The sequence below is a fragment of the Megalops cyprinoides genome, chromosome 3 (genome assembly GCF_013368585.1).
Source record: "Megalops cyprinoides isolate fMegCyp1 chromosome 3, fMegCyp1.pri, whole genome shotgun sequence".
NCBI classification, from domain to species: Eukaryota; Metazoa; Chordata; class Actinopteri; order Elopiformes; family Megalopidae; genus Megalops; species Megalops cyprinoides.
This window is the reverse complement of record NC_050585.1, coordinates 48,584,890-48,654,183: the sequence shown is the minus strand read 5'-3', so window position 1 is coordinate 48,654,183 and position 69,294 is coordinate 48,584,890. Positions and strand designations below refer to the sequence as shown.

General features: G+C 41.6%; 8 protein-coding genes across 8 annotated transcripts in view; 6 read left to right on the top strand and 2 right to left on the bottom strand.

Annotated features, from left to right (window-relative positions):
* Positions 1-1,400, top strand: part of si:dkey-175m17.7 (dual specificity protein phosphatase 10) — a 4,190-nt gene extending 2,790 nt beyond the window's left edge. The window contains exon 3 of the mRNA XM_036525562.1: positions 1-1,400. This exon is cut by the window's left edge and continues 167 nt beyond it. Coding sequence (XP_036381455.1) covers positions 1-99 — 99 coding nt within the window. The 3' untranslated portion in view covers positions 100-1,400.
* An 8,824-nt stretch (positions 1,401-10,224) lies between these two features.
* LOC118774560 (N-acetyllactosaminide beta-1,3-N-acetylglucosaminyltransferase 2) lies at positions 10,225-11,559 on the top strand. Its single transcript, XM_036523910.1, has one exon. The coding sequence runs from the start codon at positions 10,225-10,227 to the stop codon at positions 11,557-11,559; it is 1,335 nt and encodes a 444-aa protein (XP_036379803.1).
* Positions 11,560-16,127: 4,568 nt separating this feature from the next.
* sart1 (spliceosome associated factor 1, recruiter of U4/U6.U5 tri-snRNP) lies at positions 16,128-25,503 on the top strand. The gene is made up of 20 exons (XM_036524336.1): positions 16,128-16,726; positions 17,003-17,057; positions 17,222-17,277; positions 17,562-17,688; positions 17,826-17,931; positions 18,054-18,131; positions 18,702-18,801; positions 19,098-19,240; positions 19,861-20,067; positions 20,679-20,791; positions 20,891-21,033; positions 21,228-21,352; positions 21,834-22,007; positions 22,219-22,329; positions 22,573-22,660; positions 23,090-23,180; positions 23,770-23,905; positions 24,528-24,617; positions 24,893-25,014; positions 25,379-25,503. Exons 1-20 carry the CDS (start codon positions 16,456-16,458, stop codon positions 25,395-25,397), a joined length of 2,355 nt encoding a protein of 784 aa, XP_036380229.1. The 5' UTR covers positions 16,128-16,455; the 3' UTR covers positions 25,398-25,503.
* A 1,414-nt stretch (positions 25,504-26,917) lies between these two features.
* On the top strand, positions 26,918-29,510 carry LOC118775234 (barrier-to-autointegration factor-like). Its single transcript, XM_036525047.1, has 3 exons — positions 26,918-26,993; positions 28,371-28,547; positions 28,857-29,510. The coding sequence occupies exons 2-3, from the start codon at positions 28,422-28,424 to the stop codon at positions 29,001-29,003; spliced, it is 273 nt and encodes a 90-aa protein (XP_036380940.1). The 5' UTR covers positions 26,918-26,993; positions 28,371-28,421; the 3' UTR covers positions 29,004-29,510.
* A 2,329-nt stretch (positions 29,511-31,839) lies between these two features.
* gng3 (guanine nucleotide binding protein (G protein), gamma 3) lies at positions 31,840-35,587 on the bottom strand. The gene is made up of 3 exons (XM_036524291.1): positions 35,386-35,587; positions 33,533-33,632; positions 31,840-32,275 (listed from the first exon to the last, which is right to left on the bottom strand). The coding sequence occupies exons 2-3, from the start codon at positions 33,629-33,631 to the stop codon at positions 32,147-32,149; spliced, it is 228 nt and encodes a 75-aa protein (XP_036380184.1). The 5' UTR covers position 33,632; positions 35,386-35,587; the 3' UTR covers positions 31,840-32,146.
* Positions 35,588-39,138: 3,551 nt separating this feature from the next.
* Positions 39,139-44,438, top strand: bscl2 (BSCL2 lipid droplet biogenesis associated, seipin). Its single transcript, XM_036524780.1, has 10 exons — positions 39,139-39,451; positions 39,685-39,766; positions 40,289-40,432; positions 40,738-40,872; positions 41,024-41,121; positions 41,935-42,076; positions 42,760-42,838; positions 43,190-43,252; positions 43,545-43,613; positions 43,741-44,438. Exons 1-10 carry the CDS (start codon positions 39,243-39,245, stop codon positions 43,941-43,943), a joined length of 1,224 nt encoding a protein of 407 aa, XP_036380673.1. The 5' UTR covers positions 39,139-39,242; the 3' UTR covers positions 43,944-44,438.
* Positions 44,439-46,673: 2,235 nt separating this feature from the next.
* Positions 46,674-61,172, top strand: LOC118775093 (nuclear RNA export factor 1-like). The gene is made up of 21 exons (XM_036524810.1): positions 46,674-46,846; positions 47,607-47,820; positions 48,465-48,621; positions 49,112-49,195; positions 49,823-49,927; positions 50,371-50,451; positions 51,016-51,085; positions 51,473-51,561; positions 52,311-52,418; positions 52,785-52,894; positions 56,208-56,244; positions 56,628-56,699; positions 56,796-56,851; positions 57,376-57,483; positions 57,668-57,726; positions 57,998-58,113; positions 58,209-58,251; positions 58,849-58,921; positions 59,172-59,354; positions 59,663-59,723; positions 60,023-61,172. Exons 1-21 carry the CDS (start codon positions 46,813-46,815, stop codon positions 60,059-60,061), a joined length of 1,899 nt encoding a protein of 632 aa, XP_036380703.1. The 5' UTR covers positions 46,674-46,812; the 3' UTR covers positions 60,062-61,172.
* An 864-nt stretch (positions 61,173-62,036) lies between these two features.
* On the bottom strand, positions 62,037-67,450 carry LOC118775091 (peroxiredoxin-5, mitochondrial-like). The gene is made up of 6 exons (XM_036524806.1): positions 67,203-67,450; positions 65,140-65,274; positions 64,467-64,598; positions 64,051-64,089; positions 63,616-63,680; positions 62,037-62,733 (listed from the first exon to the last, which is right to left on the bottom strand). Exons 1-6 carry the CDS (start codon positions 67,293-67,295, stop codon positions 62,625-62,627), a joined length of 573 nt encoding a protein of 190 aa, XP_036380699.1. The 5' UTR covers positions 67,296-67,450; the 3' UTR covers positions 62,037-62,624.
* Between the last annotated feature and the right edge of the window lie 1,844 nt (positions 67,451-69,294).

The following is a 69,294-nucleotide window of genomic DNA, read 5'->3' as shown; positions in this document are numbered from 1 at the left end:
TTCATGGGCCAGCTGCTGGAGTTCGAGAGGGACCTCAATTCCGGCGTCACCCCACGAATCCTCACCCCTAAGCTCAGTGGCCTGGAAACCCAGGTCTGAGCGAGGGAGAAGGTGGGATGGCAGCAAGGTGTAGGCTGCCAGAGGACGGAGGAGGGGTGGGGAGTTGAAGGAGATATAGGGAAACGGTTTGTGCATTAGCTAGGCAGATGGTGAGGAAGGGGAAAGAGGGGTGAATTGGAATGAAAGGATGAGGGAGATGAAGAAGAGAAGAGATGGATTAGTGGAGAGAGGAGTGAAGGTGTTGACGTACAGATTTACTTGTCCAAGAGCAGTTACTCATTTTCAATGAAAGAAGAGACTCAGAGAGGAAAGGGGAAAAGGCATGAGAGAGGTTCAATGAGATATTATGAGAGGACTCCTCTTGATTCTAGACTAGATCACAAAACACAGAAAAATTAAATCTCCTTCTACCCAACCATGCTTTGAGTTGGAGTGTTGAAGGGGGTCAAAGGTGAAATCTTAGTTGGATTACCAACAAACTTGACCTTCATCTTCCAATTATAAAATGTGCCAAGTTTTTATAATGTTAAAAATCGATCTTCCTACTCATTATTGCCTCTGCTTCTTCTCAAGGTAGTGCTATGCTAGTAGTGTAAACAATTGCAATGCAATACATGAGAGTGCAGAAAAATGCTTTAAGCATACATGTGAAACAAGTATTTACCCAAACAGAGGCCCAGACAGTAAAATACCACACTTCTGTGAATCGCACAATACTATACTGGACAGAGCTATGCTACCATGTTACAGGCCTATCCATTATTTCATTGCACTTTATTCTAGTACAGTTTAGTCTAGTCAGTTCTGTTTTTGGTGTTCTTGTCCACAGCTGGAGCAGTGCAAAAACGTTGTTTCTCAATGTGTTTTAATTACATTTCTCATTGTAATTAAAATACAGTTGAAGGCATGGAGTCAAGGTCACCTTGGTCTTCGTTTTTTTTAAGTTAAGCTCCTGGTGCACAGGAGTCGGGATAATGGATTTTTTTAGGGGAGATGTGCAATTGATATCTGTACTGAGGGCACCAAATGGTGCGGATGGGTCTGACTGGATCAAACTGGAGTGTTCTGGATTTATTAATAGTCTCTATGGGCAAATGTTCTGCTCAAGTGGATGCTTAAAGAATTGATTTGCAGTATATAGACCACGCTGACCACATCGAGCCATGGTGATAAAGTCGATGAAATGTGGACCGCCTTCAGTCAATTAGAAGAGGGGCAACAACTGGCAGAGATTACCTTGTGTGGGGAGTCACAGAGACAATCCAATGTTGTGTCCCAGCTTTGTGGAATTTTTCATTTTTGAAGTATTTATTCTTCCAGTCTCAATGTACGCATATGTTAAAATACTGTATATATTGGGGTTTTTTTGTATACAATTGTTTATTGGGTTATGTATTTTATTTTTTTGTGCCAAAATGAAAAAAAGTTGACTGATGACAAAATTGGCGGGGAAAAAAAGAACCAAAAGAAATGTACTCTCCTGAAGATCACTGAGAACGAGAGGAAGACAAGGAACGTGTATGAGAAAGCTTGTGAAAGAGTTCAAAGGCTTTCCGTTGTTTTATATTACTATGGACTGACTGTGACAAGAGACCGCTATATCTATCTACCTATCTGACAATGTGTCTGTGTGTGTGCCTCCTCACCACCCTGTCAGTTTTATGCTAAATAATTTCTCCTCTCTAGCTCACATCTTTAATTCTTTTTGAGCTTTCTTGTTTTTGTTTTCCGAATGGAAAAGGGATTATATTATGTGTGGATTTGCTCGTCGTCCGTCCGTCGTCTTGGCTAAGAGTCAAGACTGAACAAGAGCTGAACCACTGAAACTCAGGATTCTAAGTCCCCTGACCCGAACACTGTAAAGTATTGATAATTTTAGATTCCATCAGTTGTTAAAGTGAAATATAGCGACTGATTTTGGCTGGGTAGATGGAGGAGATGAAGGGAACTTTGCGGGAGGATGAGAGCAAAAGAGACACTACATATGTAGCCAGAGGCAGTGATGACAAAATGAAACTGTGTTCTTCTCTATGACATGCGCCTGTGACAATTTCCTGTTCTTCCCTTTTTACTCTTAGCTTGTTTGTTTCAGTCTTCCTCCTACTTCCCTTTCTTTGACCTCTCCTTTTCTCTTAAACTGTGCAGTATCTCTATTGCAAAACTATGCATTGTTATTGTTTTCATTTCATCTGCGGGGAAAATTAAGCTTTATTGTTCAGTTCACTGTGAATTGCACTCTTCGTACATACCGTTGGTCAAGCCTTGGTCTTGAAATACCCCCCCCTTCCCCCCCCCCCCCCTTCCCCCCCCCATTTGTCTCTAATGGGGGGGGGTGTTGATATTTTCAAGTGTTCCATGGCTTCACTGAGCTCTGGCTTCAAAGAACCACTTCAGTATCATTTTACTTCTACTGCATTTGAAGGCCTTTAGCATGCAGCTTTCTGAATTTCCCGTACCAGATTGCCTGTCAAGCAGATTATGCATGACTGGCAATCTGTCTACAAATACTGGCCTTTTTGTTTTGAGGAGCATTGTTAATACTAATTGAAAAGTACAATTCTTAGAGTGATTTGTGAATTTTTGCTGTTCTTGAATTTTAATTACTGAAAGAAATTCGACAACATTATAGGCTGTAAGAATAATTTTTTTGAAAATGGTTTAAAATGGTTAGTCACTGACTCCTAGCCAGGAGAGCAACAACGGCCAAGTTACAAAACTGAAGAAGTGAGCACCGCTGCATCAGCTGGCTGTACAATATGTGCTACACCTGTTGACTCACTGTGTTTTAACTCTGTGATATGGGTTAGTATCTCCTTTCTCACTGCTGGATCCAAGCACCCATTATAGTAAATGCATTTCACACCAGGGCTGTGTAAACCTGTTGTCCAAGAAACATCAATTAGTATAACAGCCGATGCAAAGATAACTTGAACCTTTGTGCTTGTTCTTCAAGAACGGTGAAAATCCTGTAATTCAAGAGGCCTAATCCTATAGCATAGTCAATTTTGCTGTCCTGCTGGACATTTTTGCAAGTGATTATTTTACCCTCTTTCTTCTGTTTTATGAACTGAGACTGCTTTGTTTTGAATTCCAGATGAGGGGAAAATGAAGGCAAACAAAAAAATTAAGAGAAAACCAAGAATGCCTTGGGTAAAGTTATGTATGACCCGTGTCTTCCAAAACTGAGGTAGCATCTGGGGAAATTCACAGTGAAATAGAGTGTATCCCTAAAGCTGCAATTTTATGGTTTAATAATTTTTGTCTGATTTCCTTTTTATGTTTTGGCTTTATTAGAACAATTATTGATGGGTATGTGTGTGGGAGAAAGTGTGTGTGTGTGTGTGTGTGTGTGTGTGTGTGTGTATTGAATATGTATAGGTATATAGGTCTGCACAGACAGGCATATACTATTTTTTGCCTAACTGTATAAGTACTGATTGTGTGTGTGTGTGTGTGTGTGTGTGCGTGTGTGTGTGTGTGTGTGTGTGTGTGTGTGTGTGTGTGTGTGTGTGTGTGTGTGTGTGCGTGTGTGAGGGCACCCACGTGCTCAGTTCCTCATTTAAGTGTGAATAGGTGTATATCAGTTTGGTCGTGTGTTTCTCTTTAGCTGAAATATTCACCACAAATCCAACAAACTCTAGCTCAGCTCAGGGCTTTTCTGTGATCAACAACACAAATCAAACCTCACTGAAAACCTAGGTGTGTCCATGCCATTTCACTGTGAACTGTCTACTTTGGTCCCGAAGTTACTGCTCCTCATCTTATATCCTCTGGGTTTGTTTTCCAATTACAATCAGCTTCACTGTAAATATTAAATTGTACTATTGGCTCAGAGTTGCATTATGATTTACCTTACTGCATATTCCACATTCCAGAATGGAATATTTGTCTTATTTTATAGAGTCCCTGTCTTACACTGTAGGCAGTAGGATTATGCTGTGATTTCAGAGAATGTTCTTTGAAAGAACATGTTTATGTTTGTCCATTATGGTCATTCTTTAGCCAGTTTCATGGATTTATGTTCAGTAGGTTTACCAGATTAAGTAATCATATGGACTTCATCAAAGGTCTATTCAGGCCCGGCGCTATGGGGGTGCTTAGGGGTGCATTGCACCCCTAGATGGACCACAGTGCACCCCCAGTTGTCTCCTTATATCCCGATGTCTACATCGTATTTGTGACTTTTTGTGCACCCCCGTGGGTTGCAGTTGCACCCCTCTGTATTTTCTCCTGGCGCCGAGCCTGGGTCTATTCTCACACGCTTCATTCTAAGCACTGTGCCTAGCAGATCGATTGATTTTATTGGCAACTTGGATTTGCATACCTTCCAAATGATGTTTGCTGCGGAAGCGGACCGTTAATAGCAGAAGTGTTGTTTTCTGATAAAGACGCTGTCATATGAAGCTGCTTGTCTGAATATTCAGATTAAGAGTGCAGGTGCAGAATGCTTTCACCAGGCTTTTTTTAGGGCAGACCTGGGCCCTTCTGTCTTTGAGAGTGACACCAGAATACAAACGCAGGGGAACGGGCTGCTAGTTTCTCCAGATTTATATTTCTGTAGATATCTTTCATTATGGCTGAATACTATTCTGCCAATATTTAAACAAAGGAAAATGAAACTGTGTTCATACAATATAACTTTTCCTGGGTTGCATCAGTCTCCTATTTGTATTCTGTACTGGGAAAAAAAAAATCTCTGCATAGATTTATTTGTGTATAATTGTTCTGATAGGTTGTCAGTTTGTACATTGATAATTCATGTGTGTTTATATTTACTCATGTATTTAATTCCTGGCTTTAAATATCTAATTTATTGTGCCAAATACTGAAATGAATTGGATAGGGGTCCAGTGATGGCAACAGATAGACTTTGGTCTTTAAAAGAAAAGAGGGGAAAACATCGTAATCCTGCTAAAATAATGCGAGACGCTTTGCCCTCTTCCTACCTCTTCTTCCATCTTTCTGGTTACAGTGAAGTCGTGTCAGCTAACGTATAACATTCTCACAATGCTGCTGCATGTTTACCCAACATAAGTGTGGTACGTCATGTGGGGCTATACTGGGTTGCTCCGTGTACTTTGATCATTATCGGCAATGATAAAAAGAAATTCTCTTAGCAGTGGTTCCCATATGCAGAACACTCTCATGACGTTGTTACAACGTTGCAGAAATGTGTGAAACATTGTGAGAACGTTTTTTTGCAGGACACAAAATGCTATGATGGGTGACTGTCACAGTTGGGACTAACTCTGTGCTGCTTCACTGTCCCCATTTAAACCAGATTGCTGTGCTGCTCAGTCCTATCTTCCAGTAAAGGGCCTGAACACGTCAAACTGTATTGGTATGTGTGTAATACCCATGTGCACCACCACTGAAACATCAGTTTTTATTTGTTTCATTGTCTATAATCGAGGGAGGGGTGTCATTGTACATGAGAACTGAACAAACCTGATGTACTTGTTACTGTGTGAGACTGGGGGTATTGCTGTGAAACACTAATAATTATGAGAATAATAGCAACAATGAATATTCATGAAAAAGAATAATATCTAATAATTCTGTACGTGCTGAACAAAAATATGCAGAAAAAAAAACGGAAGTAAAGTTTGCTAATATTTGAATTGTCCTCTGTGTTGAAATTCTGGGAAATCTGCATCACCAGAAGAGTTTATTAAAATACTTTTTGTACATTAAATTTGCCTTGCTGTTTTTAATATTCATATTTTTTATGCATTCTGAGGATGGGCAGCAGTTTAGATATATTCTCACAATATGCACGTACTGTGTAAAAGCAGGTCAGAGCTTCTCCCATGTGAACAGTTTTTGTGGACTTATGGGATGAATCAAAACAAGAACTACTCACAAGACAGACATAAAGTGTGTGTGTGTGTGTGTGCGTGCGTGCGTGCGTGCGTGCGTGTGTGTGTGTGTGTGTGTGTTTGTGCACAAGAGTAATATGGTGGGCAGGAACAACCTTAAACATGAAGACCACTCGGCCACCTCATTCAAGTCATTGGGAAATTATTGAGCATTTACTGTACAGTCAATGAGCTTATGTAATTGGCATTGGCCATTCGTCCCCTCCGTGACTATATTATATAAGTGGTGGTGGGGAGGATATGTGGTGTGATACCCTCCCTGAGGGCAGAATCAATGGGCAGCTGCTTTCAGCTCAATGCCACTCAGCTACTGTGCATATGAGAGTGTGATGCAGGCTGGGCATAGCAATGTCACAAGGCATCTCACACAGGGGCTTCGTTTTTCGCAGGGTGTACCACATCTACATTACATTACATAACATTACATTACATTATATTCATTTAGTAGATGCTCTTATCCAGAGCCCCTTCCAGCACAAAAACAGAACAGAAGTGTATCCATTCAAGTTGAATGAGCAACAGTGTCAGACCAGGCTAACAACAATCCCAGGGGGGTGAGTATGAGCATAACACTATTCAAGCCCTACCACAGGTTAACTTCTGCAACCTGACTAGACGAGGGAAGCCAAGCATAGTACCATATGTCAGTCACTATGTCACAGATTCCAAAGCACATTGCAATACTACACTTAAACACCAAGTAATGCAAGTAGCAGGAGGTGGGTCTTCAGTCTGTGTCGGAAGATGAGGAGTTCATTCCACCACTGAGGGTCCAGTGCAGACAGGGATTGTGTCTAGTGACCCCGTCGGGATGGGATGGAAATGGGAGGAGTTTCGGAAACACTAAACGGGGTAGTTGACGTTTGACAAGAATGTCAGGGCCCTGTTTTATAATACTAATCCTGTCGCCACAGCAGTGAGGGGCATGTGTTTACCTGCTGTATAGCCAAATGAGGGTCCTAGGTTACTATCAGTGCACTGTTATACTGCGCAGGTCAGCATCTGTAACTACAAACTGAGCTGCGTAATGACTACACACTCTTGGCCAGACCATCACATTTGGACATCCCTAGCGATCGATCTGTTGCACACAACAATTAGAGTATCCCTCCGCACATCTGTGCCACACTAACTGACATTGATGAGGATGGTCGACCAAAAACACAGATGACTCGCGAAAGAGAATTTGACTCCATCACTGGGGAGCCCACTTGAGCTGCATCGCCATCTAATTTACCTTTTTACCTTCTTGTCTGACCAAAAGCATGAATGATGTCTATCCATGAGAGTGGCATGTATTACTGATATTACAGAATGCGTTTGAAAATGTGTTTAGAATAACATTTAGAAAACACAGAATAGAATTTTCTAGTGCAAGTCCAGTTCCTTTACTCCAAGATTACTTTTATTTGAAATCCTCAGTATGTTCAGTGCATTTCTTACATTATAACACCAAATGATTGAAAGACCTAAGAGTTTTCCTTTCCATTTGACAGTGTTGTCTTGCTAAATACATTTAAAATTGAAATGCCTCTTCAGTTAGTGAAGAAAAGAAAAGAAAAGAAAATGGAGTATATGTACTGTCCGAAACTGTAGGATGTATAAATGGGATAAATAGGATAAATGACCACTCTGTTCCCTACTCTGTCATCTGTGCTGTCCCCCTGGTACCTTCCTTTTTTCCTGCTTGGTCACTGTGAGTCCGATTGTGGCTTTCGCCTGTGTTGTACTCTGCCTCACTTGTAAGTCTCTTTGGATAAAAGCGTCTGCCAAGTGAATAAATGTAAATGTAATGTAAATATAAACATCCTACATGGGTGTGTAATCATGTTCCCGGTCTAGTTTCTCCAGCAGCGCGGCACACGTACACCTGCGCAGTGCGCACCTGAGATGCACTCCCTACAGGGATGTCACGACTCCGCCCCGTATCTTCGTCAGACCGTGAAAGCTCCCTAGACTGAGGCCCACAGCGATGTGTACGTTTGTTGATGTTGACTACGATGTTGTCGGAAAGACCTAGAAATATGAACTGAGAAGAAACTAGAACAAATTGTAGGCCTAATGTTTTGTTTTATTGTAGGGTTCTTTTTCGCATTTTCCCTGGATATTATGCCTCATTTAAATCTATATTTATTTTCATTATAGAATATATTATATAGTATGCTGAATCATTGTAATTTTCATCTCATTAAAATGCTCGCCTCTCAGGCATTTTTTTCAGGGAACATGACTTTTAGTGTGGAGAAATGTTACGATTACCCATTCACGAAAGATGAAGGAAGGAGAAAGAAGAGAATGAAAGCGAAGTGACCAACAGGTGGCTGAAAAATAAGAACAACAGTTGTCCTGATCAGCAGTAAGTGCTTTTCATATTAGAATGCTTTGATATGTCGCCAGTCCTGCAAAGCATGTAGCCTAATTATTTATCTGGCATCTGGTAATTAATATGTCTGCCATTTCCACACCGATGTTAACTAACTGGCGGCTGTGTGTTGTTGCGAATTGTAGCGATAACAAGATTTTGCACATGGCATAAGCGAAATTGTTAAAAATGCAAATGACGTTTAAACTAGGTGACGGCTGCCAGAATATATCAAGTATAAACAGAAACAAAAGTTGTTGCATATGTAGATCTTTTAAATTATTATTCACACGAGTAATTACAACGTGTGTTTCAAACATGGCAAAGTATGGGGTAGAGCATTTATGAAACAAACATTGTCTAAATCACCCCCAGGTATGGTCGAAATCACTTCCAGGAGCTAAATAAATAGATAATAAAAAATCCACTTGAAATCCAAGTGAAAGTCAGATATTATGAGAGGGAAAGCACATGAGACCAGTTAGTAATGCTAATGAGAGCATCCAAACGTTGGATGAATGCCCAGCTTACCCGATGAAATAAGGACGATACGTTTACAATGGACAACGTAAACCAGAAACATCTGGATGCTCTCATTGGCATTTCTACTGGTCTCATCTGCTTTCCCTCTCATAATATTTGACTTTCAAATTTACTTTCAAATTTTGTATTGGACCGGTATAGAGAGAACTGACGTTGAAATGCTTTTACGGAGTACAAAGGTGAAGGTGCAGGACCGGTTACACGGTGGTGATGTTGCTGGAAATATTGATAGGAGGTAGCATGCAGAAATGTCTATTTTTGTGCTTTTCCTCAGGGGAATAATGTAGCAGGACTTGGAATTATTTTCCAGAGATGACGCCAGGACCCAAGGATATCTGTTTTTGTGCAGCATATTACTGCCTAGTTCTGTTTTTTCATGGGAGTCATTTTCTAGCACTTGCTAGCTAGCCATTCACAGTGTGGTTCAAGTGCAGACTGCTGAGATCAACAGACCTATCCACCCCCCCCCCCCCCCCAATACTGAAATCTGCCTGATTTTACAATGTGGACATTTTCAGAGAGTATTGTGACATCCATAATTTCATGTACAGTGGCGCTTGGAAAACTGAAAAAAAAACATTATTCATTTTCTTCTGTTATTGATTATTCTTTTTACTCTGTTATTTCCCAACATTTTTTATTTTTTGGTTCCATGACGTTGTTTTCCCTGTAACAGGATCTCCAGGAGCTACGCGAAAGTTCTGCTCTGGATACGTGAAATATGATGTAAATATCTTGGGCTGTGTTGCGCTCGTGAGCCCTCTGTGGACAGGTTCGGCTAATGACGCCCCTGGGGCATCGCTGTGGAAACAGAAACCTCAGAAGACGTACAAAGAACAGCCTGTGACAGCTTTCCTCTGGTGCTCACACAAGAAAGCTAACAAAACATCTCCAAGCTATAAGAAACATGTTACTTGCATATTAAATGTGTTATAGATACCCAAGGTCTAACATAAAGTTCCTCCCCAATCTGATATACAATACACAGTGAATGAACAGTGATGTGGTGTTTTCAGTGGTTGTTACTTGTAACTTTTGAGACTTACAAGAGGTTCTGACTGTATGCTGTTTTATTTATATGGTATTGCACCTTGTATTCTACAACTTTCAAGGTGCAATACTATATAAATAAAACAGCATATAGTCAGAAGCTCTTAAATTGATGATAGTGCCTTTGTTTTATTCGTTGCTCTTGAAAAGATAATCGTCCAGATGGTGCAATGTAAATGTATATTCAACCATGAGAAAATATTTTGATTGTGCCAGTAACAGGTTATTTGCTTCTCTCCTCTGTCTCACTCTTTCCTTTTTCCCCTCCTCCAACCTCTGTCTCTCCACCCTCTCATCCCTCCCACCCCGCCTGTGTCTCCGTCACAGCCAATGGCTCGATGTAGTGGGAGACTCCTCTGTATATGCCTGCTTCCCTGCGTAATGGTGGGACACCTCATCGTCTACATCATGGTGTCCATCTGCATCACCATCTCGTACTCCCCGCCGCTGCTCCCCGTCCGATTTGTGGCACCTGGAACCTCCTCTAACTCCGGCACGCTGGCCTCCCACCCGCTGAACCCGTTCTGGAAACTAGGGCTGGAGGAAGGAGCCCTGTGGAATCAGCTGCAACGCTTCTTGGACCGCCAGCACAACCCCATTCTAAGGGGAAACAGGACCTGGGTTAAGCTGCCGGATGCTGAAGACGGCCGGGTGCGAGAGGGCGATGCCGGCGAGGCCCCCGCGGACTGTCGCCCGGACAACCGCTGGGCCTCTCGCCTCCAGGACTTCAACACCTTGCCAGAGCAGATGAGGGACTTTGTCCTGTCCATGCACTGCAGAGACTACCCGCTTCTGACCGACCAGCCTGGGATCTGTGGTGGGGAGGGACAGGGGGCAGAGGCTCCTGTGTTACTGTTGGCTATTAAATCCGAGACGGGGAATTTTGAAAACAGGCAGGCGATCCGGCAGACGTGGGGGCAGTCGGGGTGGGTGCAGGGCGAGGCGGGGGGCAGAGGTGGGTTGGTGCGTACAGTCTTCCTCCTGGGCAAACAGGACCCGTCGGCGGGACTCTACCCAGACTTGGAGGCTCTTCTGGAGCTGGAGAAGAGCCAGCACCAGGACATTCTGCAGTGGGACTTCAGAGACTCTTTCTACAACCTGACTCTGAAGGACGTGCTGTTCTGGCGTTGGTTCTCCCTCCGTTGCCCCCGCGCTCTCTTCGTCTTCAAAGGCGACGATGACATTTTCCTGCGGACACGCTCCCTCCTGGACTTTCTGCATCAGCAGGGGGATGAGAGCGGGGATCCTGGGCAAAACAGCACGGAGAGGACGAGGGATCTGTTTGTGGGAGAGGTGATCGCTAATGCCGGCCCAAATCGACAGCCCTCCACTAAATATTACATCCCCGAGAGCTTTTACAAGGGAACATACCCAGCTTACGCCGGCGGCGGAGGAGTGGTGTACTCTGGGGACCTGGCTTTACGTCTGGGGCGGGTTTCCAGGAGAGTGCACCTGTTCCCCATCGATGATGTCTACCTGGGTATGTGCCTCCATCGGCTGGGAATATCGCCCTCCCATCACCCTGGGTTTCTGACCTTTGACCTGCCGGCGAGTGACAGGGAGAAGCCCTGCGCTTACCGCTCCGTCATTCTCGTCCACAAACGGAGCCCCAAGGAGATGTTGAGACTGTGGTCAGAGCTGCAGACGGTACCACCACCCTGCTAAAACCAGGACAGTGAACTGCTAAAGGCAGGTAGCATGGACAACGAGGCAAAGGACTGGGGCGACACAATGGGGCCAATATGGTAATGGACAGGAAGGCTCAGGTTTCCCCCCGACCGATAAAGGCATATTGATGTAGCCATGGACTACAGACACTGCCTTTTTTCACACATACACATACACACACACACACACACACACACACACACACAGACACACGCACACACACACACACACACACACACACACACAAGTTTACCTCAGGGTGTTTCAGTGTCTGTTTGCTAGATCTCTGTTTTGGTGTCTCGTTCCACTGTTCTACATAAACCCCTCACATGGGACTAATTTTGAAAAGAAATTGCATCCCTTGGTTGCATACAGTGGTCTAGGTACCATGTAGGAATTGAATTAATTTCAGATATCATTAACAGATCATTTATTTTGCCTAGTAAGGCAAAGCTAGACGCGAAAGAAGTTTATCATGCGCATTATTGGATGTTTTAAAACAGTCATCAGCACAGAAACCTCTTTGGTTTCAGCTCTGCCAGACAAGGATAAGTGTAATGCCTGTGGCAGCAAGCACAGATGCAAAACAGAGCACTGTTTTTGAGAGGTTTCAGAGGCCACAGCCATGTCAGACACCATCTTTGGAATCTCCTCTGTGAAAATTATTAAAATAAAACTGTTGCGTGCGTCAGAATGGCCACCATTAAACAATAAAATTGCAGCTTTTCCTTATTTGGATATATATACTGAAAGGCTAATGTTTTTCAGGTGCAAATATTTTTTTAGCTAAAACTACGGACATTTATACAGGGTAGTACTCTACTTTTTGAAGGTTATATATGGCCTTTTTTTGTCCTATGGAGAGTTAAATTTGTGCTACAGGCTCAGCTCTATTTGCAGTTATTTTTATGCTTCTCATCCATATAAGTAAGGAATCCAAGTAAGAGGGAATGCAAGAACAGCCCATCTGGTGGCATATGCTTTAATGTTTCTTTCAAGAAAGATTTTGTTGGGCTTTATGTTTAACTTGAAACTTAGCTTCATTTAACTTGACAGTGAGTGTCATGCGTTATATCTTTTTTCATGGAAAGAAACTTTGTTTTCAACAAAAAGAAACCAGTGTATTATACCCTGTAGGCACTACTCATGCGGAAATGTTGGTTTCTTTTTGTTCTAAGTAAATGTAAATTGGATCGTGGAAGAGTGTGTGACTTTCCCCATTCCCCTTTACTATGGGTTTACCAGTCTGAAATGTGTTATATTCTCCATCTTGTGGGGATGTATTCTCCATCAGAATTTCAGAAAGAATTTGAATAATTTGATAATTATTTCTGTAAATCCTTCAAATAATATGATAGCTAAACCCTTACTTTGAGATGTAAGTGATTGCTTATGCTGTAAAGTACTTATGGCAGCCAAGAATATGGTTAAATTATGTTGCTGTGTCAGTTCAGATTTTTTCACAAAATAGTAGGAGATAGAATTAGGAATGAGTGATGTGGGATCAGCGATCTAAATGAAAGGGCACCTAACTGGAAAAGGAGTACTATTGATAAATAATAAGATAGTAATCTATAATGTAGAAAGATATTTCTGTATACTTATGTCATCTTTATTGTTGTGCCTGCATGACACATAGCAATTCTTTAATATTGTGTTCACCATAGCACCAGTTCTGTCATATCTCAGCGTGGCCATGGTTTTTGTGGTGTGCACATTACCTCCAGGTATACCATGGCCCAGGCCAGGACTCTAATGGCTCACAAATGTGGCTTGGGGTAGAAGGCATGTTTCTGTGACTTTGTGGAATGTGGAATGAGGACGTTTTTGTTTACATACTCCTCCTATGAACAACTAGTAAATGTCTTGATCATTTTTTGCATTATTGCGGGAAATGTCATGAAATGAGGAGAATATATATAGTAGATTAATTCAATACCTATTATTTTTGCCAGGGTTGTATTGTTATAAAAAAGCCTTACCCAACGGTGTGACCACTGGGTTTGCAAATGGAGTCAAAGACCCATGATGGGGTTGTGTGCTGTACGTTGATTTTAATACCTAACATTAAAGCCTTGATTTCTTCTAAAAAATCACATTTAGACTTATTTCAAATTATCTCATTTTCACTATGTTTGGATGGGCTGACCATCGATGCAAGTGATTTCATTAACGCATCCACATTCTATGAACTATTAATTTCACAGTGGATGCCCTGTATTGATGCCCATGAACAAGCAAAACATATCACACCGACATGACACACTAATTGTAGAAAAGAAAGTTATTGACTACTCCTAAACAGGAAGGATGTTCCTAAAGAGACAGTAACACTATTCTTACACAAGATAAATTCCCTAAGTGGTACACAACAAAATGGGGGCAGCTCAGGTGGCAAAGCTTTCTGGGAAGATGACCTGAGAGCCCCCCACCTCAGCCTGCACCACACGGCAATGGGAAACCAAAATGCTTGCAGTCAGACATTTTAGGCTAAGTTAATATCAGGATCGGGCTAAGACATATATGCGGATTCATACTCCATTTCCTTTTATTGGTTGGTTTCTCTCTGTCCTATTGTATTATTGTAACAGGACTCAGTGGCATGTTAAGCCCATTGCGGAGGAGGATTAATGGAGTCGAAACCCAGCGCCTGAAAACAGGAATAATTCTGCAGTCTTTTGACTGAGACAAAACCATTTGAGCACAACACCAATATGGAGACCGATACTGACATGTTCAACATATGCTGAGCTGCATTTTAGTCTGTCTGTTCCCTTTTCCTATCCTGCTGTCAGGATGGCAAGGCAACTAATTTATGGGCCTTTCTGACTTACATGTAGGGAATTAATTTTCCAGTTATGCTGTGAAAAATAGTGTTGTTCTCAGGCATTGTTTAACACCCATAAATAATGTGCATGTGCACTGGAATATTTTAATAAAGAGGTTCAACATGAACAAATTTCTTGTCTGTAACTGGAGTGGTCTTTTTTTTTTTTTTACTTTACTTTGAGTAGCGTTCATTTTCTCTATGAATGAGTGCTGAGTGATAATGCCAAACTACATTTCAGAGCTTACACTTTTTGTAAGAGGTTCTAAGCTTCAGGGATGTCTCTGTGTTTACAGTATCATACCGTCTATATTTCCTGGTGGGAAAAGGTTTTCAGTCTGTTAGTATAGAGAGGTTGAATGAACGCAAGGTGTCTTGCATATAAGATAAATATAAAAATAAATCAAAACCTGAAGTGGTTATAACCAGTCCTTATGTATACTTTAAGAAAATAAGTTTGCTATTTTCTTTTTCGGGGAAATCCTTCTACATCTTCCCAATGTCAAAAAATGTTCCGTTGGGTGTTGATTAAATTGTCAATTATGTTGACACTGATTGCGTATGGTTTGTGTGGTCTGTTTTTGAAGATCGTGTAGATGAAAACTGAAGTACTTCTATAAATATATAGTCAGCAGACCTATGGACTCTGATCCAAAGACAATGTCAGATAAGGTATGTAGTTTTTACATTTAATTTTCTTGTAAACTACACAATTTTGTTGATGGTGCATATTTTAATGAATTTCCATTTTAAACATCTAGAAGACAGCTGTGTTATTGTTTGCTCATATTTGCTTTGCCAATAAAATATTGATTAGATGCCCACTCTACATTAGTGTCTTATCTCATCATGTTCAACTTTTCAGCTGAATGTTTTCTCTTGCACATAATCAGCAAATATACATAGATGTACAAAAAGAGGTAAAACCAACCAATCTTCAAATTCTTTCAGTCTTAAAGCTCTTTGCAGATATGCACACAGAAAAGTACCGCCCTTGAATTCTCATCAAAATGCTTCCTTTATTCTGTACTAACTCATTTTAGAGCAATTTTTTTTCGTTATCAGCCTTCTTTGCTGCAAACTGCACCTCATCTAAGCAGACATTCTGCTGTGTACAGTTGTTATGTAACGTTAAATTGATGTTACTTTGATATAACAATAATTGGATAGAAACCTAATGTATTTCTCCACTCTTGTTTTTGTATGCCCCAGAGGGAAAAAATGTTATTAACTTGGAAGAACACAGCAATGAACTGTTTACAACAGGACATGGATTCTGGAGGACATGGATTCATATCACCCTGTCCTAAGCGCAGTTTTTGGCACTTAAATTTACCCTGCAATTACCCCTTTGGACCTCTCCGGGATATTGCAGAACACGGTTTGACAGCACCTGTAAATTGCTGAAATCTGCCCCATGGACTCAAGACTCACTTGTACGCCGCACTGAGGGCATTAAAATGCATTGCTACTGTGAAGTCTGGAAATAATTTCTTAAGCTTTGCGATCCCCACAGTTTTATTGCTCCATGTGGGCACAGTTCAGCAATCGTTTAAACCGACGAGTGAAATGAACGCTGCGTTACCAGCTCCTGAGGGCAAAAAGCTTACAGACGACGATTCAACAAGGGGCAGAGATGTGGGAGATACCGCTCCTTACCGCCAGGGCGCGCTGTGATATTTGTGTGCTACCTTTCTGCCGCTGCTTCACCCCGAATTCTGAAAGGAAGTTTGGGTCAAAGTGCGACAGCGCGTCAAGAGTGCGTATATTGATATTTGTTAGTGTCGTGGCTAGTTATCTAGCTTTACACTTCTTTTACTTTGGCAAGGGAATAAATCTTACACATTGCAGAACATTGTTAGACACTTTACAGTCGGTGTTCACGATCACACCTATAGATTGCGGGCTAACTTGCCTGCTGGCGACTCTGGTGGTAGCGTATTAGGAAGCTACCTAGCTAACGTTAGCTAAAAAGCTAACGACCAAACAAACAAGATTATAGATCGTTTAGCTTGTTAGATAGCTAGCAGCGTATACGATTTTGCAACTAGCAACAGGGTATACAAATGGGTTCTTCGAAGAAACACAAAGAGAAGGGTAAGGAAAGGGATTCCGATGAACGGCACCGGGAGCACAAGAAGCACCGTCACAAGGACCGAGAAAGGGAAAAGGAACGTGATGGGAACCGTGAGAGGGAAAAGAGAAAGCGGTCCCGGTCGAGGGAGAGAGGGAGCCGGGGAACGGAGAAGGAGAGCCGCTCAAGTAAAGGAGAAAGAAGTAACGGGGAACCTCGGATCAAGAAGGAGAAAGTTGATACCGGATATGAGGAGACGAACGGTAGGAAAAATGTCAGAGAATTGAATGCATGCAGTACAGTGACATGGTTTTAGACATCTACTTGGCACCTAATTCATGTTACTCTTGTTTAAAACAACGGCATAAGTAACGGTAGATTTATGCAGCTGCAGAAAAGGTTTACTGTAATTAAAGCACTGACACACGCGTGTGAACTGTTGTTCATGTGTTGGCTTATCACAGTGGGGTAGATGTTTGGTGTGACGCACTGTTGTTCGTGGAATAATTTTAATTCCATTGTTGCTGTTCTAATTGTAGCTCCTGCTCCAAAGTCTGCAAGTGGTGATGCCTCGCTTAGTATTGAAGAAACAAAGTGAGTAAGAATGAGGTTTGGAGAGAGAAAAGGTGCTGTGGTGCATGTGTCAGTGTTGAGGCCGTTAATTATATGCATGCGTTTGACGGAGGAATTGATATTCTTATAGACACGGGGGATTCGCGTTTCTTTTCAGTAACCTGGTTGATCTTTCCCTTTGACAGTAAGCTTAGGGCCAAGCTTGGACTGAAGCCCCTGGACCTGAATGAAAACAAAAAAGGTAAGGTGGACTGATCTCTGTGTTCATATGTGCTTACTTCTGTCTCCAAGCCAGACAATGCTATGTCTAACTTGATTTCTCTGGCTGGCAATCTGCCAGGTGGCCATTTTGCTGCAACTTGTAACTTCAGCTGTGATGGTGACCACTTTCACACTTGTGTCTCTTAAAAAAATGCTGCAGTCAGGAGAAGAATCCTACATTAGAAAGGAGCTTAAATGCTTCTGTCCGTGTGCTCATTTGATTTTTGTGATTGTGGTTGCCTGAAATTTCCATCCTTTGCACAGAGGTGGGCACAAAGGAGGAGCCCTTAGCGGCAGAGCCGATCAACCCAGCTCAGATCAAACAGCAGAAGGAGATGAGGGAGAAACTGGCAGCCATGAAAGAGAAGCGTCTCCTCAACCAGAAACTGGGGTACATCTTCCTGAGACTCGCGGGCCGGCGGTGCATCTCTAAAGCCTAGATTGATTCCGGATAACTGAGAGAAGCGGTGCGGTCAGATTGTACAGCTCTGTGCACCCCTGATTCAACGGCCTTTATCTGTCCCTCAGGAAAGTAAAGACTTTGGCTGAGGAAGACCCCTGGCTGGATGACACTGCCGCCTGGGTGGAGAGGAGTCGCAAGCTGGCTAAGGAGAAGGAGATGGCAGAGAAGAGAGTGAGGAAGGAAGGAGGGAGGGAGGGAAGGAGGAGGAGAGGACCTAGGAATAGTGCATTCTTTTTCTCCTGCTCTCTGTCCATTTCTCTGAGTTTCTCAAATGCTCCTGTCCTCCCGTTAAGGCTAAGCTTCTGGAAGAGATGGACGAGGAGTTCGGTGTGAGCAGTCTTGTGGAGCAGGAGTTTGGACAGGACAAGAAGGTACGACTGCCTCTGATCTCTTAGGCTTATTTCATTTCTCAGTTCAGTTATTACCGAATGATTTTAGCAACCTCACAAATTTCTGCAGTGTTGGCTCTAATATAAAACATGATGAAGTAGTGAGAAACGTATGTGGTGCTTGTAATAGCATGTTACTACTGACAATAAGCTGTTTTGTCAATCCTGTTTTTTATACCATAGCCCTTCTATGCAGTTACTTAATTATGGATCACAGCAACCGCTGTATAAACAGAGAGCATATGGAACAGTTAACATTGCTCCTTATGATATGTCCTGATTACACATGATTGTGGAGGCTGGGAATGGACAGGGCGAAAAAGGATTGGTCCAGGTAGAAGCTAACACTTACCTGACATTGCTGTGCCATTGTGGCCATAGAGGTTATGAAGCTGCTGCACTTCTCTGGGATACCAGTGCGTTAACTGAGAAATCAATCCTGAGCCGGCCAGGAGTTAACGTTGCTCATAATATATATTTCCCCTGCTGGAAGTGAAGAGGTAGCTGAATAGGGTTTGATTGTGGCTTTAATCTGTTTGTGTATCCTAACAGGAAACCTACAGTTCCCGGGACCTGAAGGGGCTGACAGTACAGCACAAAATGGAGTCCTTCCGAGAGGGGGAGACGGTTATTCTCACACTGCAAGACAAGGGTGGGTACTGCGTGTGAGCGTGTGTATCTGTGTCTCACTCGCACCATCTCTTCCCTGTCCTCATCAGGACTGCGTAAGAACCGGACATTGTCTGTCGGCATGTCTGAGCCTGTCAGCCTGAGGGCTTTTCTTTCACATTACATTACATTATTGGCATTTAGCAGACGCTCTTATCCAGAGTGACTTACATCAGTTCCGTTTTACAGTGTAATCCTTGTATACAGCTGGATATTTACTTTTCTGTGTCTCTGTTTGTCTGTGTTTGTCTGTCTCGCTCGTTGCTCTGCTCTCTGCAGGTGTGCTGGAGGAGGAGGAGGATGTCCTGGTAAATGTGGGTCTGGTGGACAGAGAGAAGGCTGAGAAGAATGTGGAGCTGAAGAAGAAGAAGCCAGACTACAAGCCCTACGAGGAGGAGGAGAGCGTGGACGATATGGTGATGGTTAGTGGATGCTCTCTCTTATACACTTCATATCTCTTATGCCATAAATTAGAGTAATAACTGAATATGATTGGCTGAACAGCAGGCAATGGAGTATATTCTTAAACGTGTAAATCCTTTCATGAAAACAGTTAAAAATATAGGTTAATGTATTTATAACTGGCATAGCTATCTAACATGAATAATTTCAACAGGACTAATGCACTGCTTGTATCAATAGTTTTTGAGTCCTGTCAAAAATAACTGAGCTCTAAAAAGACAACAGCATGGCAGTGTATTTAAAATGTTAAAACGTGTACTTAAGGAGTGGTTAATCGATGAAAACAAGGAAGATTGAACTTTGAAGAGGTAGAAGGAAAATCTTACATCCACGTCATTCTCGAGTTATGTTCAGAAATACCTTCCAGGGATAAACATGATTTCCAGCTACATTACTGTGCTATTGGGGTTGGATAAATTGTTTGGCAAAAGCATTAAGAAGTGATGTAGATGTAAAGCGTTCGACTTTCTTGAACTGCTCAAAGGGCTGCTTTAAAACTCCCAAAAAGTCTTTGTATTTTTATATTTGCCCAGCCCTTTTTTCTGTTTAAATTTTTTTTAAAACCGTCTGTTCTCTGCAGTTTAAACCGCGGTCCGTGCTGTCCAAGTACGACGAGGAGATCGAGGGGGAGAAGAAGAAGGGCTTCCGGCTGAACGCAGGGGGCTGTGCTGAGGGAGAGCGAGAGCGAGAGCTGCAGGCCATCAGGGAGACCCTGCACAGCCAGGCCCAGAGCCTGGAGCTGCCCGCCCTCACCCTGGCCTCCGAGTACTACACCCCACAGGAGATGGTGAGGAACCCTGCAGTTTGTGCGGCTTAGCGAACGTCTGCTACTGCAGTGTGTGTTGTATGACCGTGAGGTTGCCTGGGCGATCTTCAGGACAACAAAAAGTCCCTTTATATTGCTTGTGTGCTTTTGCAGTGTGGTTAATTATTTTACTTAAATTTGTGTTTACATTTTGTCATTTAGCAGATCTTCATATCCAGAGCAACTTCCAATGTGCGAATACCCAGTGCATTTAACAAAACAGCATGAAATGTACAAAAACAAGGACATGTACATATGGAACACATCACGTGAAACACAGTATCTCAATTATTATTAGAATAAAAAGTGACACAACTACAAAAACAACTACAGACAAAAAACTTACAATCTATGAAAATTACTTAAAAGTGGAACTGGGGAGGGGAAATAAGGCAGCTTGAAGAGGTGGGTTTTCAGTCTGGTCAGAGGTGGTCAGCGATTCAGATGTTCTGACTGCAACAGGAAGCTCACATTGGGGCCAGGATTGACAAAGGAGGAGTCTGGGATGCATAATTGCGAGAGAGGACTTATTTAATTTGATGGAATAAAGTGCTACCATTAAAGGAAATAAAGGAAAGTGTGTGGTTGTGCAGGTGGGCTTCAAGAAGACAAAGCGGCGCGTGAAGAAGATTAGGAAGAAGGAGAAGCCGTTGAAGACAGAGGAGCTGTTGATGGACGACACACGTAACACAGACTTCGGCTCCAGGTCCGACGCCCGCCGTCTCATGATCTCACACGCACACCGTCACCATTCCTCTTGTCCTGTGGTGGTGAAAATCTAAATCCCTCGATCTCTGTTTCTCAGGACGCGGGGCCGAGGGCGTCAGGAGACGAATGAGGAAGCGGGCGAGTCGGCAGAAGCAGCGGAGGAGGGGGAGCCTGGGCCGGAGGACGTCATTCAGAAGTCAGACGACAACAGGCTGGAGGACATGGACATCAGCGAGGATGGTGAGGGAGAGCCGAACATTGAGAGATCTGTTCGTGTCAGTCAGAGACACTGAGCCGATCGCATTCAGTCTCGCCTTCCTTACTCGTCTCACCTCCCTTCGCCCATCTCTGCGTCGTCCCCCTCCTGCCTCCCTGTCTCCCCCCTCTGTGGGCACCCTTCTCCCCACTTCATGCCCTCCCGCTCTCTTTTCCAGAGGATTTCCCCCCTCCTGAGCCAGCAGTCCTGGAGGAGGACGAGGCCGAGCTGGAGCTACAGAAACAGTTGGAGAAGCAGAGGAGGCTGAAACAGAAACAGCTTCTCAAAGACTCCGGGGAGAAGGTGTGTGACCATGCGTGCATGCATACATGTTTGTGTTCTAGCTTGTACCTTGTCTGGCCAACCATTGCAACCTGGTCATGATACGCTTCTAATATTGTTGACTCCTTATGTTTTTTGTTTTTTTTTGCTTGTGTTGTACTCTGCCTCACTTGTAATTCCCTTTGGATAAAAGTATCTGTCAAATGAATAAATGTAAATGTGTTATTTCACTCTGAATTTGTCCTACACAAGTTTACTGTTGACCAAAACGGGGTAGAAGGCTGCTTTACCTGCAGTAAAGTAGGGGCTTGGGAATGAATGTAATTGTCTTTAACGAAAGTCTTAACAAAGTCTTTAACGAAGTTTTAACATGAACAGGAGTGAAAGTGTACCTGGCCTCATCAGGCACACCTTCTCGGTGGCCTTGCTTGATACGTTCAGCTGAACAGCACCACCGTTTTGACGTTGCTGTCCTAAATGTCCTCTCATCTTTCCTCGGTAGGTGGCAGAGCAGGTTGGAGGGCTAGGCGGATCCGGAGCGGGGAGGGACGACGACGACGATCCTGACAAGAGGAACAACATTGTGTTCAACGCCACCTCCGAGTTCTGCCGCACCCTGGGGGACATCCCCACGTATGGGCTGTCGGGAAACCGAGAGGACCAGGAGGAAATTATGGTAAATATATCCATTAATAAGTACAGCACAGCTTCAGCTGAGACCCCCCCCCCTCCCCCCCACCAGGTGGCACTTCTTCTGCAGCGGTTTTACGAAACCAGGACTTGTCCACGTAGGGTTATAATGGCGCTTAGCTGTTATACTCAGCATGGTGGAGATGGTAGTGAAAACAGCAGACCTGTCCAATGGTGTTTTGTTTTGGGTGCTTTAGGACTTCGAGCAGGAGGAGGAGAGAGATGGGGCCGGAGGCTCCGATTCAGAGGTCGATGAGAATGTTGGCTGGAGCATGGTCAACCTGGATGAGGAACAGAAGCAGCCTGATGTAAGTTCTTTATTTGATGGTGGATTGTGAATGTTTAACATGTGTGATTATGATTGCAGTGCCTTAAAATGTGAGTATAACCGGAGGTAGTATGTAACAGACTCTGCATACCAGTCAGGATTTGTCTCAGTATACCTTAAACGGTGCTCTCAAACCTTTACTCAAAGCATAACATGGATTAATAATCAAAAAATACTTGTTAGCACATGACATTATCATAACATTTTTTTTTGGTCCCATAAGTTCTCCACAGCCTCCACTACCATTCTGGATGAAGAGCCCATCGTTAACTCCGGACTGGCTGCTGCTCTTCAGCTCTGCAAGAACAAAGGTGAGGGGAAGGAAGCCCCAGATATGTGGGGAATTAACTATGGACTGTGTTTGTAAAGAGGAAAATCGCCTTCTGAGGAACTATTTCTTTATTTAGCTTCATTTCTGCATTGCTGTTGTTGACAGTTTAGCCCAATATTTATGTACATAAAGTACATAAGGTATAAGCAGTTTCCTTCTTTTTCCTTCCACTTCTTGCTGTTTGTGTGGTGTTCATTCAAGCTCTCACACATGAAACTGTATGCAGGTGAATAGACTGTACTTCAGATTAACTGAGATTAGCCCTGGTTGTCTCATAGATTCACTCTTGTGTGCAACACACTGGAGATAATACTGGATAAAACATTACTTCTTTTGAGAAACTCTCTCTTCTTTCTTCTCTCACTTTCTTCGCTAATTTTCTCTCTTTGTTTCTTTCTTTCACTCTCAGGTCTTTTGGACACTCAAATGCAAAAAGTTGCACGGGTTCGAGCCCCCAAAGGTGCCCTGCCGAATGACAATTACTGCATTGAGGACAAGATGTGAGTGTTTAAGCTTGTGTGTGAAAAATGTTTAGTGATAACCTTATGATAAACCTAGCTCTGACAGTAGTTGAGTTTGAAGAGACTGTCAAGAAAATAGAGAAAATGATCCAGTTATTTTTAGATATTGATCTGAATACGTCCGATCACTGCATGGGCTACAGTTTAGATTGTAAAGGAAATAATTCATAATAATAATAATAATAATAATAATTTTTTCCCCTCTGTGTTAGGTTGAACTGCCAGTTTATTTGTCTGGAAATATGTCATAAAAATAATGATAAAGCTAAAGATATGGCCATTCTCTTATTGCGTAGGCCAATCTGGAAATGGCCTGTATTCATATACCATTGCCAACAGTTTGCAGACAGTTAAATTACTATTTCAAAGAAAAATATGTTGTACCTTAAGAAAAAAAACTTACAATCTATTACTAATGATAGTTTACATTTTGTTGGTTGAAGGGTACTGACAGTCCAGGCATTTTTTTTTTTGATTGTTTCACACGTTCTGAAAGGTATTTCCTGTTCCTCTGTCCCCTTGCACCCCCTTTCCCTCCATCCTCCTTTGTCTTCCTGTGACTCTGTAGGACAATAGATGATAAATACAGCCGGAGGGAGGAGTACCGAGGCTTCACACAGGAGTTTAAGGAGAAGGAGAGCTATAAGCCTGACGTCAAGATTGAATACGTAGACGAATCAGGCCGCAAGCTCACGCCGAAAGAGGTAGTGCTCCGTTCCACAAAACAACTCGCACCCTGAAATACAGTTCAACCCTTTGTGCCCCTAAACGTGGTGTAGTATTGATGCGACTAGCGACAAAGTTGCAGGAGCCGAAACTTGCTCAGCAGTTTTACACAAAGTTACAAGTTTGTAGATACCGTTTTCCAGTCTTGTATTTTATTCCTTCTTTTTGTTTTATTTGTATTTATTCTGGTTTTACACACATACTTACACAAGGGTGCATGTTTAATCTTGTCTTTGTATGATCACTCAAGTATGAGGTACACCAACCCTAACAACAATAAGTTAGGGTTGGTTTGCAGTGATTGCAATTTCCTTCCTTTTCCTAGCCTTTCAGGCCTAACAGCTATTTTTCAGTTGAACTGTTTTCCCCAACATTTTTGGCATAATCATTTTTGTATGAATCATGGGTAGGACCATGTGTACATCCTGGGCATGTACCCATAGCTGCTCCCTCTTGTGAGCTGCATCTTCAACAAATTGCACCTATCATGTCTACAGTACTACTGAACAGACACAGTAAACTGTTTTAAATTGGGTGTTGAATGCAGTGGGGATGAAATTGGACCTTTGTGTCTGATTGCAGATGATTCTGTCTCCTTAGGCTTTCCGACAGCTGTCCCATCGTTTCCACGGGAAGGGTTCTGGCAAGATGAAGACGGAGAAAAGGATGAAAAAACTTGAGGAGGAGGCGGTGAGTGACAGTGACCCGTTACACAATATAACAGACTTAATTACAGAAAGGTGGGCGAAACGAAAACAACATTGCTGACCACTCTTCTCATTTTGACTGTTCGTTTTGAACTGGCTTTTCAGCCATCATTAGAGCCAGCTTCTGCCAAGGGCATTTACGGTCATGAACAAGTGTAAATCTCAGCTCATTCCTCCAGTATTAATAGTATTGGGACGAAGGGATACTATGTCCTGACAGAGATGGTGTGACACCTTTGCCCTCTGCCCGCCTCACAGCTGCTGAAGAAGATGAGCAGCAGTGACACTCCACTCGGAACAGTGGCCCTCCTGCAGGAAAAACAGAAGTCACAGAAGACACCATACATTGTCCTGAGCGGGAGTGGGAAGAGTATGAATGCGTGAGTATTCCCTTCCCCCACCCCCACCCCCCATCCACATACACACACACGTATACGTAATCTCTGGTCGGTACTGTTTTTTTTTTCTGCCCTTTGAGAAATTTGCTTTAGATTTCTAGTGGTACTTCTTAATAATGCGGGTCTCGTGGTGACATTGTAAATCTGTTAAAATCTGTTACGTATGGACACTGATTATTGGTGATTGTTGGTGACAACAATGTGTGAACACATACCATGTGAAGGATACTATTGCTGGTTCCTTAACTTTCTGTCTCATTTTATATGTATTATTCCTAATTGTGTGGAAACTAGAATAATCCAGCTTCATAGTGGTTAATTTTTGTTTTGTTTTTTCCTCCTCCAGAAACACCATTACCAAATAGACACGGCTGAGTGGTGGGACCGGACCAGATGTACACACGTACTCTCACACACACACATACACACATACACACATACACACACACACACACACACACACACACACACACACACACACACACACGCTGACAATTTTAACAGTTTTGTTTCCAATAATAAATAAAATCTAGTGACTACTCAGTCTGTATGTATGGGGTGTACTTCTGTTGTTTTTGTATAGTGTAGTGTACACGATGTGAACCATCATGATTTACATAAAGTCTTTAATACATTGGCCTCTTGGTTTCATTTTTTACCTTTTTAAAATGGTACCAATGTCCATGCTCTCCAGACAAAGTTAATATTATTTGTTTTTCATTGGTGGTGCCATCATAGGTGTCCAATGCCAAAACATTGAATTATGTTAGATAGATATGCTGGTCGAATAATTTATGGTAAAAAAAAATGTTTTTTAAGTTACTATATTTTTTAAGGTTTAAATCACATGGAACATTTCACTGTTCTGTGTAGTTTTTGTATGCATTACGTAAGATTAGCTAGCGTAGAAAACTTTTGCGTAGTACATGGGCAGAATACCTTTGGCAAGGTTACACAGAACTTTGATATTGTTTATCTGGGGTTAGGAGTTAGTTTTCATATACTTTTTTCCCCAGTCTGGCCATTGCAATAACCCGTGGGGAGAAAAGAACAACAAACAAACAAAAAAAAATTTTTGTTAATGGGACATGATATTTGATTATGTGACCCTGCAGTTAATTATACAGTAGACGAGCAATGAAGTGATGCACTTTTGAAGACAAGAGTGCAATTAGGAGAAGAAATCCTTCCTCTGTAGTTGTACCACTTAAGCATTGAGTCATTTGAATAATTCAGTCTTGCTTGTACTACAGTTTACACTGAATACTTAGTTGAAAGGGGTGCAGTGGTGACCTGACAGAAGGCCTTCGGATGAAATGATACTAAAATTGGTGTGGCACCTACCGCATTTTATTGTAATAACATATTTCAGGGTAGGAATCCCCTAAGATAGAACTGCAGCAGCTGTCTCTGATAGCTCGTGTGATGTCATCCCAGTTGTCCCAGACTTCACTAAGAAGACATCCCGAGCCACCCACTCAACTATCAAGTATTTCCAATCCTAACTGCAGTGACCCATTGCTCGCAATAAAATTAGCTTCTCCCCCCTGATACAAGGTACAAGTAACCAAAATACTAAGCCCTGTGTAGGCTACTATTACAGTCGAATCACCCAGACTACTTACAACAAAACCAGTACAGGATTGTAATTTTACTTGTGATAAACGAACATCTCGGGTTGACACTTTTAAAGCATCCTGTAAAATATTTGAAATGCCTCCGCGCGGTGTTGAGTACTACTTTCGATATTCATCGTATAGATTTTATATTTCTTAAAATTGATGAGTATTATTCATGTATGAAGTCGGCAGCATTTTACGTGAACACCGAAAAAGTTGAAACAAAATTGGCGGCCGGATCAGGAAGTAGTCTTGAAATTCGTGTGTTAGTTTTCTGCGGAGACGGCAGTGGGACGTAGCTACTGCTTTGGTGTAACAATTCACATTTCATCCGAAAACAAGGTAAATCAACACAAGATAAATCTGTAACGGACTAGATTAGTATGTAATGTTACCGTTAGGTAACGTTAGCTAACATATGCTTTTATATTATTGCTACTAGCTAGCTGGCTAGATAGCTAACGCTAGACCTACTATACCTATTGTCGAATTGCTAGTCACCCCGTTAGCTAGCTAGCTAAGTCCTTATTAGACTGCTTATTAGTCCTTATTAGAGTGCTAGCTAGCGACCAAACTTGTGTCAATAGCTAGCTGGATAGATACTGCTTTCTACTTCAGGTTGGTTTCTAATTGGTTGAGGATTTGTAGGCAAATTTATCGCTAGCTACACAGTCTACATCTAGCTAGCTAATTAGCAATCCTGTAACTCCGGTGACCACGCCCACTATTAACGTGAACACAGGGTTGTAGTTCATAAAGCCAAAAATTTTCATTTTGATTTTGATCAGTTTCGGTTAGAGGGAGTAGTGAAGAATGTTCGTAGATAATTCCTTTCTCTGAACGTGATGTTCGTTTGAAATTGCTGAAATGCTTTAACTGTAACGCTATTCCATTTTATGCCTCCCAAAGAAATGTCCTCAGTGACAGCAGCGCATGCGCATTGCCACCATATGGTATGGAATCTGAGTAATGCAATTATGTAACTAGAGTAAGCGCACACTTTCGATTTACGCTCCCTGAAAGTGTTTCCGAATAAATGTATTCAACTGCGAAACGCAGCGACATGAAAATAAATGGTGCCAAAAGCTGAGTGAGAGTGAGTCTTCAGTTTATGTCCTTTAAGCAGAGATAGAGACCAGGTGGGTTTGTGTAGTCCTTGACATAGACTACGGTTTCTATCAAGCTGCCTGCATTCTTTCCACTTGGAGTCCTTCCGTTGTATGAGGTCATCATCTTCCAGTTTTGCCATGGTGCTGGTATCATGTTGCCATTGTGTGTTTCTTCCGTGAGTACATTAATAATCCTCCTTGACAGAAAGAGCTATTTCCGGTCGTCGTTTTCAGATCATCTCCTGCAACCTGAAACTGCAAGTCACACTGGAAAAAAAACTTGAAGATTGTTGCTGCGTGGGAACAGCAACTAGATCTTTCAGTTCAGGAAAATGTCTGCATGTCATTGACTCATGTGGTCACCAGTAAAGTTCTGCTTTAAAAAAAAAAATCATGCCAGATAAATACTGAGAAAGTCAATATAGCTACTTAACTCTCAAAGATGACAAAAGATCATATTTGAATGGGGTGTACAGCACATCAAAGCTTTTTGATTTGATGTGCTGATAACCACTGCTGTGATGGTACATGCAGAATCCAAACTGCAGTATCCTACACATATGAATACACTACTGATCAGTTGTGTGTCTGCCTGTTTCGTACTGTCCAGGGGCTCCAAGAGGCACAGCAAAGTAGCAGGTCTGACACGCACAAAGCCGCCATGTCCTCGACATCCCAAAAACACAAGGAGTTTGTTGCAGAGCCCATGGGGGAGAAGCCAGTCATGGCACTGGCCGGAATCGGGGAGGTGCTGGGTAAGAGACTAGAAGAGAAGGGCTTTGACAAGGTAAGGAAGTGTGTGTGTGTGTGTGTGTGTGTGTGTTTACACATGTGTATTTGTATGTGTGTGTCCATATCTATGTTTCCAAAAAGCCAGTGCATGTACACTAGAAGAGTGACAATGGAACATTACAAACCTATTGATTTTAACTGAAAAAGACTATTCAGGTGGGATTGTTCAAAGTGTAATGTTGTGTTATAGGACTTTTTAGTTTCACTTTTCTTTCTGTACTCTCATGTGTCATGTGAGTCTGTGCGAGTTCCGCTCCGGCCCCAGATTTGCACTTTGCACCCACACTTCTGCCTCTCCCTGCAGGCATATGTGGTTCTGGGACAGTTCCTCGTACTGAAGAAGGATGAGGAGCTCTTTCGGGACTGGCTGAAGGACACATGCGGTGCGAACGTGAAGCAGCAGGGTGACTGCTACGGCTGCCTGCGTGAATGGTGCGACTCCTTCCTGTAGTGCTGCTGTCCGAACACCATCAACACCGTGTCTGTTTGGAATCACTCAAGTGTCCTCATTGCCTCCCTCTCCTGTACTCACACGTCAAGGTACTACTTATTAACGCCCCATCCGCCATCATACGCTCACACAGTGCGCTGTGTGTGTGTCAGAACTTTGACTCGCCTGCTAATCTGTCAACACAGACTGCTGAGTGCAGATGGCAGTTACTGTTTCATAGCCCACTGAAAAACAAAAGGTGTAAGATTACCAGTTCAGTACTTTGGGATTAGTGGGTAGGTACCCGTTTCGATTTAATTCCATCCTGTGTGCTGTTTGGGTAGAGGGAGGAAAACATTTCCACTACTGTTTGCATTTTGTACCACTCAATTTAGAGAAATCAAATCTTTTAACAGGGGTGGTTTATGAAGAAAGATATTTTCATATACGATGACTACAAACACCTCCCCCCTCTCATGAATGGGTTGACTCAGTTTTTGATGTTGTCTCTTACAGATAGTATTTAAGTGAAAATAGAAGTTAACTTTTTAAGCTTATTGACAACACGATTTTAGGCTTTAAATAATTTTTTTCTGTCATACTTAATTATGCTCTGTATCTTATTTGTATCCTATTGGTGTGAATTATATCCTCAAATTAGAAAATTTAACATTTTGACCAGTAATTTGTGGAATTATGGTTTAGCAATTATTGTTAGCCCTTCAAGAGCTCAATTATTAAGCTGCATAAATCTTCTTATGTTCTTTGAGCTAAAATAAAGTGTGACGAGTTCAATCAAATTTTCAGTGTAGTAGTGATTTATAGAGCAGGTTGGAATGTACAGCGTACAATAGTTCTTAACAGAGCAATGTCCAATGTTGCTTTTTAGTAATACCAGTAGTCAAAGTGAGTAACCAGATTCTCTGAGCTGTGTCATCGGGCAAGTGACAAGCCAGATGAAGAGATGTCAATATTCATCAAGCTCACTACTCACAGGGCATTCATAAGGACAGACATTCTTTTGCATTATAGTTTAAATGAAGGTTTGCTGCTCTCATGTTCTAAAATGGTGGAACGATGCTGACGAATAGCTGAACAAAACTGACACTGTGACTGTGATTAAGGAGGGCGGCGGGGAGGTGAATGAATATGTCCAGCAGCTTCAACAGTGTCTTGGGCTGTTGTGTGTTTTTTTATTTTGAAGTAATTTTTTTGTAATAAAATGCAATTAAATACAGTTGTAAGTGTTCTTTGTCGTGTGTAACTTTTGCCTCCGGATTTAAAATCACATGCTGCACAGTTATCTGCACCATATTTTCATCTAATGGGATCTTTGTGATTCTCATTTTGCAAAAATGTCCTTGGTGCTGGACTATAAACAATGATTGATGCATTTCAGTGGAATCAAGGTCACGTCTGAGCTGAGATGGCTCCCCGAGCATCTCTCGATTCCAGTAGCATGAAGACAGAATATACCAGTGCATCCCCTGAATAGTAGACCAGTGTAGAACCATTATGACAGTTCATTGCTGTTCATGGATTGTAAGCAGAGAGACCAGTTTAAAGTGTTATGACTCCTATGGACATTTTGGAGAGAAAATAACACGAACATGTGGAAGTTCGCATACATATTCATAGCACATATACATTCAAAGTCCAACTCTTCTATTCAGAATCATCACCTTGGTCATCTGCTTTTCCCATTGAGGCATAAGGTTATTACTTTTTTTGTCCTAAAAAACTGTGAGGTGTCTAAGGCTTTGTATGGTGTGTGCATATGTTATTCTGGAGCAGAAAGTTGGAATTGTAATTATTTGAATCGTACAGTGCCAGAATGGTGGACATATAATATCCTAACCTACGTAATGTCCCCAGATTTCTTTGTGTGGGTTAATGGAGACTTTCAGCAGGCAGGAAAAACAGACAACAAAACCTGATTGTGGTAACAGGAGCGTTTATTATGATCTTGAAACCTCATTTTTTAACACACTACCCCCTATTCCCACCACATACACACACCTCCGTTACATGCTCAGAGTTTCCAGTAAGTTTGGTAAAAAGATATTTTGATACAGTGAAAGACTCCACACAACTGATCTCAGTACACTATTGCAGGGATTTTAACCAGGGCTCCCTGAAAGACATAGAAGATGTCCTCAGAAGGTTCGTAGATTTTACATTAATGTAAGTGCAGTCAAATCTAGATTTAGGTTATTTGTCCATTAAAATGACTTCTATTTCACTTGAAGTATGACTAGAAATTTTAGGCCCTATGCTTACGTAGCTGTTGTTACATAGCATTGTTTATTTACAGAGAATTATAGCAGTGACACACGGACTATTTTGTGTGGAGGTGGTCCCTGGTGTTTCTGTCATTCTTTGTTGGGGGACAGGCTCAAAAAAGGTTTGAAACACCCCAGTCTAAAGGAATAACACTTTTGTGCTTTAATTGGAATGTTTCAGTGAGTGTCTGCTAGTGACTGTATTTGTGTATCAACCTCAACATTCTTTCATTTTTTTTTCTCATGCTATCCAATGATTGCTTTATACTTCGACCTCAAACCCAAAGACATCAAAAAAAAGTACAAACAGGATTGTTAAAATTTCACAAACAAAAAAAAAAAATAAATTTAGGAAAAAAATCACATATTTGGAAAAAATGTGCATAATAAGACTTAGTGTTAGTGTTTCACCGGTGTTTCTTATTTTTATTTTTAGAAACAAACTGTACTTTCAAAAATCTGCAAATTCTTCATGTGTCTTCGTGTTTACCCAGCTTTAGAGTGGCATGTCTATGCTAATGTCAATTTGTGTTTGGGGGGAAAAAATCCAGTTTTGACCGAATATTAACAGTGGCCAATAAAGGCCACTGTCCATTAACTATTTTCTTCATTTTTTAAAACTTGTACAGTTCACATACATTATAAATCATACTGTATGTGAAAACACAGGACAGAAAACCCAGTTATGATTTATTGTACACAAGGGTGGGCCATTTGTTTAAAACATGTACTAATAGCTAAAGCCTTTTTTTTCCCAAAGAAATATACATGGAAACTCCCCTTATAGTATGTTGCTGTGTATTGTGTGTAGAGTGTATTCATGTAAAACCGTTATTATTTGGTGCTGTTGGTATTCAGCATGTGTCTCTCACACCGTCTCACTCAGAGGAGAGCGCAGAAGAATTTCTTCTCCCTGAACGGGTTTTCGGAGGTGGGCACGGGGGTGATGAGAGGGTCCTCACAGGCATGGGCATCACAGTACGCCATCAAGTCCGCTGCTGCCTTTGACACCTGGAGCGTCGAACATGGTATACCGCGGTGTGATCAGGTAAGAACACACGCAGAGAGATTACATAAAGGGGTGGGAGTGTAGCATAGCGATTAAGGAGTGGGACTCGTAACCAAAAGGTTGCCACTTCAGGTCCCCACTGGGACACTGCTGCTGTACCCTTGGGCAAGGCACTTAACCCACAACTGCCTCAGTAAATATCAAAAAAAAAAAAAGAAAAAAGAAATTGTAACCGATGGAGGTTGCTGTGGATAAGAGCGTCTGCTAAATGCCAATTATGTAATGTAATATAAAGGGTACTTATATATAGTGGAAGCAAAAGATATAGTTATACTAGGAACAACTTAAGGAGCGGCAAGGCTGTTGGCTCCATTGGTGATGAGAACACTGACATCTCATTGTGATCCTGTTGTAAGGGACAGGGCTCAGTGCAGCTTTACAGTATTCTCATTTAACAGGCACTCTTTTCCAGTGTAACTGACATAGGCTTATCCATTTATCCGACTGAATATTTACTGTGGGTAACTATGGGATACGTAACACACCCAAGGGTACAATAGCAGTTCTCCAGCAGGGAATCAAACACGCAACTTTTGGTTATGAGCCCTGCTCCTAACCACTAGATCACACAGCTTGATTGTCTCTCTTCTTTCCCACAATTACATTACATTATTGTTATTTAGCAGATGCTCTTATCCAGAGCAACTTACATATGTTACAACTTTTACATGTTATTCATTCATATAACTGTATATTTACTGAGGCAATTGTGGGTTAAGTACCTTGCCCAAGGGTACAGGAGCAGTGCCCCAGCAAGGAATTGAACCAGCATCATTTTGGTTGCAAACCCTGCTCATCCTATGCAAAACTGCCACCCATCAGTACATACCTACACCCTTTAACCCACATATGTTACTAGAGTAGCTCCAGCAAGCACATTGTAAGTGGATATGAAATGACATTTTAAAATGGTTGCTCAATAATAGTACGTGAATGAAGCGAATAACAAAAGATAATTCTTAATTATTTTCCACACCTATTTAAAACTCTTTTTATGCTGACATAATTTAAATAATGTTACTCAACACAGCACCAAGTATTCATGCTGATGAAAAGTAGATTTTAAATAAACATATTGTAACTGAGATATGTAATGAAGGAGTATAGACACAGACACGTGAATGATAACCTGAAAAACAAGGCACGACACAGAGGCACAAGCAGGACATAAGGCACAGGGGTGGTGTGGCTATTCTCACCTTGATCCGGCACATACTGGCCTCAATCTTCAGCTGCTCCACCAGCTTCCTGGCCTGACCGACACTCATAGTGCTGTTCACTGGGGTGTCTCCTTTCATACTGTCCCACAGATATGTACACACACAAACACAGCATGAGACATCAGAGGTGACGAAAACATTTCCTAAGGTCCTTTATAAGGTCAGAGTCAGGTGAAGAAACTAACTCTGAATTTTACCTTAAACCTTTTTTAGTGGTGACAGTTTATGTATAATTGTAACAACGAATGCACATTTCCTATTATCACATTCTATTACAACTATTCATTGAAGAATTCAAAAACTCTACCAAAGCATTATGATAAAATTCAACACTGCTTACAGATTCTAAATGGAATTACATCACAGAGAAACAATGACATCATGTGGAGTCACATAGATTCTTTGTAATACAATGGACACAGAGACACTGCTACTGCAAATTAGCCCAATTATAATGTATATTTATATAATTATATTATAATTATATATAAGTGCACCCTGTGGTAATGACTCAGATCTGGGTTAGATGAGAGTAAATAAAGACAATATATGTTTCTATTTATATAGGTCTATTTCAGAGTTTTCAAAAGGAAGAAATCACTGCACATGAAATACCCTCAAAGTAGTGTAGTTAAAGATGATTATATAGAGATTTTTAAGATTTTACGAGGTTTTAAGAGGTTTTAAACCAGGATTAGTCCTGAGAGAGTCAAAAGTTTGTTCATTAGCCGTCTCAGTCAGGAGTAAGTTGTGAGCGGTTACTGTCAGAACGAACTAATTACCTAATATATTACACTAAAACTGCTTGTTACTATACTGGTGTCATTTTTGACATTCCTGTAAAAGCTGTTGTGTAGAAAATCTTATTCAGATTAAAAAAAAAAAACTAATTTACAGCAGTATATAGATTTGTTGAACTCACTCTTTTATCAGTTAGGTGTATGTTATTTCTGTATTTTAGTACTTTGTAATATATTGACTTTTTATAGTTAAGTACTTATTTTTTTCATTATTTATACATATCCACTAGTCAAACAGTATATGTTTCCTCAAGTTGACTTCAAAGAACACAGGGGAAAATTCAAGAGCACTTGGCTAAGTCAAGAACAAATAAAAAAGCCTACTTCCTATTTTGCAGTAATCAAGAATAACCCCATTGCTGTGCTGGACAGTTAAGTACAAATGCATGCAAGCTTCATCATTTCACCGTTCCATTGTTATATGTACATTTCTAATTTCTAAAATTAGATTTGTAAATGCCATACATAGTATATGAATAAAGAAATGACACATGGAATAAAAATGTGGAGAAATAGTATTTTCCACCAGTGTAAGGAGAGAGTAAGGGTGCTTCTATAGTATTTCAAATATTTAAGTTTAAGCTATATGCAGACGCTTGCACAAAACCTTTAACTGCTCACACAATAAAAATACCAGGCCAAAGGAACATATATACTCATAACACTACAACAGATACACATCTACTGAAATGAATGCATGTATCTCAAAGGAACAGATAAGCAGAAAAAAAAATGGGTGGAGAAATAGACACAATAATGGTTTATATATTAGCACTTACATTTTTTACACTGGAACTGAAAAAAAAATGCGGGCTTGATGGTAAATGCAAAGATTAGCAGAAATAGACAGAGAGACAGATAGACGTGCAGGCGAGAGCCGCTGGGTGACAGATGGAAGGAGAAATGGAGGGATGGACAGAGAGAGACAGGCATATAAAGGCAAGCCTATGGAGGTGTGATGGCTTATTAGTATCAGCCTGGGCCCTGCTTTTGCCTTTTTTTTTTTCCTTTCCCTCTACCCCTCTTTCTTACCCTTGTTGTCTTCCTCTCCTGGTGCAATCTCTCCCTCCTCTTCTCTCTCTCTCTCCCTCTATCTCTTGCTTTCTGTGTCTAAGATTTCAGTACAGCTGGACCCCACCCTCACAGACAGTGTAGATGCTACACTATTCAGTACAATCCAGTGCACTGCAGCCCTGCTACAGTATATATCAGTGTCTTGGTACACACACAAAACTCCCCTTTGCTATCAGTGGAACATGCCAAGGAGAAGGAGGGGTACGCTATTGTATTCAGTTCCTTGTGAGGACTGGATCATACCATCTCTGAGCTTGAGTGGAGGGAACGAAGGGAGGAGGAGTATTATCTGGGGGAAAAAAATAGAGAGACTGAGATGTGAGAGGAAAGACTATACCTCTCACGATGTGTAAGCCTGTATCTGTTATGGTTAGTCATTGTGAAACCAATATATATACGTATGCTCTGTTCATATCTGTACATGCCACAGTCCATACATCAGCTACCCCACCCCCCTTGTTCTGTTTCCATGGGAACTGCTGCAGTCTCTCCCTCTTTGTCTAGTAGACAGTTTGAGTATAGCATCTTCTCTGCCTCAGTGGTCTCTCCCATTTATATAAAGATCATGGGACTCCCCCAACTAATATATTGCACTCCTTCTCTTTCTCACCCTCTGGTTACTCCTCATCCCAGTTATATCAAAGGTTCTTTTCTGTTTTCCTGGAAATGGTTTCACATGGGTGGAATCTGAGAGACTGGAAACACCTTATTATTGGAAAGATAATAAGGCATCAAAGAACAAACAATGATGAGTTTGACTAATGTATGGGTTGCAACACACTGTTCTTTGAACATTTATCATACATTTTTTGTAACACTTGTGCTAAAAGTATGACTGTTTTTTTTTCAGGTCTGATCTTTCTCTCAGTGTAGATATCATTTTCACTAAACTATGGAACAGTACATTTAAAAAATAATAATAAATAATAAATTAATTAACGAACCTCTTTTCCACAATCAAATCAAATTGCACACTATGAAAGGAAAAAATATTCAATTATGTTTAACATACACAAGGTAAGATTTGGTAGCCAGGTTAAAAAAAAAAACAGTTTTATTTACCATCTATTTCCAGCTTAATCAGACATTACACTAATCTCCAGCCATTTCAACTCCTCCTTTTAACACAAACATCAAAATACTCAAGCTCTATTTACTGGAAACAAATGTTAGCTAAATTATGCATGTCCTGACGTCAGTTCACATCCGGTGGACAGCTGGGACCACTCTTTGGTGGCTGGGGCACATATGTGACCACAGCGGGGGTTTGTGAATCCATCAAAGAAGGCCTAAAAGCATGAATACTCTAATGATTGCCAGATATCTTGCTCCCCTGCCTTCTTCCAGCTTCAGGTTGGTGGAGGGGCTGAAGACCCACGGTCTGTCAGTCATACATTGAGCTGCTGGAGCTTTTCCTTCCAACAGTGATGGCGATAGATAATGGCAGTGAAATAAATGAAGAAAGTAGTTTGCACAAAGGGGTAAACTATCTTAAAAACATACTTGCATTAAAGTGTAAGCAGCTTCCATTGCATATTCTTTGGTGGGAGCCACAAGGTCAACCTGTCACACACAAGTCTGAAGAGGAAAGATAAAACAATTAGATAAAACACTCACAAAGGATAATCCGCAATAAACGGATATCAATTTAATTCATTGTATGTGACTGTCAATAAAATTGTCCAGTCTTTGTCCACGGAATATACACTTCACTCCATGAGGACATTTCTATTAATCAGCAAAGTATTAGTGTTTAGAACAGGACGTCCTCTTTTGCCTATAGCTAGGTTTGCATCGTGACTGGACTTTATATTATTCTTCCCAATCACCACTCCACACTTAACGAATGTTATGTTTTACATTTTGGGCTTTCGCATGAAATGCGTCAACGGCGAAGGGAGGAGTCTTTAACCTGTGTAGCATCCTGCGTTTGAAGTAAGCTAGCCGGTTATCCGGTCTGTGCAGTTTTGGTAGACCCTGCAAGTTACTGTCGGTTATGAAAACAGTTTTGAACGACGACAAGCTTGGTAGCTAGCTATGTCAGTATTTTACCAGGACGTTTATCGTTATGGGTGTGGTGAGTGGAATTTTTTATCAACTTCCAAGCCGATCTGATAGCCGTTTAAAGATGGCTAAGTTGTCCAGCTACCTTTGAGCTAGTGTACTGTAAATATTATGAAGGACAGAGAACTGTGTCAGTTAGCTTGCTACGAGGTACATTTGAAAATTGCTGTTTCCAAATAATGCGCTTACATAGCACCTAGTTTGCTAAGTGAAAACTGTGGCTAGCTAGCCAGTCAGGAAAACTGCAAAACCGTTCAGCATTTAGGACATGTACAGCAACGTTAGATAACTTCCTGGGCATGACAGTTTGTGGACGTCTGTTGAATCGTTATGAAACTTGAATACCTTTCCCGGATAGCTAGATTAGCTAAATTGTTGGAAGAATTGTAAGTATACTGTGCAGCTAGTTGACCAGGTAACGGTAGCTGGCTAACGTGGTACAATGTAAGTTAGCTGCCTAGCAAAATCTTTGCATCTTTACTGGTGTTGCTAGTTAGTTAGCGAGCTAGTTACATAGATAGATAGATACTGAAAGTTAACTAGCAAGAGAACAACATACTCTCTAAGTAAAAGTATTTAAAAGAGTTTAAACATTGCGACTGGTCTGTTTGCTAGAGGGCACGTGTCCCAGGTTATCTCGTAAACTGGCCGGTAACTCTTAAGTAGCTATTTGCCTGTTCATGATCTTCTGATAGTTTCGTTCTGACAGTTATTAGCTCGCTCAATAACGTTAGTGTGTTTGCTAAATAGTGGAAATATCTTCAATGACAAAGGAAGGAAACCTCTGAAACCTCTGGGCCTAGTGACCCTCATCACTTTGCAGTTTTATACCCCTCCTTTTAGATTTCCTATATAGCTTACGTAACCAGTCACTCTGTCAGAACTGGACGTAAAAGAGGCACTTAGAAACACACTTACGTTAGTTAAGATGAATTTTCCTTAAGAAATCTTTAGTTAGAAAACTACGACATGCGTAGTAACTCGCTGCGCACAGCAACGTTAACACTGTTGTGAAGCTGACGTTGGTGTTCCAAAACTGTCGGACCTAGTTGCTTCATCTCTAAGTCGTTGGCCTTTTATTTAAAATTGATGATTAGATGTACCCAGTAGGTTTTGCACCATGTTTACACTATTGTACACATGTTTACTCATGTCTACCAGTAATCTGCCAAGTGTTGTGCAGTTTTAGAGTGGGAGGGAAAAGACAGTAGAATGATTGTCTGAAAGCACACATCTGCTGTCTAATAAAGCTGGATGGAAGTGATGATGTTACTTTTAATGGACAGAACCATTCTACAAATTAAGTTTCTATTTATATGGCATTCCTTCTTGTAGGGTGCTGGCATGTTCACGGGCACCTGTTCGGAGTTGTGGAGTAGGTAGACCTGTATTTCAAATGTATAAAAACAGACTGGAACCAACACACTATAAAATTCATGCCCACAGAGAGAGAGAAGAAGACTGCAAGGAGCCACAGAGAGGAACTCTGAATAAGAGAAGGAGGTAGTGGAAGCAAAAGCATAAAAGTGACATCACATCCTCCTCTACTGAAACGTTTGTCATGAGAGAGAGCGAGTGGGAATAGGGCAGAGTCACGTCTGTGAACCCAGCGCATAGAAACCGGGAGAGGAAAAAGAAACTGAAACAAGGAAGAAGAAACCGAAGCCATTTGCAGTACGGGCGTTGGTGAGCGCCAGCCTGAGACAGACTTGGGCACGGAGCCCTGGAGCAGCACCCTCGGGGTCGGCCAAATGGGCGCCGTCATGGGACCGGTTCTACTGTGGCTGCAGGACGTGGTGGCCGTGGCGGTCCTGAGGGCCCGGCGGACCCTGCTGCAGGCTGCTATCCTGCTCTGTGTGCTGGTACTGTTACTCTGGGTGGCCATCTTCCTGTACGGCAGTTTCTACTATTCCTACATGCCCACTGTCAGCTTCACCACGCCGGTGCACTACTACTATAGGTAATTTGTCTGTGTTGAGTGTGCATTCCAGACAGCAATGAAAGAGGGGAAAAAAAAACATGAAAATATAAAAGTAGCCTCTCCTAACCTGCACCTGTGTATAGCCACTACACTACTTGTGTCTCTTAAAAAGCTTGTGTGAAGTTTTGTTTTTCATTGTTTGAAATATGTACAGAAAGCAAGACAGGATATTTTTATACAAGTCTGTGCTCCCTCTCCCTGTCTGTTTTCAGGACTGACTGTGATTCTTCGAGCACAGCCCTCTGTTCCTTTCCCATGGCGAATGTCTCGCTTTTGAGGAATGGCAAAGACCAGGTAACCAGTGAGCTACTCTTTCATGGTTTCCATGGTTCTGCCGTAGGGCCCCATATTTTTCTGATGGTCTGAAATTCTGAAATTCATTTTCTGTATGCTCAGTACATTTAGAGCTCAGTAAAGCAGGATTTGTGTGTGTTTGGGATTCAGATTTTCAAACAGTCTTAATCATAAAAACACCTTCAACATCCAGGTGGAAAATACTGGGGGTAGGCAAAATAATGGAAACACAAAATGAAAAATGACTCATGCAATTAAATAGGAGTCTACACATGTCTTTAATATTAATGTAAGCACTATTTACCAGTATGTTTCTATTATACACTCGCGCGTGCGCGCGCGCACACACACACACACACACACACACACACACACACACACACACACACGCACACCCACACCCGTACACACTCCAGGTCAGAGAGAAGCAGGAGGGCCCTCAAGTCGAAACCTTCCCTTTCCTCACTGTCCTCTTCCCTCTTTCTTCCTATCGTTCTCTCTCTCCTCGTCCCTCTCTCACAGGTGATGGTGCACGGCCAGCCGTATCGGATCTCTCTAGAGTTGGAGATGCCCGAGTCACCAGTGAATCAGCAGCTGGGCATGTTCATGGTCAGGATGTCCTGCTACGCTAAGGATGGTCAGACGGTCGCCTCTGTGGCCCGCTCGGTGAGTGCAACGCGTTGACTGGGCTGTGTCACTGTAGTTCTTTCCTGTCTCTCTGCTGCTAGTGTTATTGTTCTCCTGTGGGTATTGGGAAAGAGTTACGTGCCCCATTTCGTTGTACCCATCACTTCATCTGTTTCTTTTTCATCGCTCTACTCGGGAAAAATCCAAGCAATCTGTTTTCTGTCACCAGCAAACAAATTTTGTTTTACTGATGTGTGAAGCCTTGTCCTTTCATGGCCCGTAGTGATTTTTTTCTCCTTTCTCCCTCTCTTTGTGTGGGTCCTCCCCTGCTGATTCCTGTCCAGGCCATGCTGCATTATCGCTCCGGCCTCCTCCAGACGCTGAGCACTCTGTTTTTCTCTCCTCTCCTGCTGTCTGGAGTGTCAGAGCAGAAGCAGTATGTTGAAGTGGAGCTCTTCGCTGACCACAGGGAGGATTCTGTGAGTACTGCATGATGCGCTAATCAATTCCACACTGCGGCTCCATAGGCTCCCCCTGTCCCTGCGAACCCTTCAGTCACAGCGCACCAATTAATGAGTAACCGACACCTGCCACTTATTGCCTTCTAACGCAGCAGTCTTTCCCCTGCAGTACCGGCCCACAAAAGGTGCAGTGATTGAGATCCAGTCTCATCATGTTCAGCTCTATGGAGCACAGCTCCGCATCCACGCTCACTTCACTGGCATCAGGTACTTTGAACCGCATTCACACCCCATTCATGTGCCAGAACTGCTAGCAGCTTTGCACAGTGATGTTGTACGTATTGTGTAGCATGTGTCCATATGAACCTGGGTCATAAAAACACATTTTCCTCCTTTGTAGTAAAATGTGAAGACCATGCATTACGTAGATCTATTAGATAACTCGATCACAGAGTACCAAAGTTTTAGGGGAGGTGCACTTTCTGTTTTTCGTTCTTTACATGTGCTCCACTGTCATTGTGAAACAGACCTTAGTTTAGCTTCTCATTATCTCCTGTTGTTATTTCCTTCTTGTCACTTATTTCAACAATGAACTGTGTGCAACAGAACATCACAGCAGATGTAGCAGTATGACTCTTACCTAATGGACTGTGCAGTAATGGTTGCTGATTTGAATGGAAGTCAGTGTGTAATGACAGGATTTAACATGCATCGTACTACAATTTTCTTGATGTCACAGTAGCTTTCAACAAGCCAAAAGCCATATTATTTGCGCCTATACACATATCCAGACAGTGGTAGATGTATCTGTCTCTGTGCATGGATTGTTTCGGTATCAAGCTATGTGTTACATAAGATACATAATCAGATCCTGAATACACCTTGATCCACACTGTCATCCCTCCTCCCTCCTTCTTGAATTCCTGAATTATAACACTGCCTCCTCTTTTCCTACACTGTTCTCCTTTCTTGCTTCCTCCACCCATGTCTCTCACTCTGTTATTCCACCTCTCTCCTTGCATCCCTCTACACTCTCTCTCTCGTGGCCTTCCACCTGTCTGTCATCATCACTCCCTGCAGGTACTTCCTGTACAACTTCCCTCTGATATCGGCAGTGATTGGTGTGGGCAGCAACTTCGCCTTTCTTAGTGTCATCGTGCTCTTTAGCTACCTGCAGTTCACTTGGGGTGGAATTTGGCCTCCAGAGCAGGTCAGAGTCAGGGTAAGTCTGTCTGTTACTGTTCAGTTGATGAAAGGACTTCAGTCTGTTACTTTCTCTTATTCTGCCTCCATCTGACAACTCCTGGGTACTTCTTACTCCTTTTGTCCTTAGCTGCCTCATCCCATCCTGGCCCATTGCTGTCTTATTTTTCTGTTTCTGTTCTATACTGTCTTACTATCTACAGTACCAGTCAAATGTTTGGACACACCCAATTAAGATAATGGGAAACATGCATTCAAAGACATTTTGATCTAAAGACTTATGCTTAAATACTTGAAATTTATTTCTTAGATAAATATAAATAGTGAAGCTGATGTATGAATTTCTTTCCAAAAAATTTTAATTTAGGAAAATATTTTTGGCTACTTTGAAGAATGTAAACTGTAAGATAGTTTCGATTTGTTTAACACTTTCTCGGTCACTGCATAATTCCATTTGTGTTATTTTATAGTTTTGATATCTTTCCCATGATTCTAAAATGTAGAAAATAGTAAAAATAAAGAAAACCCTCCTATGAGTATTTGTGTCCAAACATTTGACTGGTACTGCCTTTCCTATACTGTGACACTTTGTTTCACTAGTTTCTCAAACTCTACATTCCACGTTGCCCACATCTGTCTGGTACAGGTGTCTCTGTTGTCATTCTGTATCTGGCGTGAGCATGTGTGTGCTTCGTGCCTTAGGTGATGATGGGAGATGACACTCGCCTTCAGCAGCGAAGAGAGGAGGTTCGTAAACGTATTGGATCGTCCAGTTCTCTGAGTAAGCATGCATTTCACTATCTACCCCGCATTAGGTACACATTCTGAGTGTTTGTGCCCAGAACAAACAGTAAGCCAGCCTACCGTTCGGTAGTTGGTAGATTATATGTGTGCACTAAAGGTGAGCTGTATGATACATTCAGTCTAATGAATAGAATATACATATCTGTACTTCTATACTGTATAGAATACAATATGCCATATCATATAAAACTACAGTGATTATAACCTCAGTCAACACAAAACCTTTTGTGTTTCATCCTGGATTGTCATTGTTGAAGCTGTATGTTAATCATCGGCCCATGTAGTCAGACTTGTCGTAGAAATAGAACTGCATCCAATTATGTTTCAGAAAAGAAGTCGGAGTCAGGAAGTGACATCATTATAGAACCTGCAGAGTCTGCTCAGAGGAAAGGTTAGTGAGAGACCATGCAGGAAATGCTGCTTGTGGGTACTGTGATATGCTGTGCAACAGATTTTTGTTGGACAGTGTTATTTAGTACAGTTATTTAGCAGTTTTGTGTAAACAATATTGTGCTGTGTAAGTTTGTGTAATGGTTGTGCATCTGACAATGTTAGCGTAGCAAATTTGTATAAAAATATTATGCTATGCAGACGATTTGTGTATGAATTGCAGAATTTGAGTAACAGTGCATACGCAGCTGCATATGAGGTTTGTACGACAGTAATGCTCTGTATGCATTTAGGTGAGCTGGAAACACTTGGGACTGTTTCCCCTGTGGATCAGTCGTCCACTTTGCAGGACAGCAGCACAGGTAAGGGTGTAACAGCAGACCCACTCACACACATGCAGTTCTTACTGTGAATGTGTTGACCTTCTTACCCTCAGCTGCTCCAAAGAAATCCTGCACACACTGCATATGAAATTCCCCTTTCTTTCAGTGTTTGAGACCACCACAGAGGAGCTCCCTGCGTTTACCTTAACCCACCGGCCAGTGGAGGCAGACGTGGGCGAGGCAGAGGCTGATGATCCCGAGGTTGAAGGAACAGCAGTGGAGGACAGTAGGGGTCAAGCGGAGGGCTCCCAGGAGCCACAACTCACTGACACCACCCTCCGCCACAGACACGGGCCACAAAGCATCTGAATGCTTCAGGAACATGGCAGGCACTGGTACAATCGGTTTAATTTGCCGGGCCCATTGAGAGCAGTAGGACATAGATACGCACACTGATACACCTTGTTTCCATTATCTGTGAATTTATACTTCCTGCTTTTTATCTCTGTTAACTCCATTTAGGCCAAAATCCACATGGGGGAATTTGTTCTACTTGCTGCCACTTTTCATTGTGCTCCAGTGACTTACTCAAACATAAACACACACACACCGGAAATTAAAGGAAGACTAAAGTGACCTCTTTAACCTATTGCTGCTTTCCCTATGTTGCAAACAAGTTTACCTCATATCTACAACGAATGTGACCTCAGCTCTACCTTGGTCTTCCACCGGTGTCTCATGGTTTGTGATCCTCAGTGATGTCACTTTCCTGACGCTCCATTACCCATAACTCACTGTGTCTCACAAGAAGTAGAGTAGTATTTTATTATATTATTATTCAAATCCAAGAGACCATATTTAGTGCACACCTATATAATGAGCTATAATGCTTGTCAGTGTTAAGGAGGATGAGGCTTTGCAGAGAGTCAGCAGCCTTTTCCAAAAAGAAGTCTCTTAATAATCAAGAAGTTGGTTAAGATTAGGGGGGGTGGGGTGTTGGGGACAAAAAAAATTCTGGTTAGCCTAAGTCTGCTTTTAACAAAAAAAAGGCATCAGTATTTTATGTCATGGGTCTAATTTGATTGTATGAGATGAATGGCCTTTATTTAGTATATTCAGTTTATTAAAGTGACCTGTTTTTGTAATAGTTTATAGCCTACAAGATGGTCCTTGGTATAATTGGATCAGGTAAGTTGTGACCTCACCATTTCCAGTACAACTGAAGCCAGATAATCAGACATAAAAAGTACCAGAACAAAACTGGCTGATTTTTCTGCTTTGATACACAAATAGTTTTGTTCAAACTTAAGTCAGTACATACTTACCATCATCCCATGGTAGTATGCTATTATTGGGACAGGTATTTTAATCTCATTCCAGCACAGGCCTAAGCAATAATGCCTACATTCAATGCAATTCCCTCTGCTCCATTTCATGTCGTTATTTTACTGACTGGTTACCAAGAGGAGGAAATGTAAAGTACCATTTTAACATGTGTAGGCTGCCCCCTCAACTGATGCTGTTTTATTGTGTGTTGTCTGTCTTATCTTTCTCATTTTTAAGTAAACATGTTACAAGGAAATATGTGTTATGTGTTATACAAAATGTTTAAGGGTTAAACCATATTGTGGGGTTGATTTTTTTTTTTTTTTTTACAGTGCGAGTGTTAGTGTTGTAGTTTTACCTGGGATACAGGATACAGTGTATGGTTGGAGAGCTTGAGTTGCAAAGGGTTACTGTTCAACTACTTTAAATTCAAAGACATGAATAAAGTGAATGTTTGAACAAAAAATGCACCTTGGTTATTAGTTTATCCAGAATTACAGTTTATTTGCATTATAAGTGCCATGCAGAACTTGGTGTCCAGTATAATTGCCCCAGGGTCAGAATTGTTCTTGCTAATTTAATGGATAGATTTCCAGCTGTGGTGATTGAAACTTGACAGGGGTAATTCAAATACATCCCCAACTAATTGCCTCAGAAATGAATTAAATATGATGATTCTTATAAAGAAAAATCATTGGCCATTTGGTATATCCAGGACTGGAATTGACCATGCCTATTATTTACTGATAATTTGCATGAAGAAAATCATTCTCTCAAGTACAGCGTAACTGTAATATAATGTAACTGTAATCTGTTTTCTTGAATTTGCACAGTCTCAGTACACTATATACCAGTACAGTTTGACTTATAGGAAGGGGCCTTAATTCTGACATATACTGCTGATTACAAGTTTGTTCATTTGGAGTGTGGCAAATGTGCATATGTGCACACTGACAGGTTGTTATTTGAGTGTTTATTTAGGCTGCAGTAATGTAGCCATTAAATACAGTGTAAAGCATTTCTGCCAGTTTTCTGGAAAACGCAAACTTGTTTTAAGCAATGAATTTTAAGTGAGTGCTTTGACTGCTGTTTTCTTCTTTAAAAAACACTTGACACTAGAGCCCTTGTCTCTCATTTTTTATGCTTTTACAGTCGTACAAATCATAGACCTGCTATACACATATTAATGTAATATTTGTTTATAATGGAACAAAATTAATGATTCTTAACCTCCTTACTGATGAAATATATAAATTAATAGACTAGTTTTTGCTGGCTAGGTCGGATGTCTAGTATATTTGGCTAGCTATATAGATAGCTAATGACCTTACAGTTGGAAGTTACACTGTCAAAATCTATAATGTTTATGTTATTTGTTAAATAAACTGTCATTTACATGTGTATGATGTGGTCGATTTTCCAGTCAGGTATGATTAGCAGGCCACTTTGCCCAGGGGGTATAGGTTGCTAGGAGCATGACACCAGTTGCTAGGAAGTAACGTCATACTTTGTTGTGAAAAGATTCTCTAACAGTAGCGACAAGATACTGAGCTGTCAATGTAGTCATCCCCATTTACGTTGAACATGATATCGAGGGATCTCCCGAAAGCCGGAACTGCCTTTATCAGGAAAAATAAGGCAACCGGAAATTCTTCACTGAAGCCGGAACCAAACGAAAGTACTCTGCATAGCGATTCTGCCGATAACGACCAAGAAGGCAAAAGATTGGCCCTTATCGCACATGCGTAGTACAAAGCTATAGTGTACGCAGACGCCAAGGCCACCCCTCTAATACTAGCCAATCTGCGGAAAAATCCTAATGCAATTTCGTAACCATTACTATTAACTTCATCCTTTGTCGATCGCGTCTGCTTTTAACCGTTATTTGTTGTGTAATAATTTGCACCATAATATGGCGACCGGTGACGATTCCAAATTCTACAACGGTGAGTGGTTCTTGATATTTTAATGTTTAAATCGTCGTGAGATAGCTAACGGTTGTTGACCAACTGGAGTTTAAAAACAAGTCAAGGAAGAAAAAGAAGACAAGAAAGAAGTGGAAAGGGCATATTGTGTATCGCAACACTTGTAACACTAAAGTACATGTGAAGTAAACCAGCATGAACACGTCTCGTCTTTGAACGAACGTCTCGACAGGTTTTCATACTGGACGAGCAAGAATTTCTGGCTGAGAGAAACCCAGACGAAGAGCTAGCTGTAGCCCAGTCACAAACAAAATACCATTGGCGCAAAGGCTTTGCTGTAGGATAAGCAAAGCCAAGTGAATCCTTTTGTGTATATATTTCATGATTATCACCATTCACCAGATCAAGTAACATTAACGATACATCCTTGTCCAGTTACCAGTCTCACGTGTGAGGTTATTTGGCGCGTATTGGAAGTCAGTCACTCGAGTCGTGATCAGTTAAACTAATTTATATCAAGAACATACACTCTGATCAGTCCTTCTGTTGTTGCTTAGAATGTTTGATTAGTCATCTGTTGTAAACTTTTTGAAATGCTTGCTGATTTTTCACAATCAACAATGAGTATCAGTTGGTGCTATAGATATGCATGCCAGTAAATGTACAGTATTTCAAGACTGCGAAGCACGGCATGCAAGAGGTTTAAAGTTATCTTACTGAAATCACCTTCTTTCATTGTCTAGTTCCTTTTGTTATTACTTTTTTTTTCTTTCGCTGGCAGAACACGATGACCGAGTCGGAGGTCCCCAGTTTCGCAATCGTAAGGGTCGCGGCCCTTTCAGGTGTCGCATGTACAGTGGACAGGGGTCGAGACCGCGGCCGCGGGGTGGCCGTGGAGGGGGTGGGCCAGGACCTCGCAGTAGATTCGAAGACAACGATGGAGATGTCGCGATGAACGACGGGAGCTCGCAGGATGGAGCTTCGCAGCGTAGATTGTGAGTGTCTTTTTCCTGTGGCGGATACTAGACATGTATCAAAATTAGCGCATGGTCCTTTCGCAGAAGAGATTCATTGTGAACACTGAATGCTGAAATAGCAAGTAATGAGTAGAATTAACTGCACATAATTGACAATTGGCTAATTGTATAGAGGTTCAAATTTGTGTTTAAATTTGAAATGATGAAAGTCAATTCAGTTTCAGGTTCCTATCGTATGTGTCTATATGTAACAGAAAATAGAACCGGTAAACAGCACAAATAGTTTGCAGACTGGAATTATTTTATTGGCTAACATAATTGGTCACCAGTAAGTGATATATAAGTATGTGCCATTGGTTTTGAAGATGTTGTCAGGCCAAATAAATGGCAGGATTTTTATATACTGTTGCCTGCCTGTTTATATACTGTGGCCAATGCTGTGAAATTGTACATTTGCTGGCAACTTGACAGCAAAATTACAACAGCTGTAGCTCAAATTCAAATCAGCAATGCCAGCACGTAGTTTAAAATAGCTGTTGTGTTTCAGGAAGCTGCTGCAATGTGCTTGTGTGTGTGCGTGCATGTGTGTGTGTCCTTATATCAAGAAGACTGTGTGTGGCCCACTGCAGTTATACTCATGGTGATGTTCTTTGTTTTGGCAGTAACCCTTACTGGCGGCGCAATCACAGGGCTGATGATCGTTTCAGCCAGGAACGTGGAGGAGAAGGTGGTGGAGGTCACAGAGCTGGAGGCAGAGGAGGAGGAAGAGGAGGAGGAGGAGGAGCAGGAGGAAGCCAGAAAAGCTGGTTCAGGATGACTGTGAGTAATTAGGACCTTGTTAGACTCTTGCTGCATTACATGTAACAATATACTGAACATGCATTTAGCATGCTCTTAATGTTTTAATTCGTGTGTGCATGACTGCTGTTTTTAAACTCAGTGCTTATTGAATGGATCAGATGTGACACACAGCAGTAGCACACTGGCCTTGCACTCAGTGTTAACATTTCATGTATTTGTGTGATTGGCTAACATCCTTGCCCATTTTGTCCATGTCTGCATTTTACAGTGTACACTCTAACAATGTAAGCAGTTTTTCATGAAGCGTTATGCATTTCATAATGGTAATCAAAGTTCATACAGGCCAGAAACTGATGGTACTTTTCATTACCTGATGAAGTAACACATTGTATGCTTGTGTTGCTGTGAATTTATCAAAAGTGAGACCGATTCAGCATCGTTACACTAGGATTTCAGTTTCATACGTATTCGAGTTATGTGATCCATGCTGTTTATGTGCTTCCTGCAGATCCCCTATGGAAAGAAATATGACAAGAAGTGGCTTCTGGGTGCCCTACAGAACATCTGCCCTCTGCCCTTCACTCCCATACATGTAAGTCACCACAGACCTGAGACATCAGCATTATTTAAATTGCTCATTTCGGGTTGGCAGCACAGGCCCAAGTCACCGAAGTGGAAACCAGTGATGATAAAGCTGATGAGCTTTGTATTCCTTGAGACACCTTTTAGTGAGTTAGTAAATTGGGAAAATCGCAACCAATGGGTGGCACCCACCTGAGTGATGCTTGGCAGCCATTTTGCCACACATTAGCAGGAGGAGAGCCAGTTAAACTGGTGCCAGATGGAGAGAGTCAGGAGAGAGTCAGATGGGGGATTCGGCCAGGACACGTGGAAACCCCCTCTACTCTCTTGCTACCAGCTAGCTTGTACCTTGTCTGGCCAACCATTGAAGCCTGGTCATGCAGCGCTTCTGATATCTGATTTTGTTGACTCCTTCTGGTTTTTCCTTGTGTTGTACTCTACTTTTATCCAAAGCGACTTTGTAAATCGCTTTGGGTAAAACCTTCTGCCAAATTAATAAATGTAATGTAAATGTAATGTAATTGTCATGCTGTCTTAAGTGACAACAAGTGAATTGGGACCTTAGTTTCATCCTCATGCACCAGATGTTCACCTAACAAACCAAATGTAAATTCTCTGCTTTCCGCCTTTCCTTCAGTATCACACAGAAGGCAATAGAGTGCAGTTCTACATCGAAGATTCCACTACTGCTCATGCCCTGAGCAAAGTCTCACGGAAGATAACCGACACAGAGGGCTACAAGGTGCTACTGGCTGCGGGCCATTCGTTCTCTGAAGAATGGATTGTCAAGAGTACATTTAACTTTAGTTAGTACGGGATAAATTGGAATTTGGCAGTAGGGCTGTAGGGCTCCTTATGGACATTAATTAATATGCTACATAAAACATTTTATACAATGCCTTGAGTTACTGCTGTCAATGGATATGACAGCAGGATAGATATGTATTGTAGGAGTGTGTGAGCTGCTCAGAGAAAAAAAATGTGTAGCACATAGCCTGATGTGTAGGATGTTCATGCCTATTGGTCACTTCCTATCATTTGACAGAAATTCAGGGAAACACTAAAGAAACATATTTATACATAAACTGTGACCCACTGAAGATGCTTTTAAATAGAGTTTTGACTCAGGCTTACAGTTGCTACTACAAATGTCTGACTACCTGTCATCCTTTTTCTTCTTCCCAGGTGGCAGTGCTGATGAACTCTTCTGCACCTCCCTCTTTCGTTCAGACAGAGCTGAAAGCAGAGGATCTGGAGCATGTGAAGGTGAGAGGGAAATAATGCCGAAAGGCAGATAGGGCCATGATGTGTGCAGACGCTAAACAAAGAAAGGAACCGCCCCTGAGGGAGAAGAAGAGAGGGGCAGGGAGGGAAGGAAGTGAGAGTACAACTCTTAGTGGAGTCATAATAGGATTTGGCATCGTCCATGGAGGAAATATACAGCTGTCAGATGTTCTGTAGAGATCCAAGTTTGCTTGTACACTAGCTGTCTACCACCTACTGCTTCTGTGACTCTGACATCAGTACAATGCCTTTTTAGATGTAAGGAAATGAAGTAGTATACTGTAAGCCAGAACAATTTTCTTAATACTCAGAATTAAGAACATGTGAAACTCCTCAGCACTGGAAAGAATGTTGATGCTGAGTTGAGATGAGCAAAGAATAAAGAAACCTCGTTAAGGGGGTGCTAAATTTAATGCTGTCAGTAAGTGCTGTTTTCTATTCATTCTCCACATGAAAACCTTAAGCGTGAAAAGCTTAGAGGTAGAGGCTGTTTTGACTGCCTTGGCAGATTTGTTTGTCGGTATTTGAACTTTTCTTTCCCCACAGCATTGTATGGCGAAGCGTTTTGATGGCTCGCAGCAATCCCTTGACTTGAACAGCATTCGAATAGACCCTGGTAAGCACTGCCAGCCTTCTTGTTCCTGTAATGTTTGCTGTATTGGTAATGCATTGCAAAATGATTTACTATTTTACAACATACACGCTGATATTCAAATAGCATTAAAATGAGTCTGTGATCTTAAGGCACCTGTCAGTAATATTATGTCTGAGTTATAGATGATCTATGTGCTTTTTCAGTCTGCAGAAGTATGCTTATTCTTTCACACAAATGTAGTGAACGCTGCTCTTGTGTCTAAATTCTGTGTGTCCCTCTCATGCCGCTGTAGGATTTTTCCAAAAATAAATGTATGTTATCTGTATGTGTGTTTTTGTTTATGCACATTCATGTTGCTCACATTTAACATATAGTACAGTTTCACTTTCTTTTATCTTTGTGTCTCAGACTTGGTGTCCCAGAATATTGAGGTGATCTTGAGCAGAAAGAGCTGCATGCAGGCTGTGATAAAGATCATTGCGGAGAACATTCCAGAGGTACAGTGCACGTCCCTTTTATATACAGACGCACATACACACTGTTGTGTTTCCGTTACTGTTTTTCCTATAGGCCTGGTGGTGGTTATGACCGTAGGTAAGGTACTGCTGTCATGTGTGACACATCATTTTGTTTCATCACTAAATATTTTGGCAGTGTAAACCACAGAATAGTAATAGCATTAAACTACAAGAGACCTGGCAAATATGTTCTCTGGAAATATATACTTTCATTTTCTCTAATTCAGTTGTGGTTGCTATGATACAAGGATGATAGGATACAATATGAGCTGGAAGGAACTTGAGGAAGTTTTGCTCACTTGTTACTATGGACCTCATGATGTTGAAGAGAGTTCAATAGTGTCATGCTGTTTTAACTGGTTTGACACAATTTAAGATACATAAGCCTTGTGCACCTTTGTTACATGCAGGATTTGTCTTTAATGATGTTGAATTGCTATGAAAAGTCTGAGCAGCAGTTCTTACTGAACTTTGTGAACCTTTTCCTGCACTGTATTCAGTACTGTTTGATGTTCTGTTTCCACATTGCACGCTTAAAGGGAACATTCCCGAATTTTCTGTGTGGTGCTGATGCTGACACGAAGAATGTCTATATCACATTGAATGTTGTCTTCTTACCCTGTGCTGTACTTTTCCCACTCTATCTTACCTCTATCCCTACACTCTCTCACCTTTGCTTACCCCTCCACACTTCTCTCCTTTCCCTCTCCTCTGCTTTCCCTTTACAGCTGGTTAGTTTGAACCTGAGCAATAACAGGCTGTACAAGCTGGATGATGTGGCAGAGCTAGTCAACAAGGTGCCAAACCTGAAGGCGCTCAACCTTTCCCAGAACGAGGTGAGGGGGCCATACCTGCTCGGACAGGGGTCTCTTTTAGGCATTACATTACATTGCATTGCGTTATTGGCACTCTTATCCAGAGCGACTTAGATGGGTTACAGTTTTTTTACATGTTACCCATTTATACCGCTAGATAGACTGAGGCAATTCTGGGTTAAGTATTTTGCCCAAGGGTACAACAGCAGTCCCCCAGCAGGGAATCGAACTGACAACCTTTCGGTCACGAATCCTGCACCTTATCACTATGCTACACTGCTGCCCCTGTGCATAGTGTTAAGGAGACGTCACTACAAAGCAATCACTGCCTAAATTCGGTTTCTCACTGTGTGATTTTTTTTTTTCTGTCTCTCCGTCTCCCTGCAGCTAAAGAGTGAGCGAGAGCTGGACAAGGTGAAAGGTTTTAAGCTGGTGGAGCTGTGGCTGGAGAAGAATCCCCTGTGTGAACATTTCAAGGACCAGCTCACCTACATCAGGTCAGTTGGGCCTCAGGGGGGGTTGGAGAGAGGTGCATTGTCTTTTTTTTTCAGTTTGCTGTTACTTTGAACAGCCTCCAGTTTGTCATCCTTTCGATCCCTTCATCCCTTGAGCCGGTACAGGCCGTAGTGTCAGGCAGGACAGTCCAGTGTCACACCTGCGGTGCTGCAGGTCTTCAGTTTCACACGAGAGGAGCCGGTCTTGCCTTTTGTTCGCATATGTGAGGGCATTGTAATCAGATCCGTGGTTTATTGAGGAAATGTATTACTCCCCCTTGAAAAGGGTTTAATTGTCTGTGGTCTAGTGGCATTGAGGTTGCTGTCTGGCCTGTTGCAAGATGCAGAGGCAGTTGAGTCATACTGACTCTGCAGTGGATTAACTTTTCAGTGAGGGGATTCATTTAAATATTATGTTTGTTGGAAGGAAGATGTGGTCAAGATTGCAATGACTCCAGTTTTTCACAAACTGAGACATCTGTCAGTGATCTGTCAGTGTTAACATTTTCACAACTCGTGGGGAAGTACTCTGTTGGCTTGGAAATTCATGCATGTACTCACACTTGTAACTGTCATGGCTTTGGCGTGTGCTGCAATTCAAGTACAACTGCATTGTTTGATATCATATCCTATTCTGTAGATCATCCTTTTATAATAGTGTTAGAATGAGTTGAGTTTCAGTCCAGAATGGAATCTACCGTGATCACTTAAGTCCATTTTTCTGTGTGTGTGTGTCTGTGTGTGAGTGTGTGTTGTCGTCTTGTATTTCTTACTGTCTTATATCTTGCGGCTCCTGCATTAATCTAACTTCCTTGTCATTACCTATTGCAGTGCAGTTGCCCTCACCGCTGTCTACTGACAGGTTCCATGATTTCTGCATTTTCACGAGAAAATAACCCAAGAGTCGGCCATTATGTTTCATTGTATCAGTTGTAGCCTTTGCTTCACGTGCGTGTCAGGAGTGTTTCAGAGATCACAGAAAATGTCAGAAAAGCTGGCGCCTCTGCCTTCGTTCACTGCCTCTCCCCTCACCCCGTATTTAATCTGGGCTCCCATATTTTGCCAGTGAGGAAGGCTGGTTAGCCAATGACGGGTAAGATCCCAACTTCATTTGACTGGGGCAACCTAAGGCAGGCACAGTCGCGCAACTGGCTGCAGAGCACATGACCTTAGAGCGGAGCGGATTTCCTGAAGATGACGATGCTGACGGAGAGGACCATGATGACATTGACATCTAAAAATAGCCCTGGGGTGGAGAGGGAGAGAGAGGGATATTCTTAAAAACCACACCGCAAAGCAGAGATTCAACAAAGCAAAAGCTGTGGAAATTCCTCAGCACCTCTTCACCAGAAGGTTGCCTGCTTATCTTGGGCAGGTGTACCTACTGTACCTTATTAACAGTAGGAGAGTATGGGGAACGTCTTTGGAAGGAGGAGACAATATAGATTTGAAGTAAAGAACTCTTATGGAACATCCACCTGTTGAGAGGGGAATGTGATTGGATGCACAGCTTGATTTTATTTGTGAGGGCATTGATCATTTGACCAATCACATTTCATCACCAATAAGAGGTCCTTTGCATCTAAACCTGCAACCCAGTGTCACAGTCATATTTCTCCCATGGGAGCTATTCTGTTTTTGCAGAAATAACCTCCCTTTGCCTTTTGATAATTTAAGAAAAGACAAATAAGGCCAAATTTACAAAATACTAGCCAATTACAACAACCCTGCTTTTAATGCAAAGTGGGAGTCTAAAGAAGTCAATTATATGTCAGGTATGGATTTATATTATTAAGAGATGTTTTAGTTTTAGTTGACAATGTTTGCGTTTTAGGTAGCTAAGGCCGTGCCTAAGATATTACTTATTAGTAATGTCTGTCCATCAGTAATTCATTATTCTGATTTGGTAGTCTGTAGTGTGGTAAGGGGATCAACTTCACTGCAGTAGTTTTGACATCCAGCTCATTTTCATCCATGAATTTATTCCCTCTTTTAAAAAGTGCATGCTGTCTTCTTCATGGTACAATTTGTTCATTTAAAAGACTACCTCAGATCTTGTGTTAATTAGAAGAAACTAACTATCTTTTAGCACTTTTTACTAGACTAACATGTTTTCCATCCCTCGAGGAGACTTTAATGCTGAACTGCAACTGCTGAATGCAAATGCAGTGTCTTTTTGGTTAATGCACAGATCTATCTTTATTGGAGCCCTTGCGGTTTCCACCACCTGATATGTTTTGAAAGTAAATTTCTGGCATGGCATTTGTTTGTCCTTACGTGTGTGCATGTATGAGGTGTGTGTGATTCTTCAGGGAGCTAACCTCCAGATAAACATCTCATAAATCATTTTCTGCTTCGTCATCTGCAGTGAATCTGGGTATCTTTTGTTGCCATTATAAGCAACCTCCCAGCAATGAATCTGCTTTCCATAGTTAGGTCACGGGTCATGGATCAGTAGCACCATAGTGTTGCATCCCTCAGCCGCGTTAAGTTGTTCGTGTATACTTCAGTATCCATTACAGATCAGCAGAATTACATCCAGAATATGTCTGCACCCACTGTCCTTTACTCAGTTGTGTGAGATTCTCAGTTGCTACTTGCCTTTTCCTGGATCTGGAGCTGATTGATTCCTATCAGGCACATTGTATCGCAAGCACTGAAATTCCTCCAGCCATTTCCTGTCCCTCTGGAAATGGGGATGTCTGTGTGTTGCGCTGTTGTTGTGTTTCAGCCTCTAGGGGGCAGATGAGTATCACAGGAGGGTAAGTGCAATGTGGGGGCGTGGCGGGAGGGTGGTGATTTGTTTGCAGTTGTTTGGAGCCTTTCACAGAAATGCATCTAAAGACAAAACAGTATCTAGGTTATAAATAAGTTTAGGTTATTTTGTTCAAATAACAACAGTAAGCAAATGTGTCCGTTTTCAATATTTCATAAGAGATTATAAAAATGCTTCTTGATGGGATAAATTGTGTAACTTGTAGCCTATATACAAAAGAATAACAGAGGTTGACTTGCCCAATGAGAGAGTAAGTTTTGTAAACTCTTTACACCAAAATGGAAAAAAAAACTTAACATCAACTACTATTCACAAATTAAACCAATAGAATCATGATAGTTCACATTGAATTGACCTTCATGCTGAAGCTTTAAAGTACCCTCCTGTTTTTCAAATTTGGCTTGCTTTTCCATTTTAAGTAGTTGTTTAATTAGTGGACGATTGCATGACTTCTCTTGGTCTCATGGAGCCTGTGTGTAAAGGCAGTAGTAACACTGTTCTGTGGTCTACATTCTCTATCTCTTTGTGAATGTGGGACAGCGCTGTCAGAGAACGGTTTCCTAGACTACTCAAGCTGGTAAGTCCTACAAACACCTTTTATGCTGACCAAATGCTTATACAATCTTTGCTGTCAGACTCCTTTTTGTCCCTCCTATTCTTCGAGAAGTATGGGTAGGAAATATATAGAATGGTCTATAACAGATTTGGGTTTTGCAATGAGAAACCACTGTGTCTGAATTCTATTAAAGATTAAAGGACCTGAGGACATGGTGTGTGTGTGTGTGTGTGTGTGTGTGTGTGTGAACTCACCTTTTGTGCAAGATTCACCACTGTTTAATCACTGAAGGCTCAGGGCTAGTACTTGATGTCATGATACATTGTATTGTGTTTGGTCTTGTTTTTGCTGGTCATCTGGGGTAATTTTCCTCCAAATGTTTCTCCTCCTCTCTCTCCCTCTAGGATGGTAATGATCTCCCACCGCCAATAGGATTTGACATAGAGGTTATTCCCACTGCCCTTCCCCCTTGCAAGGTAACAACAAATTTTAAAAGTGTTAAAAGAATTGTGGGCTGTAGGTAATACTGGAAATACAGTCATGGTTGAATAGTATTTTTCCTAACCCTTTAGGGAAGTTACTTCAATTCAGATGACATCAAGAGTCTCATCCTACGCTTTCTCCAACAGTAAGTGTGCAGTCAGTCTGGGGTATTGTCTCAGTGGACAGTATTGTTTAACAATGTTCAGAGTCCAACAACAACGTAGTGTAGGGTTCATGCCTTTAGTTTGTATTAACCTGAGGTCTTTTATAGTCAAAATAAGGTCATTGATAGGGGAAAAATAATTAAAAGGCTAGTAATATTGTTATAGTGTTCTGCTTATTCTTTTTCTCCACATGACATGCATTTAGCAGATGCTCTTATCCAGAGCAACTTCCATCACAATAGAACATAAGAGAATCCATTCAATTTAAACCAGCAGCAGTGTTAGACCAGGCTAACAACACCCCTAGACCAGTGGGGTAAGCTTAACACTATTCAAGCGCTACCACAAATTAACTTGTGCAGTCTGCCAGAAGCCAAGTATACTACGATAGTGGTGGAGAAAAAATTCAGTTCTTTTGTGTCATTGTCATAGATCACCTGCATGGCAGAAATGGCATCTGTTGTGAGGGTGTATTGACAATGCTGGGCTGTTCGCTTTCTCACAGGTATTACTCTATTTATGACTCGGCTGACCGGCAACCCCTGCTGGACGCCTACCACGACGGGGCCTGCTTCTCCATTTGCATCCCGTTCACCATGCAGAACCCGTCCAGGTACCATTCTGAAAAGCACAGTGGTCTCCTCTGCATCTCTCCCTTTCCCTTTCTCTCTCTCTGTCACTCCTCTTAACTTTTGTGTTTATAACAATAATAATAGTAATGATATCATAGTTAACTGTCTATACATCTCTGTTTCTCTCACCCGTGTTCAGCCTGCTTCTGCTCTTTCTGTGTGCAGGTGCAGTCTAGGGGATTATCACAAGGATTCTCGCAACATAAAGAAAATCAAAGATCCCAGTGAGTCTGCCTTCAGTGATTTTGATGATGCAATTTCTGTGTATCAACGACGTCTTCTTGAAGGGCAGAAACATGTCGCTCAGTTTCTCCTATTAAAATGACACAACCTTAGCAATAATTGTGTCATTGCAGCCCACTAGAATCTTTTCATGGGTTGCATTTTGTCTTTTGGTCATGTTTGGGTTTCATACCACTGTCTGTGTAATAGTTCCTACTATATAGTAGTTTGTGTGCACCTTTTAAAAGTGTCCTCCTTTCCCTGTACCTACAGCCACACGGTTCCGTTTGCTGAAGCACACGCGCTTGAATGTGGTGGCCTTCCTAAATGAGTTGCCCAAGACACAGCATGATATCGCCTCCTTCAATGTTGACGTCAATACCTACACCGTAAGTGGGTTTGTCTGCAAATTAGTTTCTCCTTGCCTTCGCTTTGGTTGGAATACTTACTTATCCATCTCTTTCTCTCTCCCTCTCACATCCAGAACACATTATTGTCATTTACAGTCAGTGGGGTGTTCAGAGAAGGTGAGTCTGCTGTATTTATTCATTTGAAGACTTAAGCACTGAAGAAGAATGTAGTTTTTCCTCTAATGTGCTGAGAATAGGCAATGTTTTTCTGGGGTACTGTTTGAGGTGCTGGTTGCAAAAGTTGAAAAATTTGACCTGCACGTTTCTCACCACTTTCTACTGCCACACACCTCTACCATTTAATCCTGATGCTATTGAAAATTAATTACTTCTGTCACTTTGTCACTTTTGTGTCTTTTGGTGCGGCCTAAGAGTTAATTTTACACCTAAAGTTTATTTTTGTAATTCGAATGGAAGTTTGTTTCCTTTCTCAGTTTATGCATAACAGAAATAAATGTAACATTCCATCTGATGTCAGCCAAAAGACAGTAACCAATTTCACAACAGTAATCTCAATGTCAATTAAGTTAGTAAAGTATAGGGTGACTTACAGTGGAGATAGTCTCCTGGCAAGGATGGCTGAAATACTACATGAAGTATGGGTTAAAAGCACACTACTCATTTCACTTCAGCCTGGTTTTACTGCATGGAGCTTCTGCTATCCTCAGTAGACTGTGATGGGATCTTTCTGTTTCTCTCTCTCCCCCCTCACAGTTGATGGTAAATCTCGAGACTCCACCAGGGCATTTTCCCGGGTGTTCATCGCAGTGCCAGCTGGAAATGCTGGGTAAGTCTTCATTTTCATTAAAATGAATGACTATCTACAGCACAGTTTGGCAGCTGTGGCCTTTGGATCAGAAAGCACCTGGTTTTGTTTAGCCTAAGGCCTTTTAATTGCATAATGAAATGGAGTTGTTATTTGCTATTGAAGTTTGTAATATAGAACTATGAAACTTTCAGGACCTTTTTCTTTATCCATGTCCATTGTGTCCATTTTTGACCTCTGACCTCTTCCCCCCTCCCCTTTGGCCCTCCAGTCTGTGCATAGTGAACGATGAGCTGTTTGTGCGCAATGCGACCACGGAGGAAATTCGGAGTGCCTTCGCAGCCCCCGCGCCGACCCCGTCCAGCAGCCCCGTACCCACGCTCTCCGCCCCCCAGCAGGAAATGCTCTCTGCCTTCTCCCTCATGTCCGGCATGAACCTGGAATGGTCACAGAAGTGAGTGAACATTACACCTGCCCCCTGTGGTATTGTAGTCATATGCCCACCTGCTACTGTAGTAGCACAGAGCCTTCCATTTACCTGTTTATTAATCAGTTTTTCTTTATTTGTGACTATGTCTGTTAAGTACAAGTGAAGACTGCCTGTGTCTGTGTCTAACTGTGTATACATATTGCTGTATCTGATATATTCTGTGTAGCTACGGTGTATTGCAAGCCATATATGTGGGTAAATATGGGCTGAATAAGGAAAAAACAGACAGCTTTGGCCTTTATTTTGGTCTCATACCTTTGTCTGTATTGTAGGTGCCTGCAGGACAATGAGTGGGATTTCAACAGAGCTGGAGAGATTTTCACCAAACTGAAGGTAAAAGGGGGCCTCCATCTCCATTATCAGGCAGAAGTTTCACAAGTTCAGCTTGTTTTTTTATTGTACATGGAAGTGTATTGAAAACTGATCGTGGATCAGTGATCAGTGCTAAAATACTTTCTGTTAAATTAGGTTAGGTGAATAACGCACAATGCCACTGCTTCCGATTGTAACTGGAAACAGCATGCCATGTTTCCATAAATATGCTACACATGTAATTCCTTTGTGACCCTGTCTGTTTTGCCCACACAGCTCTTCTGAATTTCTACTTATTCTCTCTCTCTCTCTTTTGCAAGGCTCAAGGAAGTATCCCAGAAGCAGCTTTCATAAAGTGAGGACAGAAGGAGAGAATGTTGTACATCAGTGAGCTTAAGCCAGTATAATCATGTTTATCTGATCAAATGGATTTTTTTTTTTTTAAGTTTTAATTTTTAAATGGAATTTCTTTTCGGATGGATTTGTCCAGGACTGATTATGCATAAGGAAGTGAGAGATTTACTGTATTTGAGTGCTTGTTATTATTAATATTACTGTTATTGTATTGATGTTACATAGTATTATTACACTACAGCTATTGTAATTATAATTAAACTACTGTAATTATTTTGAATTCAACATTTATTTTGTATGCTTAATTCAATTTTGTACAACCTACTTTAACTCAAGTAGTGGATATTCTGTGTCTGTTTTTAAAGATACAGACACAGACCTCAGCCGTTCCATGATAAGACATTGATGTAATACAGAGAAGTTTGAAGGGTGATTAAAATATTTTTGACTCACTGTCATCACCAACTATTAGGAAACTGAATATATAGCTCTCCAGTGACTGGGATGTATTTCTTGTGTCGTGAACCAGAATCAGGTCAGACAAAAAGCATTTATCCACTAGGGCTGTCGCGGTGAAGGAATTTCCCCTGCGGTGATTTAGGGTGGCTCAACAGCGCAATATGCGGTATTATCGCCTTTGTTTTTTGCAAATTACATAAATCGATTTTAGTGCTTTATTGCTAGGCAGGTATATTGTTGCTTTTTAAATGACAAAGATGACAGAGTTTTAAAACAAAATAAAAACTTGTTTATCGTTAATTGCGAACACAGAAGGGCAATGAGGCGCAATAAGAACGCAAGGTAGGCTACACACTTTTTCCCCTTTATGAAAAAAAAGGAATTAAGCTTCGCCCATAGCCTAGGCTAGATATAAATTGTCCCCCTTATTCGCTGGTTCAGTTACCCGCGGTCCAAAAATATTAAATGGAAAATTCCAGAAATAAACAATTCTTAAGTTTTAAATTGCGCGCTGTTCTGAGCAGTGTGATGAAATACAGTATCTTTGAAACATCCCTTTGTCCAGCGTATCCACGCTGTATACGCTACCCGTCCGTTAGTCACTTAGTAGTTGTCCCGGTTACTTGTGTTACCTCGGTAACTTGTGTTCAAGTAACCCTTTATATTGTTATAATGGTTCTATTTTATTATTAGTTATTGTTGTTAATCTCTTTATTGTGCCTAATTTATAAATTAAACTTTATCATAGGTATGTATGTATAGGAAAAAACACAATATATATAGGGTTCGGTACTATTCAGGATTTCAGGCCCCCACTGGGGATAAGGGGGGACTACTTGTAAATAAAGTAAATTGTTTAGGCTAAATCTTTTAAGTGCAAATCTACGGAGCACCTAAAGGGACATGAGCAAAAAAAACAGAACCGTGAGAAAAAGAATTTATCGAAGTTTCTCGTGCGCACGAGAAACTTTTTTTTTTTTTTTTTTTTGCTCAACCGAAATAGTTTCTTGTGCATAGTGGTTGTGCCGGTTGCTTGCCATCCCCTGCAGTTGGCCTGCAGTATTGCAATATTGTGGTTAACGCGACAGCCCTATAAATATCCACCACAGTTTTTCAAACCGCTGAAGTCTGCGCTGGGGTACAGACAGCAGGGGTGTAGGAAGCTGCAGTGAGTATTTTTCCTGGATAGTTGCAGGACAGAAACGTGTCTGCATTGGTAGGTGTGGAAAAAGTATGTGTGTTTGAATCTTTTTCATACCTCCTTCCTCCCTCTTTCTGCTCAGTGTTTGTGGAGTATGTTTTGAAATCAGGAGGTTGGAAGGAAGGACTAAGAGCTGCCTGTCTTAGTTTTTGAGCATCTGGAGATGGAGTACACCTGGAGTACATCACCATATGAAATACTAACTTGTTTTTCTTGGAGATCTCAACATCCACTTTATGAGTACTGGAAAAATGAAATGCATGTTGGCATACCAAAGCATGTTTATTAAGTTACGGGTTGAAGAAATTCCATAACAAAAATTTATTGCTGTAACAGTTTATTTGTATTTTGTAAAGGTAAACATTGTATTAAATATTGGCAGTACAGTGTGTCATAGTGCAACTGTGCCAATCTTGTGCATATATGTATTCTACAGTACAGAACATGTGGTTATCTTAAGACTGGGTTCCACAACACAAGCATATACTCAGGTAGGCATAGCCAAACCTGGTCTTAAGAAGACCTAAGAAGTAGTGATGAGGCAAATAAGTACTGTTGCCATGGCTTATGGTGTCACGGTTTCATAAAGCTTGGACTCTAAGCAGATGTAAATCAACCTTTGTGAGAAAAGGAGAAGCAGGTTCCCTCACACTGACCTCAGAGGCTTCTTAGATGCTTCACAACTTTTGACTATCACAACGACGTTGTCAAACTGTAATGCATATTGTCACTACAGACAGCAGAAGGGAGCACGCCATGAATAAACGAACTTTTATCTTGAAAGAACTTACTTTTACAGAACCAGGATTGGCCATTATACTATTATGTTGCCTTTGTAAGCAGTACTGTAACACTTTGTTTGGTGTGGGTATTTGTGGTGTAACCTGGTTGACCTTGTCTGAACTTCTCTAGGCCAGCTCAGACAGGATGTTGGAGGCCAGGCTGCAGGTCAGGCCTGTCCCATCAGGTTCCACATTTATCTTCTTCACCACCCCATCTTCCACCAGCATGGCATACCTGAGAAGGAAGAGAATCAAAACTTCCATTTCACAGTAGCTGTTTAAAATCATCACTCGGATTAATGACAGTCCAAGATCAGAACTATGCAATAAGATTGTTCTTAGGAACACAAGTGGTTCTCTTTGAGCTCAAGCTAAGCTGCCTGGGTTTCAAAACAGGCCTTGTAATTTGCCAAAAACTAAATCGGATCCCAAATTGGCTTCATTCTGCCAGGGATAGGGCGGGTAGGTCAGTGAGGGGTTTCTCTTTTTACTGCCCTTGGCTACCCTGTGAATCATCAGACACCTGTGAATTGCTCAGATAGCACAAATAGAGAATTGCCTATCCTCCAATGAGCTCCCACTCCACTGTAGTGCACTCTGTGACATGGTGCAAAAAATAGCTGGCTGTGAGTACATTTGAGGACTGCATTTGTCTTGCATTGAGGAGGGCAAAGGTTGTAATGGTGAGAGGAGCTTTAGCATACATCTAGCAGTTCCAAAAATAGGGTTGAATGAAGGATAAAAACAATAATGCAAATCTTGCGATAATGCAAAAACCTTCCCTCAAAGGAGCTGTACTTATGAGCAGTGAGGCAAGTTGTACAAGTCTCGCAGGATCATATGAAAATAAAGACTACAGTGTGTCACGGCAGATGATGCAGGTTACACAGCTGTATTCATAATAGGACTATGGACGGCATGTATTCACACACAGCTATGTTTAGACAAGAAGCTTGATATCCTAGCAGCCAATACGGTATGTTGCTGACACATGACTATCTCATTGACACTAGCAGAGAGGCAAGTATTAAAATTCTTAAAGCCTACTGAATATCTTAAAAGAAAATAAACATGACATTGTAACCAGTTATACCAATCAAAGCAGGAATACCCTCACCTTTTGGATCTCTTGTTGCCTAGGACTTGCACTAGTTGTTCACTGTCCAGTAATAAATCCACAGCCTAAGGGAGAAAAGGGTATGGTTATCCACAAAACAACCAAGGGACTACACAGACACAACATAATATATAAAAACAAGGTGAAAGTATAAATACATGTAACATATTATAACAAGTGTACTTCTGGAATTCCCCCTTGGGGATAAATACTCTATCTATCTATCTAAAACGTTCCATCATACATTTGTTGACCCAATGGCCATCTGAAGGCTTGAAAGGTGGTATGATAAATTGTGATCTAAGATGAACTTAGAAGAAACCGTGAGAGAACAGACCAAGCAGAAAAAAAAGGCTACAAGAAGGCAGGACAGACAAGAGATATAGTTTATAAAAAACCAAGAGACAGAAAATCATGACGATGGAGAAGACTCACCGTAGTGAACGCTCCAGTGGGGTCAGCCAGCATTCGCACCTATAAGGAGGACAAAGTCCTGAATGTTATGGATTCAGCTTAGATATATTCCATATATAGATGACAGTCATTACTGAAACCAAAAAGAAGTAAGTGCATCAATTCAAAATCAATTTATTTTGCGAACCACTACACCGCACTGAAACGGGCGGCAGTGTAGCATAGTGGTTAAGGAGCAGGACTCGTAACCAAAAGGTTGTTGGTTCAATCCCCACTGGGTCACTGCTGCTGTACCCTTGGGCAAGGTACTTAACCCACAGTTGCCTCAGTAAATATCCAGCTGTATAAATGGATAACATTGTAAAACAACTGTAGCATATGTAAGTCGCTTTGGATAAAAGCGTCTGCCAAATGAATAAATAATAATCTGTGCGCACCTTGCCTTCGGTGCCATGTTCCTTCCCCCAGGCAGCCATGACGAAGGCGTCGTTGACGGAGACGCAGGCCACCTCCTGCACCCCCTTGCTCCGCAGCTGTTCTGCCTGCTCCACAAACCCAGGGAGGTGGGTCTAGAAGGAAGGGGGTGAGGGACGAGGCCGCGTCCAAATGCAGAGGGGGTTTAGGAGCCCAGACGGGGGGGGGGGGCCGTGGACAAGTGAATGAGAAAGGGAAGTGAAAGGCGAATAGATGAGCCAGACAGACAGAAAGAAGAAGAGAGAACAATGTCACACAAGTTTTTGTCACCCTCTACAACACAATAGTTAAACTATTGTATAAAAATGTGTTTTGTATCTTAAAGTGTGTTGTTCTTGTTCTCAACAGCTTACTGTGTGCCCGTTATTGTGTGTGCGATATATATCAATGCACCATCTGAATGGCTGGAAAAAAGGCTAATTTTATAAAACATCCATAGCGTTACTGTAGCACCAGCTGTGACTATGCCCATTCATAACCAAGCTGTAGCATCAGGTACACTGCGCATTGCTGGTAGTGTTTTAGTGGTACTCGGCAATCCAGAAGCTGCAGGACACTCGAAGAGCTGCGTCAAGACAGAGAAAGATGATATCCTCCCAACAGGTCCAATCTGAATTAGACCCTGAAGGAGAGTACCTTGGAGCACCCTGGGGTGAAAGCTCCCGGGACAGCAAACAGCACTCCCTTCTTCCCCTCGAAGAGCTGGTCCAAGGACACCTTCTTCCCCGGGTCTCCCTCCTGCAGCTCCACAGAAGGGAGTCGCTCTCCAACCTGGTGGGGACAATAGTAATACAAAGAAAAACTGGAATTAGGAAAATAAATTGCCTTTCACACTTTTTTTATTAACAGTTTATTAAATGACAGGGTGTGTGATTATAGCCTGGCCTACTCATCTCATGTGTCAGGTCAGTACCCTGACCTGATAGTACTGGTCTGTCAGGTTAGTCTGATAAATAATCAGCTAAAAAATGTAATGCAATACTGTAATACATCTCCTCTCTAAATCCAGGAGAATTTTTAGCATATTTATTTTTCACATATTCTGCCATTCTGGGCAGCGGTGCAGTGTAGTGATAAGGAGCAGGGCTTGTAACGAAAAGTTTCTGGTTTGATTCCCCACTGGGGCGCTGCTACTGTACCCTTGGGCAAGGTACTTAATCCGCAACTGCCTCAGTAAATACCCAACTGTACAAATGGATAACATGTAAAATTGTAACCTATGTAAGTCGTGCTGGATAAGGGCATCTGCAAAATGAAAACAATGTAATGTATGTAACCTAACTATAAGGCTGTATATATATATAGGAGCATTTATGCAAGGCACTGTAGCCCTATTATTGCATACGCTGCACTTTATACTATATCTAAGACTTCTTTTCAGATGGGGTTTAAAGCAGAGGTCCTGACTCACTGTGGTCAGTAAATATCCCATGGCACTTATTGCAAAAGGACAGAGTTTCTCTGACGTCCTGGCCAAATTCCTAATCAGGCTCTTTCAATCTGGCCAGCTAATAATCCCCCAGTTTAACTGGTTAAATAATTCCCTCCCTCACTGCTTCAGATTTGTGGTGAGTGTTCTTGTGCAAAACAGGAATCCATTATTATTATTATTATTATTATTACTGGATTCTACACCTCAGATGGACTGAGAGAATATGCAGAGGGAGAGAACAGTGGTGAAGACATGTCATAAAAGAGAAGGATAGAACAGAATGTTGCAGTGAGATAGAAAATAGATTAGGGGAGACTGAGAGGGTATGAAAAAGATGGAATGTTAAATTAGTCATCTCATGAAGGAGCAGGAATATGCACGTTAGACAGGAAAAAATGTAATAGAGGCAACACCGGCCCGCAAAATACAGGCAAAAAAAATGCTGACAATTGTTTTTTTTTTTTCAACACTGGCAGTGATAAATTAAATAGCTCCTTCAGGTTTCCTTTTCAGGATTTTGCAAGCTTTGTTAAACAACTCTCATAGCCAGGGAATACCTCGACACAACCAAGGAAAAGACTCTCACCTCCATGAATACATGATCTCGTGTTCTTTACTGAACATCCTCTAAAGCTTTAAAGTGACAAATTCCTGTCCGTGGGATTGGGAATAAGAAAATCTTTTCCCACCGTTTTTATTTTCTTGCTACACAGATTTAGGCCTTGTTCTAGTGCATATTTACATCGGCGTGGTTACACAGCTGAATGACCAGCTAGCTAGTGTGTGGATTCATGCTGTTAGCTGCTAGGGCTAACTTTAGCTACAATAAAAAGTGGAAGCGAGCTAGCTGCTGTGCGTGTCAGATCACCCAACAGCAAGAGCGTGTTGAATAATTTGTGGCATATGACAAGCATGTGCAAATGGCACAAACTGTTTTAAATATGTTCTCACCAGCAAATTTATGTGCTGTCTAGCTAAAGGCTTTGATGCTAACGGATGCTAGCTAGTTGCCTGGTTGGACACAAATAGAGTTAGCTTCTGCATCCAGCTAGCTCGACAGGCCTGACTATTTCGCTATGTACTTTGTTATAAATAATTGACAATGTGCACGTTTTAGATGCACGGTAGGCTATAAGAAGCACGTAGAACAGTCTGAAATAGCTTGCTACCGAGCAAGAGTAACTCAATTTTGCAACCAAGGTCAAGTACGCAGCTACACCGGCTATTTTTAGATTATATAAACGTTTTGCAAGATTGCATTTCTCACCTTGATTGGCATATTGGCAGCCAATGTCGTATGAAGGGGTCTACTGCCGTGAAGTGCTCGTGTCCCCCTAAGAATCGCTGATGTGGAAATCATGAGTTTCAATGAGGCGTGATTATGCAGCTGTCAACTGCACACAGACCGGGGAAAAGTGTGCGCACGACGGTGGGCGTGTGCCGCAAAAGTTGCATGAAGTGTCTTTCCTGTAATGTATTGTCCCGCCCCCTCCGGGAGAACGGGAATACACCTGCTGCGCCACTCTGACGTCCCAAGCCGCAATGTCGCAGACTGACGCACTTTAAGAAATCTAATATAAGCGTGAACACGTTCCCATTTAAACTCCTCTTTTGGTTTAAACCAAACCGTACTGTCAGTAAATGTCAGTAAATACACATCCTCTCCAGTAGAACTTGGGGCTTTCATAAACCTCTGAGAAAACGCATTTAAATGCGTACGAAATATCCTACATTTTTAAATTAAAATACTAGTACCTTGGTAAAATATGCTAGCAGCCCAACTGCACATTTATTAACCAAATGAATTGATTGAATTGAATTGTGTCTCAAAGGCTATTAGTACTTTAATATAATGGCCGATAATGTCTGTTATGCAATGGAATATCCCGAAGACATAAGCACACGATTAGTGTTTAGTTTCTGAGCAGTTTCTACCGGAACTCTGTTCACCTAGCCCGTATTGCATGGGAAACCTATTAAACGGTTTGCATTTCCGGGCAGAACGGCGTTAGATGATTCTGTTTGAAGTGGGCTTTGTTTAAGCAAATTTAGTTGAACCGCAGTGACAGCACTTTATCATAAAACAATACACTGACATCAGCGGGACGGATGAAACAGCTAGCTAGCTTGCTATCACATTATTATTTTCCGTGGGCAATGTAAGCGTTGTCTGCTGTCGTACTAGAGGGAAACATTTTCGAAGAGTAATTTTGAAGTTTCCTCTTTCCAAAGACCAAGTTTCTCTTCCGTACACTGGTGCCATATTGTTTTGTTGAACTGTACGTCTTTTAACATCTTTAAAATTTAAACGTGACCATTTGTTGGCAGGCTGTGTTCTGTGTCTCTTTGTTATGACACACTTCTTAATACACTTTTTAAGCTCTTTTCATCTGGTTTATGTTTTACATGTATTTACATTATTTTGTTTATTTAAGTCATGAGCTTGCTTCATGCACTTTTTGTACGGTGAGGGTATGTGGTTGCTTTCAAACAGAAGAGGTGAGTAGCTGCTCATTACAGACCCCGTGATATTTACTGCAAAAGAGTTTGGGGCTCCTTGGTGTCTCTACACACTTTCTAATCCGAGTATTTCCAGATTCCTAAATTCATAGTTTGATTGGCTCTCCCTCTCCTCTGCAGCTATTGTGTGGTTAGCTGTCTGATGTAAAATGGTTGCTGGGCAACACCCACATGGGTGCTACACATTCATGGTAGTTGAGGTGTGTATTCTGAAATTTATGCAAAGCGCTATATAAATGCAATTCATTATTATTGTTATTCCGTGTGTTTTCCTTTCCGCTTGTATTCTTTCCACTTTGGACACAATGCAAGAGGTTTGCCAAATAGATATTTGTATTGTTGATCAGTGGATTATACTTTGTTTTCTGATACACGTTTGTCCTGGTAGGATTTTGGTTAGTTGTAAGGATATATCTTAGTAAACAATCATAACGGGGTAAATAATGTAAATAAAAAATAAAGGGATTATAGTGATACTGTGGAAATGTAAGAACAAACATATGGAGACAACCAAAGATGAGGCAGTTGAACACAAAGGGACTAATAAGGGTGACACATCACAAGACATAGGGAGGCAAATGTTGAACTGGTCTGTGAAACGCATAGGTCACTGGGTCTAAATGCGTTCTTTGTAAGGGTAGGCAGAGGTCATAGGTTTATAATCCTTTCACAAGGTGATAGGTTTTCCCTAAGTTCGTTGGTGGAGACCAATCCCTGTGAGAAGGTCAAATACTTACTGGTTCCTGGAATAATTGTAGTAAGGTTGTAGGTTATCCATGTTAACAAGGCCACAACTACTCTCCGATTACAGAATTGGTGGTAGGCAATCCATGGTCTAG

Bases quoted from the DNA above. Each gene is read 5' to 3' on its own strand.
- sart1 (XM_036524336.1), top strand. From the start codon at position 16,456: ATGGGTTCTTCGAAGAAACACAAAGAGAAGGGTAAGGAAAGGGATTCC. The intron at 22,008-22,218 runs GTAAATATATCC...TGGGTGCTTTAG, and splicing joins AGGACCAGGAGGAAATTATG to GACTTCGAGCAGGAGGAGGA. The intron at 22,330-22,572 runs GTAAGTTCTTTA...TGGTCCCATAAG, and splicing joins AGGAACAGAAGCAGCCTGAT to TTCTCCACAGCCTCCACTAC.
- LOC118774560 (XM_036523910.1), top strand. From the start codon at position 10,225: ATGGCTCGATGTAGTGGGAGACTCCTCTGTATATGCCTGCTTCCCTGC.
- LOC118775093 (XM_036524810.1), top strand. From the start codon at position 46,813: ATGGCGACCGGTGACGATTCCAAATTCTACAACG. The intron at 46,847-47,606 runs GTGAGTGGTTCT...TTTCGCTGGCAG, and splicing joins CGATTCCAAATTCTACAACG to AACACGATGACCGAGTCGGA. The intron at 47,821-48,464 runs GTGAGTGTCTTT...TTGTTTTGGCAG, and splicing joins GGAGCTTCGCAGCGTAGATT to TAACCCTTACTGGCGGCGCA.
- gng3 (XM_036524291.1), bottom strand. From the start codon at position 33,631: ATGAAAGGAGACACCCCAGTGAACAGCACTATGAGTGTCGGTCAGGCC. The intron at 32,276-33,532 runs GTGAGAATAGCC...TCGACGCTCCAG, and splicing joins CCAGTATGTGCCGGATCAAG to GTGTCAAAGGCAGCAGCGGA.
- LOC118775091 (XM_036524806.1), bottom strand. From the start codon at position 67,295: ATGATTTCCACATCAGCGATTCTTAGGGGGACACGAGCACTTCACGGC. The intron at 65,275-67,202 runs GTGAGAAATGCA...TGTCCCCACCAG, and splicing joins CTGCCAATATGCCAATCAAG to GTTGGAGAGCGACTCCCTTC. The intron at 64,599-65,139 runs GTACTCTCCTTC...CCTTCCTTCTAG, and splicing joins TCACCCCAGGGTGCTCCAAG to ACCCACCTCCCTGGGTTTGT.
- bscl2 (XM_036524780.1), top strand. From the start codon at position 39,243: ATGGGCGCCGTCATGGGACCGGTTCTACTGTGGCTGCAGGACGTGGTG. The intron at 39,767-40,288 runs GTAACCAGTGAG...CCTCTCTCACAG, and splicing joins TGAGGAATGGCAAAGACCAG to GTGATGGTGCACGGCCAGCC. The intron at 43,253-43,544 runs GTTAGTGAGAGA...GTATGCATTTAG, and splicing joins AGAGTCTGCTCAGAGGAAAG to GTGAGCTGGAAACACTTGGG.
- LOC118775234 (XM_036525047.1), top strand. From the start codon at position 28,422: ATGTCCTCGACATCCCAAAAACACAAGGAGTTTGTTGCAGAGCCCATG. The intron at 28,548-28,856 runs GTAAGGAAGTGT...CTCTCCCTGCAG, and splicing joins AAGAGAAGGGCTTTGACAAG to GCATATGTGGTTCTGGGACA.